The sequence below is a fragment of the Arachis hypogaea genome, chromosome 16 (assembly GCF_003086295.3).
Source record: "Arachis hypogaea cultivar Tifrunner chromosome 16, arahy.Tifrunner.gnm2.J5K5, whole genome shotgun sequence".
NCBI classification, from domain to species: domain Eukaryota; kingdom Viridiplantae; phylum Streptophyta; class Magnoliopsida; order Fabales; family Fabaceae; genus Arachis; species Arachis hypogaea.
This window is the reverse complement of record NC_092051.1, coordinates 95,866,200-95,938,288: the sequence shown is the minus strand read 5'-3', so window position 1 is coordinate 95,938,288 and position 72,089 is coordinate 95,866,200. Positions and strand designations below refer to the sequence as shown.

Below are 72,089 nucleotides of genomic sequence, written 5' to 3'. Positions count from 1 at the left end.
TTTCAGATCTTCTAAGGCAAGAATGACTTAAAGGATGGAAAGGAAACATACAAAAATGGAAGAAAAGTACAAAATGGAGTTTTTGAAGAAACTGGCAGCCACGTGATCGCATGGGCGACGCGACCGCATGCCAGCGCAAAAAGACATTGACGCGGCCGCATGACTGACGCGACCGTGCGCCTTGAGCGAAACACATATGACGCGGACGCATGACTGAAGCGACCGCGTGACAAGGAAAAACTCCCAATGGCGCGACCGCGTGATCCACGTGGACGCGTGACAGAGGCCACGCATCAGAAATTGCAGAAAATGCTCATAGTGATTTCTGAAGCCCTTTTTTGCCCAAATCCAAGTCCAGAAGGCATAGACCAGAGGTTATGAAGTGGGGGAATGCATCCATTCAAGGAGAGTCTCCAATTAGTTAGTTTTTCCATGATTTAGATTTAGTTTTGAGAGGGAGATTCTCTCCTCTCTCTTTAGGATTAGGATTTAGATTTAGGATTTTATGCGCTTTCAGGATTATCTATTTTTACCAGGTTCAATATTCCTTTTTATTATTTTCCCAATTTTATTTATGAATTCTTCTATGTTACAGATTACTCTTTGAATTAATGTTATTTGAGGTATTTCAGTTTACAATTGCTCTCTTTTATTTATGTTACTTTTATCCCCAATCTGAAGACATTTTTATTCCAGTAGATTTATTTTCCCCCTTTTGGTCTTGGTTAAGAAATCAGTAACTCAGGAGTTATCAAACTCAAACATGATTGATAATCGTTATCTTTGCTAATTGAATTGAACTTCAATAATCCCAATTTTTCCTTAGGGATTAACTAGGATTTGAGGATCTAACTAATTAGTCACTTGACTTTCCCTTTCTCTAGCAAAGGTTAACTAAGTGGAATTAAGATTCAATTTTCATTATCATTGATAAGGATAACTAGGATACGACTTCTAATCTCCCATACCTTGCCAAAAGTGTGTTTTACAGTTATTTATTTAAATTATAGTCTCTTACTTACTTTAATTGCAATTTAAATTACAAGTTCCGCATCTTCAAAACCCCAATTTACAATCTTCATAACCAATAATAAGAACATACTTCCCTGCAGTTCCTTGAGAAGACGACCCGAGGTTTGAATACTTCGGTTATCAATTTATTTAGGGGTTTGTTACTTGTGACAACCAAAACGTTTGTAAGAAAGGTTGATTGCTTGGTTTAGTAACTATACTTACAACGAGTATTTATTATAACTTCTAAACCATCAATCTTCGGTTCTTTCAAAATGGCGTCGTTGCCGGGGAAGTGCAATCGTGTGCCTTATTATTGGTTATTGTAAATATTTTTCTTTTACTTGTTTATTTGTTTTTACCTTCTTCTTTTATTTTTATTAGCTACTATGAATTCTTACCCCTCTCGCTTTGAGTTTGGTTCTAATATTGTTGGAAGGAATGAAAGTTATAACAGGAACATGTATCAAGGTCAGAACAATCAAAGATGGATGGAGCCAAGAGGATCTGATCAACCCTTTAGGCAGCAACACCCTCCAAGATATCATGGACAAAGACCATTCCACAATGCATACCAAGGCAATAGACATGGTGGACAACCTTGTAGTTACCAACAAGCCCCACCCTATGCTTATAGGCCATCCTCTCAACACAACTTTGAACCACCACACTCACAAGCTCCTTTTCACCATTCGCCACCACATGATCCTCATTCACCCCGATTCCAATCCAATTACTCCCAAACACAACCACTTCCCAATGTACCACGTCCAAATCCATCACCCCGAGAATCAGAAGTTCGCCTCAAGGGAACAGTAGATCAACTTCAAACAACCCTTCATCAACTGGAGCAAGCAATAAGTCAATTATCTTCTAGATGTTCGAACATTCAAGGGCCTCCCAAAGCCCCATGTGGACAATCTAATGAAGGGCGTAGCATGAAGGAGATATTAGAAACTCCAGTGGACAAGACAGAGCATGACTTCGTACTAAAACAAGTAGAGGAAGCTGTCATTATACAAGAAGAAGAGTTGGTTGAAGACTTAGGAGACGCTGAACTTCCATGGGAACCCAGAGTTGTGGAGAATTCTGTCAAGGACGTTACAACTGATGCTAAGGAGGATAGTGTACAACCCCCAAAGCAAGTCTCTTATGAAGAACTAGATGGAATGATCCAAGAAGCAAATTTTCTTGATGATGGTGGTCACAAGTCCAGTTCTCCTAGTACTAAACTTGCATCCGCAAGTGAATTCTCTGAGATCGAAGAATCTTCCCCAAGTGAATACGAAGATGATGCGGAGGTAGATTTCTCCTAACCTTCCGTTTATGACTTGAGTGATGAGGAAGACATAGAAGACTTTGATCAGGAAGAAGTTGCATTTGAAGAATTCTGCAAAGAAGTGGAGAAATTCACAGAAGAGCACAAGGGAGTAGAGCTCACAGAACCACTGGAAACACCTATCCCAAGGCCATTACCACCCAATACAAGCTTCAAGTGGGTACAATCCTTAACCTTTAGCTTTATTTTTCCACTTGAATATGGTTTGCTTGAAACAGATGGCCAGCTTAGAGCTCTCTGCGGCTTTAAGAGTAAACGGGAAACGGCTCGTGCTCAGAGCTGGTGCACAAAGTTCCATAAGGTTCCACGCTTCAACTCGAAGTGTGCGGATTGGCATCATGATCTATCAAATGGATCTCGAAAAATGTTTGGTTATCTTGGTGAGAATCTAATTTCTAAACCGCCCGGATGGAAAAATACAGATCAAGACGAAGACGGATTTAAAAGCCAAGTTTGGTATCCTGGAATCTATTCTGACATTCGTCACCCCGGGAGCCTGAGAATCTATTTGAAGCTGCTCAGAAGCTTTACATGCCTAGTTTGGGACCCCGGAGGCTATTGGAATTCCAAGCATTGGTGGAGATTCCTGGATGAGTTCAAGCACAAGCCACCATAACAGGAAGCTCATCCAATGTCCAACTTAAGGACTTTAACTAAAAGTGCTAGGTGGGAGATAACCCACCATGGTATGATCGTTCCTTTTTCAATTTTAATTTTATTTCATTTTGTTTATTTTTGAGTTTTATTTTATTTTATTTCATTGAACCTGGAATCATGCATAAAATTCATATTAGCATTGCAATTCTGCATTTTGCACAAAAAAAAGGGTGCGCGACGCGACCGCATCATTCATGCGATCGCGTCAAGTTGCAAAAACACTCCCCACGCGTCCGCATCATTCACGTGGCCGCGTGAGCTGGAGATCGGCGTAAACATCCAACGTCCAGAAAGTTAAGCTGGAATCGTACGGCTACTGTGCGTTTCGCACAAACGACCCACGCGGTCGCGTCCCTGCCGCGATCGCGTCACTTGCACAACATCAATCTCACGCGACAGCGTGAGCGACGCGATCGCGTCGCATGGATTGCACAACACCCCAAAAGGAGACAGAGAGTTGCGCTGAAACGACGTTGGAATCGTGTGTTTAGCACAATTTCCAGCGACGCGATCGCATGCCTCAGGCGATTGCGTCATTCACTCCTCGATCCATTCCATGCGACCGCGTGCCCCACACGATCGCGTGGATTCAAATTCCATAACCCCCAGTCACGCGAACCCTACCATTCGCGCCCCCTCCCCCCCCCCCCCCCCGCCAAACCCTTCTCCTTCCTCACTTCTTCTCCAACCACCCAGCCACCATCACCAACCGTCGTCACCCCCGCCGCCACGCCACCCCCTTCCTCCTTCCCCGTCTTTCTTCTTCTTCCTTCTTCTTCCTCCCTCCACCGCCACTGCCCCCCCCCCTCCGCGATCACCACCCCCACCGTGCCGCTGTCACCGCCGCGCCCTCATCCGCCACCCACGCCCCCCTTCCCTTCCTTCCCTTTCTCTCCCCCTTCTCTCCCCCTACCCCCATTGCCCTTCCCGAAGCCCCTGCCTCCGAACAGCACCCGCCGCCGCCGCACCACCGCCAACCACCGCGCCAGACGCCACCATCACCATCCCCCAGCCACCTCTCGACCCCACTTTTCTTTCCTACACCTTCCAGGTTTCGCTTAACGCCACCCTTCTATCATTCGTAGTTAATTCCATATTTTTCTGATTTTGTTCATCATTAGGCTAGTTAGATATGCATGTTGTAGTGGATTTTAGGTTGTTAGGTAGCCTAGGATGTAGTTAGTGGATTTAGGCCTGATTAATTGCGCTGTTCGTGTTTCTTGTTTCATAATTTTCGTAATTCTGTTGTTGCTGTATGTTAGTAATGTTCATATGCTGTTCTTCAAGTTCATGCTACTATTGCAAATGTTCTTTCTTGTTCATACTCTTTAATTACAATCTGTTTTAATTCATATGAACTATTCTGATTACTGTTTATTTTCCGGGACAATCCAATTTTAGCCGGAATGTTGCCCAATTTTCTGTAAAACTGTTCTGCTTTCATTCATGTTTTGGTTTTCGCACTTTTAAATTCTGCTTTACTCTACTTTTACCAAACCAATTCATGAATGCCAGGACAAGCTTTCTTATTCTTTTTGATTTCCTGGTTCTTAATCTGCATTTTTGATGTTTAGATTCCAATTTTTGCTATTTCTATATCTCTCTGAATCATCACCAACCTAATTTCCTTGTTTGGATATGAGTTACCTGTAGCTTCTAATTGTGAATGCTTGTTACTTGGAATATGATGATTATGCCACTTACTTTACCCACTTTTTACTAACTCACTAATTTTAACTTCCTAAACTCTTTTTCAATTCTAACCAAACCTAACCTTTCAAAACATCTCTTCTGGTTTTTCACTTTCTTTTAACATTCTAACCAAGGCATGATGATACTTTTTCTAATCAACTTGAATGGAAGTACATTTTGGATTGTTACATTTTTTCTCAGTATTCTAACTCTTATACAATCCTTAAATGCAAATTTACTTAACTCAATCTCCTCTTCTATTGCTCCTTTGTCACTTTGTGTTTCTTTTGATTATTTGCCTATTTATTTTCCTGTTTTTATTATATCCTGGTTTTCTATTTTTCAGGATGTCTGCCAGCCAAAGAAAAGGAAAGGCAAAGGCAATTACTGGAAAACGTAAAAGAGGAGAATCCTCCTTGTCCATCCTGGATATCATGCACGATGACTCCTGGCGGGAGAAACACTTTACCCCGCAGGAGAAGGCTGACCAGCTACTCCCTGCCACTGATCCCCTTAGATTTGCAAACTGATACTGTGAGCTGAAGTATCCGGTGTTTGCAAGAGAGTGATTGAGGCCATTGTTTGATTTTAGCTCACTTATCCCAAATTAGCCTACCTTTTACATCACCCTTGTCATCCCCCTTGAACCTTTAAACCCCCTCTTATTCTATAAACCACAATACTAGCCTTAAGCAGAAAAACAAAATAAAAATTCCAAGTTGAATCCTTGGTTAGCTTAAGATAGAAAGTGTGTAATTGTTTAAGTGTGGGAAACCTATTGGGAACATGGATGATAAAAACAAAAGGTAGAAAAAGTTGAAAAGAATAAAAATAAAAATTTTGGGAAGCATGCTCATGTAAAATCAATTAATTGAATTACCATGTGCATAAAAAAAAAGATATTTTTCAGTATTTGAATAAAGGGGATACAAAAGAATTCCCCAAATGAAAAATAAATGCACATGGGACAAAAGTTAAAGTATGATCATGTAACATCAAAAGTGGGAAAAAAGTGGGAAAATAGGTAAAGAAGTTTTGCTTTACAAAGTATGTATGTTAGGTGAGATCTTAGACTAATCAAGGATTCACTTAATTAGCTCACTTAACCTTATACATATACCTTTACCTTTACCTTGGCCTCATTACAACCTTAATTAAAGACCTCATGAGTTTTGTATGCCTATATTCTATAATTGTTGATTGGTTAGATGAAGAACAAAGTTATAGAAAGGAAGGATAAAAAGAAGAATAGAGTGATTAACCCAATAAACATTGAGTGACTAGAGAGTAAACACAAAATCCAGTGAGGGTTCAATAGCTCATTAATATATATCTCTGCTTGAATTATTAATTGTCTTGCAAGTTTATAAAATATTTTTCTCTCCCATCTCAATTGTAAAAGTGCTTTTTCATTATCTAAGGTTTGGCTATATATATATATATATATATGAATCCTTGAGAATGTGAATTAATTCAACTACATGTAAGCTTTATATACAAGTGAATAACAATTAAGAATTGCATGATGCATCTAGCTAGTTGCATTTAGAATAGATTGCATTGCATGAGACTCCACCACTTTAACCTTACCTTACTCTTTATCTTGGACTTAGCATGAGGACATGTTATTGTTTAAGTGTGGGGAGGTTGATAAACCCATATTTTATGATATATTTTGTGCTTAGTTTGAGTGATTTATTCAATCCTTCACCCACTTATTCATATTAATTGCATGGTTTTTACTTTTCCTCACTTATTATGTGATGTATGTGAAAAACATGTTTCCTATGCTTTAAAATTAACTATTTTAATTACCCTTTATTTCCATTCGATGCCGTGCTTTCCAAAAACGTATAATACTTTGTAGTGGACATTCATTTTAAGGCCCAAACCACTCCATTTATTCAGTGTTACAAGGTGGGTCACACTCCAGTGAGAAATTTCTATTGGGCGTGGCACTTGAAACCACACGCCAACTCTTCTTTGCTTCCTCTAACCTTCAACCAAGCCCACTCCAACTCTCATTCAAGTTACAATTGTCAACCAATCAAGGCCACAAGAAGCATCTAGAATAGTTAATTTTCATTTGATTGTAATTTGCTTTCAATTTCATTTGAGTTTGTAATTTAGGATAGCTATAAATAGGACCATCACACACACATTGTAGAGGAATCAATTGGGAGCAACGGGATACACACTCCATTGGGAGTGGGTCTTCGGACCCCTCCCTTCCACACTTCTCTTCTCCATTTTCTCTCTTACTTTGTAAATATTTTAGTTATGAATTACTAACTCTTTCCATTGGGAAAGAGAGATCTATTGCTATTTGATGGATTAAATTATTTTCATTCTTCTTCTTCTCTTCATCTCTCTTTGATTTACTAGAAAGATTTTGTTCTTGATTCAAGTATTCAATTATCTTGGGAAAGAGATTGAATGTAATTGGGTTTTATGAGAACCTTGGAAAAGAAATCATAGAATCATGCTTGAAATCTTTCTCACAATGGATTAGGTTTGGGGTAACATGTAATTCTCCCAATACTTGGATCTATGAAGGTGTGTGGTTTAATCAGTGCCCAAGCTTCATCTATCCTCATGAGCAACTAGATCAAGGAATTGGCAATTGTTCAAGAGTAGAGAGATTGAATCACCAAGGGATTAGGGTTCAATCACTCATGATTGCCAAGAGATCAATGAGTTGCATGATTAAAGATGAGATGAAAGCAATTGATCCGGAGAATTTAATATCTCTTTATCCCAATGCTTATTTTATCTTTCTTTCTTATATTTACTTTCTAGTCATTTACATTCTTGTACTTTGCTTTCTTGTACTTTACTTTCCTTGCCATTTACTTTCTTGCACTTTATTGCTTTCCTTTACTTTCATGTCATTTACATTTCCTGTTGATTATCTCTCCTTAATGTTTGTCTAACTAGAATAATCAATCAACTATTGTTTGCTTAATCCGCTAATCTCTGTGGGATTCAACCTCACTCTTTGTGAGTTTTTTCTTGATGACAATTCGGTATACTTGCCGAAGGAAGATTGTAGTGATACAAAATTCCATGATCATCTAGCAAGTTTTGGCAAAGTCTGATTCAGAGGCAAAGAAAGGACAACAGATGTTGTCAGATTCTGACCTTCGTGCACTCAAACAAGCATTTCTGGAGCTATGGAAGTCCAAATGAAGCGTTGTTAATGGCATTGGAAAGCTAACTTTCAAAGCTTTCCAGAAATATATAATGGTCTATACTTTGCTTTGGAAATGAAGGTCCAAAACGGGTGTTGAACGTCCAACTTATCCCCTTTCTGGTGTTCAACGCCCCAAGAGGATAGAGCCCAGCGTTGAACGCCCAAAACTGGCGTTCAACGCCACAAAGGGAGCAAGGAAGCATCATGTTTACCCACTAGCGGGCGTTCAATGCCCACTCACACAAGTTGGATGCGAAGCTCAATCCAAACACTCACCAAGTGGGCCCAAAAGTGGATTTTCGCACCTTTAGCTTAGTTTATTTCATTATTATAATTTTGAATTATTATTAATTCCTTTTTAGGTCTAGTCATTAGTATATATAAGGGAAGATCACCATTGTTTGAGATCTTCTCCCACCACATTCGAACTTTACATTATTATTCTCTGTACAGTATGAGCAACTAAATCTCCTAGGTTAAGGTTAGGAGCTCTGTTGATTCCTATGGATTAATGTAATTACTTTTCTACTTCAATCTATGTTTAATTCTATTCTATGATGCATTGTCGTTGATAAACCCATATTTTATGATATATTTTGTGCTTAGTTTGAGTGATTTATTCAATCCTTCACCCACTTATTCATATTAATTGCATGGTTTTACTTTTCCTCCCTTATTATGTGATGTATGTGAAAAACATGTTTCCTATGCTTTAAAATTAATTATTTTAATTACCCTTTATTTCCATTCGATGCTGTGATTCATGTGTTGAATAGTTTCAGATCTTCTAAGGCAAGAATGACTTAAAGGATGAAAAGGAAACATACAAAAATGGAAGGAAAGTACAAAATGGAGTTTTTGAAGAAACTGGCAGCCACGCGATCGCATGGGCGACGCGACCGCATGCCAGCGCGAAAAGACATTGACGCGGCCGCATGACTGACGCGACCGTGCGCCTTGAGCGAAACACATATGACGCGGACGCATGACTGAAGCGACCGCGTGACAAGGAAAAACTCCCAATGGCGCGACCGCGTGATCCACGCGGACGCGTGACAGAGGCCACGCATCAGAAATTGCAGAAAATGCTCATAGCGATTTCTGAAGCCCTTTTTTGCCCAAATCCAAGTCCAGAAGGCATAGACCAGAGGTTATGAAGTGGGGGAATGCATCCATTCAAGGAGAGTCTCCAATTAGTTAGGTTTTCCATGATTTAGATTTAGTTTTGAGAGGGAGATTCTCTCCTCTCTCTTTAGGATTAGGATTTAGATTTAGGATTTTATGCGCTTTCAGGATTATCTCTTTTTACCAGGTTCAATATTCCTTTTTATTGTTTTCCCAATTTTATTTATGAATTCTTCTATGTTACAGATTACTCTTTGAATTAATGTTATTTGAGGTATTTCAGTTTACAATTGCTCTCTTTTATTTATGTTACTTTTATCCCCAATCTGAAGACATTTTTATTCCAGTAGATTTATTTTCCCCCTTTTGGTCTTGGTTAAGAAATCAGTAACTCAGGAGTTATCAAACTCAAACATGATTGATAATCGTTATCTTTGCTAATTGAATTGAACTTCAATAATCCCAATTTTTCCTTAGGGATTAACTAGGATTTGAGGATCTAACTAATTAGTCACTTGACTTTCCCTTTCTCTAGCAAAGGTTAACTAAGTGGAATTAAGATTCAATTTTCATTATCATTGATAAGGATAACTAGGATACGACTTCTAATCTCCCATACCTTGCCAAAAGTGTGTTTTACAGTTATTTATTTAAATTATAGTCTCTTACTTACTTTAATTGCAATTTAAATTACAAGTTCCTCATCTTCAAAACCCCAATTTACAATCTTCATAACCAATAATAAGAACATACTTCCCTGCAGTTCCTTGAGAAGACGACTCGAGGTTTGAATACTTCGGTTATCAATTTATTTAGGGGTTTGTTACTTGTGACAACCAAAACGTTTGTAAGAAAGGTTGATTGCTTGGTTTAGTAACTATACTTACAACGAGTATTTATTATAACTTCTAAACCATCAATCTTCGGTTCTTTCAGTCGTTCTTCATCCTTATGAATCTCGATTCTATATGAGCTCCTTATGAGTCCTGACCCAGATAGTCTTGAGCTATAGCTTGAGAATGCATCACGGGTTCCAACAAGTTATCTGGGCTAATTGGGGGTATGTGACATAAAACCTCGTTAGTCAGGGGTAATTGAGGTTCCTGTGGCTCTAAGGGCTAGAATCAAAGAGCATCAGTCTCTAATCCAGAAGATCCGACTTTGTCTGTGGTGTTTTGAGTAGGATCATCAAGAGATTGAATTGCGCGCGCTTCATCCTCTCCCAGATTAATGACCACGACCAATGGCTTAATCACTTATAGCCTTGCCATTGAAGGAATCATTCATCATTGGAGTAGTTGGTATGACGTGTTAATCCAGAAGAAGAAGTATCTTCGAAGCCTTAACTGATTTCTCATTATTGTCTTTAACCAACTCTTTATCACTTTTGTTATTGCTTATTCATGCGCTTACAACAAACAACAACTATCCCTCTATTCGCCTGACTAAGATCTGCAGGATAACCACAGCTTGCTTAGTCTGGTAATCCTCGTGGGATTCGATCCTCACTCACCTGAGGTATTACTTGGACGACCCGATGGACTTGCCGGTTCAGTTGTGCGAGTCACAAATTCACTTTTGCAAGCTTTTTCTTCACTTCTTCAATCCATACTTGCCTTCTAAATCTAAAATCACTTAACAAACATATCAAGGCATCAAATGGATTAAAGTGAATCAAATTTAGCAAATTAAGGACCTAAAAGGCATGTTTTCTGTAACACCCGACCACACAGAGTATTACACCTAGGATGTAACACATAAGTGGTGAGGCGCTACGACCTCTAAAATAAAATGTGTACATATAATAGTAGAAGGAATTTAATAAACTACGTGCCTTGAAAAATGGGTAAAATAAAAATCGCGAAATAAAAAGCGCAACGCTCTGGAAACGGAATAACTTGCGTGTGAAGAAAACTATATCTATCAAACATAAAATAATAAAAGTAGGAATAGAGAGCCAAAAATACAAAATAACAAGCTCCTAACTCAGCCTGCGAAGTCAAAGCTGGCCGAATAATACTTACACACACACACACACACACACACACACACACACACACACACACACACACACAGAGATATATATATATCCAAAACCCAAACATACATAAACAAAATCCTGTTTCTCCATAAACCTCTAAGAGGATCAAAAGGAACAAGTTATGTGGAGAGTAAGCTAAGTACATACATATACATCACTATAGACAAAATAACATAGTAACTACTTTGCTTCAGGAGCTCAGACGCCTCTCGAGCTGCTTCTGAAAAACAACAACATAGTATGGAATGAGAACCAGAGGTTCTCAGTATGATAAAGGTGTCACACACATAATAGATAAGGTCCTGGGAATGCCAAAGGCAATCCTAGAACGCTGACACTCAGATTATAGAGCTTAAAGTATTAAACATAAGCCATAAAAGGTGGTTTTCTAAGAGTATCTAAACCTAACCTAACTTAATCTAAAATCTAAGTCTCATACTGCCATTCCTCCATACCTCCAACTCCATCATGCATTTCACAGACAAATAAATAGATAAAGGCAAGCACAAGAAGGTTACAAATACTGCAGGTAATACATATACATTTAACATGGCAAGTACATTTAGGCATACCCAATTAAAGCACAAGCAAGTAATTCAAGTAATATGCATATGATGCATGCCTGTCCTATGGCTAATGAAGCTCATCTGTCGGTTATCCAGCCAACCCGACAAGTCTGAAAACCTTAGACTGTCCCCTGACGTGCATCCCCAAGAGTCTATGCATAACGTTTTCTCAAATAATTAATATTTCTCAATGGGGGTTACATTCCCGGGAATTTATAGTGCCCGGTCACACTTACGTCGTAGGGTCAACAGAGTATCGAGCTTTCAACCCGGTACACGTGGTGGCAAGCCACGGTACTCTATCTAGGGAATCTCGTATCTCAGATCATTTAATCATTCAAGCCAAGTATCATACATGATCATTCATTTGGTTATCAAGCCAAGTATCATATATGTTCATCTGTAATATTTCATAGTCAATTCCTCTCTTTTCAGCTTTACTTCATCTCAAAGTTATCTCCAATTCCTAACTTCATCTGAATATCAAGTTTAATACTGTTATTAATGACTAAAGGAATAAAAATAGAGGTTTAGAAGTTTGAAACACCGTTTAAAACGTTAAAAATCAAGTTTGCTGAAATAGGATCCACGCGTGCGCGTGGCTCACGCGTATGCGTGGAAGTGTGAAGCTGCAGCTCGCGCGCGCGTCCCTTTGCCACGCGTACGCATGGACATGCTTATTACCCTTTACGCGTCCGCATGGCATCAGTCGTGTACGCATCGTCAAAATCTCATGCCACGCGTACGCGTGGACTTGCGTTCTAAAAAAAAAGAGTTTAACCAGAGAGCTGCACAATTATGAAAAACCTCACCTGCAACATTACATAATTCATACCAAAAGTTCCGACGGACATAACTCAGTCATTTTAAATCATTTTCCCCTGTTCTTTGAATGGCATAAACTTCATGAACCCAATTTTCATTTAAAACAAATTAAAATCAATTTGGAGTTCCGGAAGCCAAGTTATAGCCCGCCGAAGTTTAGTCCAAAACCAAAGAGCAACAAACCTCAAACCTCATTTTCAACTCAAAGGTTCCATTTTATACACTTCCAAACCTACCAAATCAATATTTTATACCTTTCTTCATTACCATAGCATCCACCACCAAAATCATAGTCCAATAGTAATAAATTCACCAAATCACCACTAATTCATCAAGTATTTTCAACTATAACATTACATTCTCAATTCCATAATCATCAAACTATTTAATTCTCACAAACACCAAACCAAATCAACCAATAACAAGTTGCTAAACAATAATTACATACACATTCGTTCCAGCCTATCCTAGGGTCATCTAGCCTAAGTTTTCACAGAACTTTACATATTAAATGCAAGAAACATAAACCATACTTTGGCCGATTCCCACATAACGATCAAGGCAATTTTAATTAAAACCAAGACAGTCCCTCAAAATTCAATAAACTCTAAGCTCAGCTTCCTCCAAGTTCCAATATTCACAATTTCAAGCTTCAATTATTTATTCACAACCTAATACATATTCAAAACACATATATACCCAATTTAATACTCAAAGCTCAAATTTAGTAAAATTAAAATAGAATTATGGTATCCTCACCTTACCCAAGCTTCACATAAGCAAGAATAAACATTTTTCTCAAGCTAATTGGATCCTAAAACATCAAAGAGTAAAGAAATTCAATATCTCCACCTAATTTTACAAAAATTGGGGAAAAAGAGGCTGAGGTGAAATATCAGGATACCTATGAAATTGTTCTGGTAGAAACGTAGAGCTCAACGCGGTGGACACGTGGTCGCAAACGGTGCGGCAATCGAAGCTCGGATCGGGAAATTACGATAATTTGAATTTACCGTAAAGGGTTTCGTCCCTTCTCTTCTCCCTTCTCATTCAGCGCTGCTTCTGCTGTTCTTAATGAAGGAGATGAGCTTTAAGCTCATTTAATGCTGAATCGGTTGGGTCCACGGGCCCCGTTTGGACCCAGTTCAACCGGTTCGGCCTGTTCAGATCCAATCTTGGACCGTTTTCTTCGAAATTAGTGTCAAAATTCTCGTTTCGATGAGCTCTATTCTAATTTGACATAATATTCGCGTTTCTAATCTTCTTTATTAAAAACTAATTTATTGACTAATTATCTACTAATTTAACGAGGTTTACATCCTACCCACCTAACAAAGAATTTTGCCTTCAAAATTCAGATGTAGTTATCTGAAAAGAGATGTGGGTAATCCTTCCGTATATCTTTTTCAAGTTCCTAAGTGTGTTCCTTAATACCAGCTCGACTCCACATTATTCTTACCAATAATATTCCTTTCCTGCGTAATCGTTTAATGCTGGTGTCATCAATCCTTACAAGAATTACTGGAAGTGTTAGATCTTCCCCCACTTGAATCGGTTCTGGTTCCAGAACATGACTTGCGTTAGGAGTATATCTCCGAAGCTGTGACACATGAAACACGTCGTGCAAATTCGAAAGATATGGTGGTAAGGCAATCCTATAAGCTACCGGCCCAATTATTTTCAGGATCTCAAACGGTCCAATATATCGGGGATTCAGTTTTTTAGTCTTAATAGCTCTTCCCACTCTAATGGTTGGTGTAACTTTCAGAAAGACATGCTCCCATTCTTCAAATTCCAAAGGCTTTCATCTTTGGTCAACATAGCTCTTCTGACGGCTCTGGGCTATAAACATTCGACTACGAATCTTCTTTATTTGCTCAGTTATTTCAGCTATCATCTCAGGCCCTAATAAACTTCATTATCCAGTTTCATACTAACTTAGTGAAGATTTATATTTCCTACCATACAGAGCCTCATATGGAGCCATTCCGGTGCTCGCATGGTAGCTATTATTATAAGCAAACTTCTCTAATGGCATATACCGATCCCAGCTCGCCGGCTGGTCCAAAACACAAGCCCTTAGCATATTCTCCAAGGTCTGGATAGTTCTCTCTGATTGACCATTTGTCTGAGGGTGATACGCAGTACTCAAACTTAACTGAGTTTCAAATGCATGCTAAAAAGTTTCCCAGAACCTTGACGTGAAACGAGGATCTCTGTCAGATATCATGGTAGAGGGCACGCCATGCAACCTAACAATCTCTTTAATATACATTCGAGCCAATTCTTCCATTATGCAACTTATTCGGATAGGAAGAAAATAAGGTGATTTTGTCAGTCGATCCACAACTACCTAAATAACATCACACCCAGATCGGGTTTCAGGCAAACCTATCACAAAATCCATAGTGATACTCTCCCATTTCCATTATGGTATCTCTAAAGGCTGAAGGGTCCTTGATGGTCTCTGGTGCTCGATCTTAACCTTCTGACATGTTAAACATTTAAATACATGCAATGCTACATCATTCTTCATTCCTGGCCACCAGAACATCGCTTTCAGATCTTGATACCTTTTAGTACTTTCTGGATGAATTGAAAACCCGCTCTTATGAGCTTCCGCCAAAATACTCTGTCGTAGGTTTCCGATATCTGGCACAACCATCCGGTTCTTAAACCTCCATAAACCATCCTTACCTTCGGACACTCTCCAATGCTTTTCCTGTTCAATTACTGGCAATATCTTACGTAACGCTTCACCATTTTGATGAGCCTTCAAAAGTTCTGATTTAAAATCACTTGAAATCTACAACTGACTCAAACACAAAATTCCAGATTCTTCTCTAACTCCTAAGTTCAAACCTTGAAATGCCTTCGGTAACTCTTCTTCTTGTAACATCATCTAAGCTGGATACAAAGACTTCCGACTCAGGGCATCCGCCACAATGTTCGCTTTTCTTGAATGATAATTCAATTCAAAATCATAATCCTTCAGAAGCTCCATCCATCTCTTCTGACGCATATTCAACTCTTTTTGCTCAAAGAGATACTTCAAATTCTTATGGTTTGAGAAAACGTGAAACTTGACAACATAGAGATAGTGCCTCCAAATCTTTAGAGCAAACACAACAGCAGCAAGTTCCAAATCATGTGTCAGATAGTTCATCACATGCGATCTTAATTGCCGTGAGGCATATGCCACAATATTACAATGCTGCTTTAGAACGCACCCTAAACCCTTTAATGATGCATTACATCACACTTCAAACGGTTCACTTGGCTCAAGCAATACCAACATGGGTGTAGTAGTCAACCTTTGCTTCAATGCTTGAAAATTCTCTTCGCACTCTGGAATTCAGACAAAAAGGCGTATCCTTCTTAGTCAACTTAGTTAAAGGTAAGGCGAGCTGTGAAAGTCCCTTAATGAGTCTTCGATATTATCCCGCCAAACTTAGGAAACTCCTAATCTCTGTCACTGAAGTTGGTCGCTCCCAGTTCATTACTGCTTTCACCTTAGCAGGATCCACAGCTATTCCCTGCTTGCTTACTACGTGACCAAGAAACTTCACCTCACTTTTCTAAAACTCGCATTTAGATAACTTAGTATACAACTTTCTGTCTCTCAGAATTTGCGGCATAGTTCGCAAGTGATCAGCATGCTCCTCTTCAGTCTTAGAGTAAACAAGAATATCATCAATGAAGACAATAACAAACTTGTCCAGGTACAGCCGGAAATCCTGTTCATATATTCCATGAATATTGCCGGAGCATTAGCTAACCCAAGAGACATGACCGTATACTCATAATGACCATAACGTGTCCTGAGAGCAATTTTCGGAATATCTTCATCTCTAACCATTATATATTTTAAACCCAACATCACTCCAAACCGGTTCACCCTTCTAAGTTAACTAAACATTACTCCGTCTTAACAACTAATAGCCTTCGACCAGTTGTTGACTTGGGATTTCCAATTATCAACGCACGTCATATATTACGAATGAATATCACATATTAATGATATGCAAGGAAATTCGAAATTCAAAATTCAACTGCTAGTTTATGGTTACCTCGGGTCTGAGAATTGGATTCAGCTGCATCCCGGCCTTTCCTGTGTGGACAATCCCGAGCTATATGCCCTGGCTTCCCACACTTGTAGCATACACCTAGCCCGGCTCTGCAGGGTCTGTTCGGATGGTACTTCTTGCATCTTGGGCATCTTAAATCTTCCGGTTGAGTACTAGTTTGCCCTTCTGAATTTAGATCCAGACGGTTGTCGTTCCTTTGGTCATTGTTCTGGCGTTGAGAGCGTGAAGTAACAGAACGACCCCTCTTGAAATTTTGGCTCCTATGTGTACTCTTTGTCTCCTTTTCCTTTTTCTCTGTAAAATATTCCCAACGTTTATTCCTTGCCAACATAGTTCGTCTTGAGCTTTCTACCGTTGCTTGACCTATGTTAGTTAACTCTAGATAACCCGTTATCTCCACTGGTACCATTGCACTTGGGGCATTATTCCTGCCTTCATGTTCACCTCCATCATCATTGCCAATTCTAGCTTGTGTCTTCATCCTATCCATCGTTCGACTGGTCATAGCAGCAACAGCACCAATGGCAGCAGCAACAATCGTCATTGCGGTCACAAAATTGGTCAAACTGTACATCGATATAGTTATCTCGTTACCTCTCCGTCCTCGACCTCGATTACGCCCACGAGGTGGCATTTGGTTCCTGTTCACACCAAACAATTGATATTAAGGTGATCAATCTCAATATCTCAAGTTTAAGGCTTTAAAGTCCCAAATTCATGCTCACGAACACATATGCTACACATACCAGTCTGATATTCTAAGTAGCACATAATCACACACAGAGTATGTTCAGAAGCATAATCAGTTCGTCTCTCAGGCTCTACATGAACGAACTGCTCTGATACCATAATGTAACACCCTACCACACAGAGCATTACACCTAGGATGTAACACAGAGGTGGTGAGACGCTACGACCTCTAAAATAAAATGTGTACATATAATAGCAGAAGGAATTTAATAAACTAGGAGCCTTGAAAAATGGGTAAAAAAAATCGCAAAATAAAAAGTGCAACGCTCTGGAAACAGAATAACTTACATGTGAAGAAAACTATATCTATCAAACATAAAATAAAAAAAGTAGGAATAGAGAGCCAAAAATACAAAATAACAAGCTCCTAACTTAGCCTGCGAAGTCAAGGCTGGCCGGAGAATACTTACACACACACACACACACACACACACACACACACACACACACACACATATATCCAAAACCCAAACGTACATAAACAAAATCCTGTTTCTCCATAAACCTCTAAGAGGATCAAAAGGAACAAGTTATGTGGAGAGTAAGCTAAGTACATACATATAAATCACTATACAAAATAACACAGTAACTGGTGCACGAATTGTGAATCACACTTTTCACAACTCGTACCACTAACCAGCAAGTGCACTGGGTCATCCAAGTAATACCTTACGTGAGTAAGGGTCGATCCCACGGAGATTGTTGGTTTGAAGTAATCTATGGTTATCTTGTAAATCTTAGTCAGGAAATCAATTATAATTATTAATTTGAATTTCGAAGAATAAAAGAGCATGAAATAAATAATGCTTGTTATGCAGTAATGAAGAATATGTTGGAGTTTTGGAGATGCGTTGTCTTCTGAATCTCTGCTTTCTCCCTGTCTTCTTCTTCACGCACGCAAGGTTTCTCCTATGGCAAGCTGTGTGTTAGTGGATCACCATTGTCAATGGCTATCATCCGTCCTCTCAGTGAAAAAGGTCCAGGTGCGCTATCACCGCACGGCTAATCATCTGTCGGTTCTCACTCATGCTGGAATAGGATCCATTGATCCTTTTGTGTCTGTCACTACGCCCAACCCTTGTGAGTTTGAAGCTCGTCACAGTCATCTAATCCCTGAATCCTACTCGGAATATCACGGACAAGGTTTAAACTTTCCGGATTCTCAGGAATGCTGCCAATGGATTCTAGCTTATACCACAAAGATTCTGATTAAGGAATCCAAGAGATATTCATTCAATCGAAGGTAGAACGGAGGTGGTTGTCAGGCACGCGTTCATAGGTTGAGAATGGTGATGAGTGTCACGGATCATCACATCCATCATATTGAAGTGCGAATGAACATCTTAGATAGAAACAAACGTGTTTGAATAGAAAACAGAAATAGTTACATTAATTCATCGAGACACAGCAGAGCTCCTCACCCCCAACAATGGAGTTTAGAGACTCATGCCGTCAAAGAATACAAAGTTCAGATCTAAAATGTCATGAGATACAAAGTAAACCTCTAAAGTTGTTTAAATACTAAACTAGTATCCTAGGTTTACAGAAAATGAATAAACTAAGATAGATGGTGCAGAAATCCACTTCTGGGGCCCACTTGGTGTGTGCTGGGGCTGAGACTTAAGCTTTACACGTTCCTAGGCTATTTCCTGAGTTAAACGCCAGGTTGTAACCTGTTTCTGGCGTTTAACTCCAATTTGTAACCTATTTCTGGCGTTTAACTTCAGACTGCAACATGGAACTGGCGTTGAACACCAGTTTACGTCATCTATCCTTGAGCAAAGTATGGACTATTATATATTTTTGGAAAGCCCTGGATGTCTACTTTCCAACGCAATTAAGAGCGCACCAATTGGACTCCTATAGCTCCAGAAAATCCATTCTGGGTGCTGAGAGGTCAGAATCTAACAGCATCAGCAGTCCTTTTTCAGCCTGAATCAGATTTTTGCTCAGCTCCCTCAATTTCAGCCAGAAAATACCTGAAATTACAAAAAAACACACAAACTCATAGTAAAGTCCAGAAATATGAATTTTGTTTAAAAACTAATAAAAATATAATAAAAAGTGACTAAAACATATTAAAAACTACCTAAAAACAATGCCAAAAAGCGTATAAATTATCCGCTCATCACAACACCAAACTTAAATTGTTGCTTGTCCCCAAGCAACTAAAAACAAAGTAGGATAAAAAGAAGAGAATATACAATGAATTCCAAAAACATCTATGAAGTTCAATCTTAGTTAGATGAGCGGGGCTATTAGCTTTTTGCTTCTGAACAGTTTTGGCATCTCACTTTATCCCTTGAAGTTCAGAATGATTGGTATCTATAGGAACTCAGAATTCAGATAGTGTTATTGATTCTCCTAGTTCAGTATGTTGATTCTTGAACACAGCTACTTTATGAGTCTTGGCCGTGACCCTAAGCACTCTGTTTTCCAGCATTACCACCGGATACATACATGCCACAGACACATAACTGGGTGAACCTTTTCAGATTGTGACTCAGCTTTGCTAAAGTCCCCAATTAGAGGTGTCCAGGGTTCTTAAGCACACTCTATTTTTTGCTTTGGACCTCGAATTTAACCGCTCAGTCTCAAGTTTTCACTTGACACCTTCACGCCACAAGCACATGGTTAGGGACAGCTTGGTTTAGCCGCTTAGGCCAGGATTTTATTCCTTTAGGCCCTCCTATCCACTGATGCTCAAAGCCTTGGATCCTTTTTATTACCCTTGCCTTTTGGTTTTAAGGGCTATTGGCTTTTTGCTCTTGCCTTTTGGTTTAAAGAGCTTTTGGCTTTTTCTGCTTGCTTTTTCTTTTTCTTGCTCTCTTTTTTTTCGCATTTTTTTTCTACAAGCTTTGTTCTTCACTGTTTTTTCTTGCTTCAAGAATCATTTTTATGATTTTTTAGATTATCAAATAACATTTCTCCTTTTTCATCATTCTTTCAAGAGCCAACAATTTTAACATTCATAAACAACAAATTCAAAAGACATATGCATTGTTCAAGCATTCATTCAGAAAACAAAAAGTATTGCCACCACATCAAAATAATTAAACTATTTTAAAATTCGAAATTCATGTACTTCTTTTTCTTTTTCAGAAAACAATTTTCATTTAAGAAAGGTGATGGATTCATAGGACATTCATATCTTTAAGACATAGACACTTAGATACTAGTGATCATATAGTAAGGACACAAACGTAATTAAACATGAAGCATAGTAAACGAAAAATAGGAAAATAAGAACAAGGAGATTAAGGAATGGGTCCAACTTAATGAGGGTGGCGTCTTCCTCTTCTTGAAGAACCAATGGTGCTCTTGAGCTCCTCTATGTCTCTTCCTTGCCTTTGTTGCTCCTCCCTCATAGCTCTTTGATCTGTAGTCAATTGCTCTACCACTGAATTATGGAAAAACAAAAAGCAATGCTTTTACCACACCAAACTTAAAAGGTTTGCTCGTCCTCGAGCAAAAGAAGAAAGAAGTGGAGAAGATGGAGGAGATGGAGGTGTGTGAATAGGTGGGTTTCGAAAATTATTTGAAAAAGATATGATAGAAAAAGTGATTTGGAAAAGATAAGTATAATAGTAAAAGATGTGATTTAAAATTGAAAAGATATGAAAGATATTTGAAAAAGATAAATCTGAATTTCAAAAAAGATGATGTGAAGATTTGAAAAAGATATTGATGAGTTGAAAAGATTTGAGAAGGAAAAGAGATAGATTTATTCTGAAAAGGATTTGAAAATAATTTGAAGGGGATTAAGAAAAAGGGTTTATGAATTAAGATACATTTGATATCTTTTGAAAAAGGATTTGAAAAATTAGGATTTGTAACATGTTTGTGAAAGAAATCATGAATTGAAACATAAAAAATGAAAAAAATTTAAATTGAAAACGAAACTACCTACTCCCACTATCCTGGCGTTAAACGCCCAACTGCTGCATGTTTTGGGCGTTTAACACCCAGTTGCTGCTTGGTTTGGGCGTTTAACGCTCAGCTGTTGCTTCTAGCTGGCGTTAAACGCTAGAAACCCCTTTGTCACTGGGCATTTTTCTGAACGCCCAGGATGCTGTAAATCTGGCGTTAAACGCCCAGAAGTTACTTCTTTCTGGCATTTAACGCCCAGATGGCTATCTTTACTGCAGTTAAACGCCCAGTAGATGCTCCTTTTGGGCGTTTAACGCCCAGTTGTGTTTTTTACTGGCGTTTTCTTGCCAGTAAGCTCCTTTTTCCTGTTTTGTGCTCTGAATTCTTTACCTTGTTAATATTAAGCTCATATAAATAAAATGAAGAATAAAAATGAAATAAAATAACAGAAAAAGTTTTGCTAATGGCTGGGTTGCCTCCCAGCAAGCGCTTCTTTATTGTCTTTAGCTGGACCTTGCTAACCTTTTAATCTAGCCTCAGCCTTGAGCACTCTTGCTCAACATTGCCTTCAAGATAGTGCTTGATTCTCTGTCCATTAACAATGAACTTCTTATCAGAATCAATATCTTGAAGCTCCACATAACCATATGGTGATACACTTGTAATCATATATGGTCCCCTCCACCAGGATTTCAGTTTCCCGGGGAATAGCCTGAGCCTAGAGTTAAACAACAGAACCTTTTGTCCTGGTTCAAAGACTCTAGATGACAGCTTTCTGTCATGCCACATTTTTTATTTCTCTTTATAAAGCTTGGCATTTTTGAAAGCAGTGAGTCTGAATTCCTCTAGCTCATTCAGCTGGAGCAATCTTTTTTCTCCAGCTAATTTGGCATCAAAGTTTAGGAATCTGGTTGCCCAGTAGGCCTTATGTTCCAGTTCCACGGGCAGATGACAGGCCTTACCATACACAAGTTGGTATGGAGAGGTCCCTATAGGAGTCTTGAATGCTGTTCTGTAAGCCCACAGAGCATCATCCAAGCTTCTTGCCCAATCCTTTCTACGGGTACTTACAGTCCATTCCAAGATTCTTTTTAGTTCTCTGTTAGAAACTTCAGCTTGTCCATTTGTCTATGGATGATATGGAGTCGCCACCTTATGGCGAATCCCATACCGGACCATGGCAGAGTAAAGCTGTTTGTTGCAGAAGTGAGTGCCCCCATCACTGATTAGTACTCTAGGGACACCAAACCTGCTGAAGATATATTTTTGGAGGAACTTCAGCACTATTTTAGTATTATTGGTGGGTGTGGCAACGGCCTCTACCCATTTTGATGCATAGTCGACTGCCACCAGAATATAAGTGTTTGAGTATGATGGTGGAAAAGGTCCCACGAAGTCAATTCCCCATACATCAAACAACTCAATCTCCAAGATTTCCTGTTGAGGCATGGCGTAACCATGAGGCAGATTACCAGCTCTTTGGCAACTGTCACAGTTACGTACAAACTCTCGGGAATCCCTATAGAGTGTAGGCCAGTAGAAGCTACATTGGAGGACCTTGGTGGCTGTTCGCTCACCTCCGAAATGGCATCCGTATTGTGATCCATGGCAATGCCATAAGATCCTCTGTGCTTCTTCTCTAGGTACACACCTACGGATTATTCCGTCTGCACATCTCTTAAAGAGATAGGGTTCATCCCACAAGTAGTACTTTGCATCAGTAATTAATTTTTTCTTTTGTTGCCTGCTGTACTCCTTGGGTATGAACCTTGCAGCTTTATAGTTTGCAATATCTGCAAACCATGGTGTTTCCTGAATGGCAAACAAATGCTCATCCGAAAAGGTCTCAGAGATCTCAATAGAGGGGGGAAACTCCCCTTCTACTGGTTCTATCCGGGACAGATGATCAGCCACTTAGTTATATGTCCCTTTTCTGTCTCTTATTTCTATATCAAACTCTTGCAGAAGCAACACCCATCTTATAAGCCTGGGTTTTGAATCCTGCTTTTTGAGTAGATATTTAAAAGCACCATGGTCAGTGTACACTATCACCTTTGATCCTACCAAGTATGATCTAAACTTGTCAATGGCATAAACCACTGCAAGCAATTCTTTTTCTGTGGTTGTGTAATTTTTCTGGGCATCATTTAAAACACAGCTAGCATAATAAATGACATGCAGAAGCTTGTCATGCCTCTGCCCCAGTACTGCACCAATGGCGTGATCACTGGCATCACACATTAGTTCAAATGGTAATGTCTAGTCTAGTGTAGAAATAACTGGTGTTGTGACCAGCTTAGCTTTCAGAGTCTCAAATGCTTGCAGACACTCTGTGTCAAACACAAATGGCATGTCAGCAGCTAGCAGATTGCTCAGGGGTTTTGCAATTTTTGAAAAATTTTTTATAAACCTCCTGTAGAATCCTGCATGCCCAAGAAAGCTTCTGATTGCCTTAACATTAGCAGGTGGTGGTAATTTTTCAATTACTTTCACTTTAGCTTGATCCAACTCTATCCCCTTGTTTGAAATTTTATACCCAAGGACAATTTCTTCAGTCACCATAAAGTGACATTTTTCCCAGTTTAAAACTAGGTTGGTCTCTTGGCATCTTTTCAGAACAAGTGCTAAATGGTCAAGGCAGGAGCTGAATGAGTCTCCAAATACTGAAAAGTCATCCATGAAGACTTTCAGAAATTTCTCTACCATATCAAAGAAGATAGAGAGCATGCACCTCTGAAAGGTTGCAGGTGCATTACACAGACCAAAAGGCATTCTTCTGTAAGCAAATACTCCAGAAGGACATGTGAATGCTGTTTTCTCTTGGTCCTGAGGATCTACTGCAATTCGGTTGTAACCTGAATAGCCATCCAAAAAGTAGTAATATTCATGACCTGCTAGTCTCTCTAGCATCTGGTCTATGAATGGTAAAGGAAAATGATCCTTTCTGGTGGCTGTATTGAGCCTTCTGTAGTCAATACACATGCGCCACCCTGTAACTGTTCTTGTAGGAACCAGTTCATTTTTTTCATTATGAACCACTGTCATGCCTCCCTTCTTGGGAACAACTTGAACAGGGTTCACCCAGGGGCTATCAGAAACAGGATAAATAATCCCAGCCTCCAGTAATTTGGTGACCTCTTTCTGCACCACTTCCTTCATGGCTGGATTTAGCCGCCTCTGTGGTTGAACCACTGGCTTAGCATCATCCTCCAATAGGATTTTGTGCATGCATCTAGCTGGGCTTATGCCCTTAAGGTCACTTATGGACCACCCAAGAGCTGTCTTGTGTGTCCTTAGCACTTGAATTAGTGCTTCCTCTTCCAGTGGATTTAAAGTAGAGCTTATGATCACTGGAAAAGTGTCACCTTCTCCCAGAAAATGCATATTTCAGGGATGGTGGTAATGGCTTGAGCTCGGGTTTAGGAGGTTTCTTCTCTTCCTGAGGAAGTCTCAGAGGCTCTTTCAATTCCTCTGAACCCTCCAAATCAGGCTAAACATCTTTAAAGATGTCTTCCAGCTCTGATTCGAGACTCTCAGCCATGTTGACTTCCTCTACCAAAGAGTCAATGAGATCAACTTTCATGCAGTCTTTTGGTGTGTCTGGATGCTGCATGGCTTTGACAGCATTCAACTTAAACTCATCCTCATTGACTCTCAGGGTTACTTCCCCCTTTTGGACATCAATGAGAGTTCGTCCAGTTGCTAGGAAAGGTCTTCCTAGAATGAGAGTAGCACTTTTGTGCTCCTCCATTTCCAGCACTACAAAGTCAGTGGGAAAGCCGAATGGCCCAACCCTGACAATCATGTCCTCAATCACGCCTGATGGGTATTTAATGGAGCCATCAGCAAGTTGGAGACATATCCGGGTTGGTTTAACTTCTTCAGTTAAACCAAGCTTTCTGATAGTGGATGCAGGTATTAGGTTGATGCTTGCCCCAAGATCACATAAAGTTGTCTTGGTGAAATTACCCTCTAATATGCATGGTATTAGAAAGCTTCCGGGATCTTTAAGCTTTTCTGGAAAGCTTTTCAGAATGACTGCACTGCATTCTTCAGTGAGGAGAACTCTTTCAGTTTCTCTCCAATCCTTCTTATGAATCAAGATCTCCTTCATGAACTTGGCATAAGAAGGTATTTACTCAAGTGCCTCTGTAAACGAAATCTTTATTTCAAGAGTCCTGAGATAATCTGCAAAGCGAGCAAATTGCTTATCCTGCTCCTCTTGGCGGAGTTTTTGAGGATAAGGTATCTTGACTTTATATTCCTCAACCTTAGTTGCTGCAGGTTTATTTTCTACAGAGGTGGTTGGAGAAGCCTTTTTAGAGGGGTTGTTATCAGCACTTGTGTGTGTCTGATCCCTCACTGGCATTTGAATGCCAGGGTTAGAAGCTGGAGTGGCGTTGGACGCCAACTCCTTACTTGTTCCTGGCGTTTGAACGCCAGAACTGAGCTTCCATTTGGCATTTGACGCCAAATCCTTGCCTGTCTCTGGCATTTGAACGCCAGAGTTATTCCTCTCTGGGCTCTTACTGTCCTCAGAGGGATTTTGAATAGCAGTTTGTTCATTTCTTGGCTTCCTGCTGCCCTGAAGTGAGGTATTTAATATTTTTCCACTTCTTAATTGAACTGCTTGGCACTCTTCTGTTATTTGTTTTGATAACTGCTATTCTGTTTGCTTCAACTGTACTTCCATATTTATATTAGCCATTCTTGTATCTTGTAATATCTCCTTGAATTCAGCCAGCTATTTTGTTAGAAAATTTAATTGCTGATTGAATTCAGTAATTTGTTCTGCAGGACTGAGTTCAGCAGTTACTGTTTTAGCCTCTTCTTTCATGGAAGATTCACTGCTTAGGTACAGATGCTGATTTCTGGCAACTGTATCAATGAGCTCTTGAGCTTCTTCAATTGTCTTTCTCATGTGTATAGATCCACCAGCTGAGTGGTCTAGAGAAATCTGAGCTTTCTCTGTAAGCCCATAATAGAAGATGTCTAACTGCACCCATTCTGAAAATATTTCAGAGGGGCATTTTCTTAGCATCTATCTGTATCTCTCCCAGGTATCATAAAGAGATTCATTATCTCCTTGTTTAAAGCCTTGGATGTCCAGCCTTAGCTGTGTCATCCGTTTTGGAGGGAAGTATTGATTCAGGAATTTTTCTGACAGCTGTTTCCATGTCCTTATGCTAGCTTTAGGTTGGTTATTTAACCACCTCTTAGCTTGATCTTTTACAGCAAATGGAAACAGTAATAATCTGTAGACATCCTGATCTACTTCTTTATCATGTACTATGTCAGCAATTTGTAAAAACTGTGCCAGAAACTCTGTAGGTTCTTCCTGTGGAAGACCGGAATACTGGCAACTTTGCTGCACTGATAATGAGCTGAGGATTCAACTCAAAGCTACTGACTCCAATGGAGGGTATACAGATACTGCTCCCATATGAAGCAGTAGTGGGGTTAGCATATGACCCCAGAGTCCTTCTGAACTGTTCACTTCCACTTAGGTCCATGATGGAGAAAAGGGAATTGATGTGAATTGCAAATAGAATATATTTTTAAAAAAAAAATTTTTGAAAAAGATTTTAAATTTTGAAATAAAAATCTGAATTTTAAAAGTAAATTTCGAAAGTTTGCTTTAAAATAGAGAGAAAATATATTTTTGAATTTAATGAGGAAAGAGAAAAACAATAAAATAGCACAAGATTTAAAATTTTTAGATCTAATGCTCCTTGTTTTCAAAAATTTTGGAGGGAAAACACCAAGGAACACCAAACTTAAAAATTTTAAGATCAAGACACAAGGAAAACTCAAGAACACCTTGAAGACTCACAAGAACAACAAGAACATGAAGAAAGAACACCAAACTTAAAATTTTTAGAAAACTTACATAAAATTTTCGAAAACAAAAGAAAAGCTAACAAGAAAACACCAAACTTAAAGTTTGGCACAAGATTTAATCAAAGAAAAATTATTTAGAAAAAAAAATTTAAAAAGAAGATAGTCAATTACCAAGAACATAAGCACAACGCTCTAGCCAATTGAGCTATAAATTTAACGTATTTTAATATTGTATAAAAAGAAATAAAATTTTCCTTGGAAACTGATATTTTGAAAAAGCACAAGAAAAATAAGAAAATATACAGAACAAGAGAAACTAAAGATCAAACAAGGAAAATAAACAAGAACAACTTGAAGATCAAGAAAAAACAATGAACACTAATTCGAAAATTTTAAAGGAAAATAAAGACATTCAATCGACACCAAACTTAAAATATAAAACTAAACTCAAACAGAGAAATTCAATTATTTGTAAAAAAAAATAAAATTTCGAAAAATTATTTTTGAAAAAGAAAATAAGGATTCTAAAATTTTAACAAGAACAATAATAAAAGACTCAAAGACAAATCACAGATTAATAAAGAAAAATAAAAATCTTTTGAAAGAATTTTGAAAAGAAAGTAAAAGACTCTGACCCAAAAGACAAAATCTTCCTAATCTAAGCAACAGGATGAACCGTCAGTTGTTCAAACTCGAACAATCCCCGGCAACGGCGCCAAAAACTTGGTGCACGAATTGTGAATCACACTTTTCACAACTCGTACCACTAACCAGCAAGTGCACTGGGTCATCCAAGTAATACCTTACGTGAGTAAGGGTCGATCCCACGGAGATTGTTGGTTTGAAGCAATCTATGGTTATCTTGTAAATCTTAGTCAGAAAATCAATTATAATTATCAATTTGAATTTCGAAGAATAAAAGAGCATGAAATAAATAATACTTGTTATGCAGTAATGAAGAATATGTTGGAGTTTTGGAGATGCGTTGTCTTCTGAATCTCTGCTTTCTCCCTGTCTTCTTCTTCACGCACGCAAGGTTTCTCCTATGGCAAGCTGTGTGTTGGTGGATCACCGTTGTCAATGGCTACCATCCGTCCTCTCAGTGAAAAAGGTCCAGGTGCGATATCACCGCACGGCTAATCATTTGTCGGTTCTCACTCATGCTGGAATAGGATCCATTGATCCTTTTGCGTCTGTCACTACGTCCAACCCTTGTGAGTTTGAAGCTCGTCACAGTCATCCAATCCTTGAATCCTACTCAGAATACCACGGACAAGGTTTAGACTTTCCAGATTCTCAGGAATGCTGCTAATGGATTCTAGCTTATACCACGAAGATTCTGATTAAGGAATCCAAGAGATATTCATTCAATCGAAGGTAGAATGGAGGTGGTTGTCAGGCATGCGTTCATAGGTTGAGAATGGTGATGAGTGTCACGGATCATCACATCCATCATATTGAAGTGCGAATGAACATCTTAGATAGAAACAAACGTGTTTGAATAGAAAACAGAAATAGTTGCATTAATTCATCGAGACACAGCAGAGCTCCTCACCCCCAACAATGGAGTTTAGAGACTCATGCCGTCAAAGAGTACAAAGTTCAGATCTAAAATGTCATGAGATACAAAGTAAACATCTAAAAGTTGTTTAAATACTAAACTAGTAACCTAGGTTTACAGAAAATGAATAAACTAAGATAGATGGTGCAGAAATCCACTTCTAGGGCCCACTTGGTGTGTGCTGGAGCTGAGACTTAAGCTTTACACATGCCTAGGCTGTTTTTGGAGTTAAACGCCAGGTTGTAACCTGTTTCTGGCGTTTAACTCTAATTTGTAACCTGTTTCTGGCGTTTAACGCCAGACTGCAACATGGAACTGGCGTTGAACGCCAGTTTACGTCATCTATCCTTGAGCAAAGTATAGACTATTATATATTGCTGGAAAGCCCTGGATGTCTACTTTCCAACGCAATTGAGAGCGCGCCAATTGGACTCCTGTAGCTCCAGAAAATCCATTCCGAGTGCAGAGAGGTTAGAATCCAACAGCATCAGCAGTCCTTTTTCAGCCTGAATCAGATTTTTGCTCAATGCCCTCAATTTCAGCCAGAAAATACCTAAAATTACAAAAAAACACACAAACTCATAGTAAAGTCTAGAAATATGAATTTTGTTTAAAAACTAATAAAAATATAATAAAAAGTGACTAAAACATATTAAAAACTACCTAAAAACAATGCCAAAAAGCGTATAAATTATTCGCTCATCAGTAACCACTTCGCTTCAGGAGCTCAGACGCCTAACGAGACGCCTCTCGACCTGAATCTGAAAAACAACAACATAGCATGGAATGAGAACTAGAGGTTCTCAGTATGGTAAAGGTGCCACACACATAATAGATAAGGTCTTGGGAATGCCAGAGGTAATTCTAGAACGTCGACACTTAGATTATAGAGCTTAAAGTATTAAACAGAAGCCATAAAAGGTGGTTTTCTAAGAGTATCTAAACCTAACTTAACTTAATCTTAAATCTAAGTCTCATACCGCCATTCTTCCGTACCTCCAACTCCATCATGCATTTCACAGACAAATAAACAGATAAAGGCAAGCACAAGAAGGTTACAAATACTGTAGGTAACACATATACATTTAACATGGCAAGTACATTTAGACATACCCAATTAAAGCATAAGCAAGTAATTCAAGTAATATGCATATGATGCATGCCTGTCCTATGGCTGATGAGGCTCATCTATCGGTTATCCAGCCAACCCGACAAGTCTGAAAACCTTAGACTGTCCCCCGACGTGCATCTCCAAGATTCTATGCATAGCTTTTTCTCAAATAATCAATATTTCTCAATGGGGGTTACATTCCCGGGAATTTATAGTGCCCGGTCACACTTACGTCGTAGGGTCAACAGAGTATCGAGCTTTCAACCTGGTACACGTGGTGGCAAGCCACGGTACTCTATCCAGGAAATCTCGTATCTCAGATCATTTAATCATTCAAGCCAAGTATCATACATGATCATTCATTTGGTTATCAAGCCAAGTATCATATATGTTCATCTGTAATATTTCATAGTCAATTCCTCTCTTTTCAGCTTTACTTCATCTCCAAGTTATCCCCAATTCCTAACTTCATCTGAATATCAAATTTAATACTGTTATTAATGACTAAAGGAATGAAAATAGAGGTTTAGAAGTTTAAAACACCATTTAAAACGTTAAAAATCCAGTTTGCTGAAATAGGATCCACGCGTGCGCGTGGCTCACGCGTACGCCTGGAAGTGTGAAGCTGCTGCTCGCGCGCGCGTCCCTTTGTCATGCGTACGTGTGGGTGAAAATTCCATGTCACGCGTACGCGTGGGTCACTGATGAGTCCAATTCACACCCCCATTCAAAAATGGTGAATCAGTTCTTTTGGCAAGCGCACCAAAATTATCGTCAAGTAATAACCCACAGTGGAGTGGGATCGTATCCACAGAGATTGGTAAATTTAAGCAGTTTTAATCGATTGGTGAATTAGTCAAGCGAAACAAGTAGATTGTGATTTGCAGAATTATAACTGACAGAAATGTAAGTGGCTAGAATATAAAGGAAAGCAATAAAGTGCAGAAATGGAAATGGCAGAATGTAAAGTGCAGAATCATAAATGACTTGAATGTAAATGGGAATGGGGAATTGCTGAATGTAAAATTAAGCTATAAAGAATGGGATAGATAAGAATGGGGAAATTCATTGACATCAGGAGATGTTGTCTCTTTGGATCAATAGCCAATTCCTTGGTCTAATTGTTCATGAAGAGAGATATGCTTGGTCCCTGATTATACCACACATTATCATAGGTCCAAGTAGAGGGAGGATTATATGTCACCATATCCAAACACCAAAACCCAGATCCTACTCAATTGTGAGAAGGGATTTCAAGCATGGTTTCATGTTTTCTTTCCCAAGGTTCCCATGAAACCCATTTTGCATTCAATCTCTTTCCCAAGATAATTGAACACTAAGCATTAAGAACGAAATTCCTTCTAGCAAATCAAAGAGAAGATGAAGAGAAGAAGAATTTTACTATCATCAATCCATCAAGTACAACAGAGCTCTCTCTCTCAATGAGAGGGAATTTAGCTACTCATAGCTCAAAGAAAAGTACTCAAAAGTGAAGTGTAAAAGTGGATCTAAAACTAATCTCTCTAACTGCTTAACCCCTCTTCAGTACTCCTTGGTGGTATTTATACTACTCCTAGCAAAAATAAAAGAATTACAAAAGTGAAAAAGGAAAATTACATTTTGGAGGGAAAAGAAACTCAATAAGTGTGACTTCCCAGCTGGCGTGTGGTTGGCGCTCCAGGGGCGTGTCACGTGCACCCTCAATTTTGGCTTGGCGTGCCATGCCTTCGAGCTCAAGTGGCACGCCCTAGCCTTTTTCTACTTCTCTTGCCTCTGGAAACTTGAACTAGCATGGCACGCCTAGGGTCTGGCGTGCCACGCCCTTGCTGCAAGCTTGGCCGAGCTTCTCTGGAAAGTTGAACTAGTGTGGCACGCCCAGGGTCTGGCGTGCCACGCCCTTTTGTGAACAAGTGATTCCTCTGTTTGGCGTGCCATGCCACGAACTCAAGTGGCATGCCCCAATGGTTCTTTGCTCTCTGAATGACACTGGCGTGCCACGCCTGGGGTTCAAGTGGCACGCCCAAGTGAGGAATAGTGGATGGCGTGCCACGCCTTCGACACCAAGTGGCACGCCCCATGTATTTGTCCTCCTTCACCCTCTCTGGAAATTTATACCAGCGTGCCACGCCTAGAGGCTGGCGTGCCACACCCATGATCTTGCCTTGGTTCCAGTAGCTGGCGTGCCACGCCTCATCCTTCAAGTGGCACGCCATAGTGAGATTCTTGGGTTGGCATGCCACGCCTTCGACATCAAGTGGCACACTCAGCCCTTGCTTTGGTCTCTTTGTGCATTGGCGTGCCACGCCTGGTCGCTCAAGTGGCACGCCTAAGTGAGATTGATAGGTTGGCGTGCCACGCCTTCGACCTCAAGTGGCACACCCAGTCTTCAATTGCCTTCAGTCCTTTCTCTGGATTATTGTACCAGTGTGCCACGTCATGCTGCTCAAGTGGCACGCCCATACATTTGCGGACTCTTTGGGCTTGGCGTGCCACGCCTGGATCCTCAAGTGGCATGCCCAAGTGACTTTTTGGAGCTGGCGTGCCACGCCTTCGATACCAAGTGGCACACCATAGTGAAGGTTCCTCTTCGAGTGGTGAATTGGCGTGCCACGCCCCTTGGCTCAAGTGGCACGCCCATAGTAGCTGATGGGTTACGCGTGCCACGCCCATCCTGGCGTGCCACGCCCCTTTTGTGTCCTCCATTGTTGCTCTCTGGATCTTTGTACTGGTGTGCCACGCCCATATGCAGGCTTGAACTTCTCCTCTGGAATTTAGTACTGGCGTGCCACGCCTAGCTCCTGGCGTGCCACGCCAGTGCATTTTTGTGGCGTTTGCTCCCAAGTGGCACGCCAGTTTCATACGCCCAGCTTCTTGTTGCTTTCTTCCCATTTTTGATGCCTTTTTCACCTGAAATTCAACACAACTCATCTCAAAGTAGTGTACCATAATATTCATCAATTAATGCATGAATTGTACTGATCAAATGAGATTTATGCTCTTTTATGGTCCTCTTTATGCAAGAAAGAAGGGTAGATGATGCAAGTCATCAGTCACGCGTACGCGTGGACACGCTTATTACCCTTTACGCGTCCGCATGGCATCAGTCGCGTACGCATCGTCAAAATCCCATGCCACGCGTACACGTGGACGTGCGTTCTTAAAAAAAAAAGAGTTTAACCAGAGAGCTGCACAATTATGAAAAACCTCACCTGCAACATTACATAATTCATACCAAAAGTTCCGACGAACATAACTCAGTCATTTTAAATCATTTTTCCCCTGTTCTTTGAACGGCATAAACTTCATGAACCCAATTTTCATTTAAAATAAATTAAAATCAATTTGGGGTTCCGGAAGCCAAGTTATAGCCCGCCGAAGTTTAGTCCAAAACCAAAGTGAAACAAACCTCAAACCTCATTTTCAACTCAAAGGTTCCATTTTATACACTTCCAAACCTACCAAATCAATATTTTATACCTTTCTTCATTACCATAGCATCTACCACCAAAATCATAGTCCAATAGCAATAAATTCACCAAATCACCACTAATTCATCAAGTTTTTCAACTATAAAATTACATTCTCAATTCCATAATCATCAAACTATTTAATTCTCACAAACACCAAACCAAATCAACCAATAACAAGTTGCTAAACAATAATTACATACACATTCGTTCCAACCTATCCTATGGTCATCTAGCCTAAGTTTTCATAGAACCTTACATATTAAATGCAAGAAACCTAAACCATACCTTGGCTGATTCCCACGTAACGATCAAGACAATTTTAATTAAAACCAAGACAGCCCCTCAAAAGTCAATAAACTCTAAGCTCAGCTTCCTCCAAGTTCCAATATTCACAATTTCAAGCTCCAATTATTTATTCACAACCTAATACATATTCAAAACACATATATACCCAATTTAATACTCAAAGTTCAAATTCAGTAAAATTAAAATAGAATTATGGTATTCTCACCTTACCCAAGTTTCACATAAGAAAGAATAAACATTTTTCTCAAGCTAATTGGATCCTAAAACATCAAAGAGTAAAGAAATTCAATATCTCCACCTAATTTTCCAAAAATTGGGGAAAAAGAGGCTGAGGTGAAATATTAGGTTACCTATGAAATTGTTTTGGTAGAAACGTAGAGCTCGACGCGGTGGACACATGGTCGCAAACGGTGCGGCAATCAGAGCTCGGATCGGGAAATTACGGTAATTTGAATTTACCGTAAAAGGTTTCGTCCCTTCTCTTCTCTCTTCTCATTCAGCGCTGCTTCTGCTGTTCTTAATGAAGGAGATGAGCTTTAAGCTCATTTAATGCTGAACCGGCTGGGCCCACGGGTCCGATTTGGATCCGGTTCAACCGGTTCGGCCCGTTCGGTCCAATCTTGGACCGTTTTCTTCGAAATTGGTGTCAAAATTCTTGTTTCGATGAGCTCTATCCTAATTTGATATAATATTCACATTTCTAATCTTTTTTATTAAAAACTAATTTATTGACTAATTATCTACTAATTTAACGGGGTTTACATTTTCACTCTTAAGTACAATTTAGGAAGAATTCACAAAATCGTGCTATTTTAGTAAATAAATATAAAAAAAGTTGATAAAATCTACCAAATTCAATACAAGATAAACCATAAAATTGTGGTTTATTACTACTCTATTCACACATTTCAACTCTAGTTCATCAAATTCACACCTCAAATGCTCAATCCCGCTATTCTAACAAATGATTACCAAATTTCACATACTCAATTCCAACTTTACCAATTCAATCTCATGCATCAACATAAAATTAAATCATCAATTTACCAATCTTACCTTTTCCAGCTTCCGACCCAACATCCATCGATTAATACATAACTTATAAATACATAATCACCATTCAACATCAATTTCAACAACACATCAACTATACATATTAACTCCATCCAAACACACAATTCAAACTTATTCTTAGGGCCATCTAGCCTAGAATTTCACATTACATTACATAATATTTAAATAAAAGTTAAATTGTACCTCTTGGAAGCCAAAATTAAGCCTTGCACTTGTGAATTTCCACCAAGTCTTAGTTTCAAGCCTCACCAATGGTCAATCTAATGCCTCTAACTCCACTCTACATTATTTTCACATAATATACACAATAATCAATACACTAAAATTTCATAAAGCATTATAAATACAAGGGAAGTGTTTCTTACCTTTTGCCCACTAAAATATATGATGAATCCTAGCTAGAGCTCGTTCTAGAGTACCCCTAAACCATCAAAATCACAAGATTTCTCAATTTCCAAAGCTCAAATTTGAATTTGACATGTACTACAAAAATTGGATAAGAGAATTCGAAATTCTTACCAATCTATTTAGATATAATTGTAGAGGATGAGATGGGTGATGTGTAGCTGCAAACAGTGCAGCAATTGAAGCTCCAGAAAGAAAGTTATGGTGGTTTAGAGAATCAAAGGGCTAGGGTTTCACTCTTCTTCCTTCTCTTCCCATTTCAACTGCACACACACACACTCTCTCTCAATGGGTTGCAAATGCTGAAGTGGACTTAGCTAAAGGCTTATATATGCTGAGCTTGGCTCAACTTGTGCCCATTTCACTTATATGGCCCGTTTGGCCCAAACCTTTAAGATTAGAGTTTTAATCTACGTTTTAAATATTTTTACCTTCTCAATTATGGATTTCAACTTTTTAACTTTTTTTTCTCAAAATTAATTTTCTCAAGCACAGTACGGGGCAGATCTAAGCTAGTATTGCCGGTCAAATTTTCAGAGCACGTTGTTATGCAGAAAACTATATTTTTTGACTCAGAAAAATCCTCTAAGTCCAAATATCATCATTAAATTTTCAAATTATGATTGCTACATTTTCAACCCTTTTTTCCCATATTTAATTAATTACTTATTTAATTATGGTTTGACTGGGTTTTACAATTGCGACGGTGTGGCCCTATCCTCTTCCTCTCCCTTCCTCGTAGTGATTCTCTCTCTCTGTCGCCCTCCATGGCTCCACACATCACCTCTGTCTGCATCATCGAAGAACTTCTCTCTCTTCTTCGCCATCGACGAACTCGTCTCTCTTTTCTGCCGTCAATGAACTCCTCTCTCTTCTCAGCCTCTCATATGACGGTGCAACCCTTTTCTCTCACTCTCCCTTTTCCATAGCTCTTCTCTCTCTGTCCTCCTCCACATTACTACGTAGGGGTGCACATGGCTCAGTCTAGCTTAGTCTGGCCCAGGTCTAATACAATTTTGAATGTCTTAACCCGGATCGAAAATAACACCCATATGGCCCAAAAAAATCAAATCATTTGAAGGGAAACCGAGATCGAGTCTGGGCCATGGCTCGGGTCACCTGACCCGGTAAGTGGCTAATGCTTTAAAATTTGATATATACTTAGGGGTTAGAGCATGGCAAAAGAAGAAACTGCTTTTTCCTCTCTCTTGATTAGGGCACAACGGCCCCTCTCTGTGTCTCATCCTCACCATGTCGCAGTCGCAGACACAATCGTTTACAACAGCTACAGAGTCACACCGACAGTGCTGCCCTGCTTCTCGGCACTTTTCTGCTTCTCTGCTTGACTACTTCTCAGTGCCCTCTGCTTCACGCTGACGGTGCTGCCCTGCTTCAGCGATGACAACGACCCTCAATGACGATTGCTTCTCGGTGCTTCTGTGCTCCTTTTTTCTGGCGTTGCTACCCTTGTTCTTCTTCTTTTCTGCTCAACTAAGCCTTTCCCTGTTCTTCTTCTCAGGTAAACTGGTATTTTCTTTTTTAAAAAAGAAATAATTAACATTGATCTTCTGAATTGGTGTTCTGCTTCTCAGTGAACTGGAAAATTTTTTTCGGGAAAAAATAATTAAGGTTGAGCTTTTGATTCTGAAATTCTTATTACTGTTATGATTCTGAATTTTTTATTACTGTTATGATTACTAATTCTTGTAGCAAACTAATTATTGTTCTGATTTTTTCTCTGATTTATTCTTATGTTAATTGATGCGGCTATTATTGATTTTTTATTTTTGTTATTGTAAGGTTTCTGATTGTTCTGTTTATTATGCTAATTATTAATTTGAACTTCTAATTTGTTACTAGTTATTGTTGAACATATATTTATCCTTGATTTCTATTTCTATGATTCTAATTCTTGATGTTCTGTTTGTAAGTTTGTTGTTATGATTTTGATTTTTTAATTTCTGTTTTTATTATTCTATTTCCTTGTATGTGTTTGTGTTTATGTTACTGCCTTGTATATGTTTATGTTTGTTTGTTCCATTTTCTTATGTCTTTGATTTTGCAGGGCTCTCATCAAAAGCCACTTTAGAGTAGAAGAACTATTGCTACCCAATATTCACCATGTATGCACATCTTTCCCCTAACTAAATCAATGTTATGCGTTAGTTCACTTAGCAATTGTATTTAGTACCTCGTAGCATTGCTATTCAATTTCAATTTATCCTTTCAAATTATTTTTTTTATCCATTCTACTTTAATTATATTGTTAGAATGGTACTGCATGTGAAAATAGAGTGAAAAAAATTATAAATGAACATGAATTTTATGCTACTTTTTGAGTAATTTATGTGTGCTAAATATAATTTTAATATATAAATATAATTTTTCATGAATTGCTAACAGCTCCATTGAGTTTGACATGTCATTCTCAATTGCTTATTATTTCAATATAAAAACTGGTTTTTTTGTTTTTGTTTCTTTTGTCTCCTAATATGTAAATGTTCTATTAGGTGTATGTTATCACTTATGCTGAGATGAAAATTTTCAGTCAAGAATGTCAAATTGTCAACAATAAAAAAATAAAACATAGAAGTTAGTTATCTTGATGGAGTTTGGTTGGTTGAGTCATAGGAGAGTGTGGTTCTACTGAAAATTTGGTGGTTATTTATTGGAATAGCAATTAACTCCTTCTTTTCTACAAGCAAAAATAATATTTTGAACGAAAGAAGCATCAACAACAAATTTGCACATACTTAGGTCAAATAACTATTCTAATAGCATAGGCATAACTGAAAAAAACCGCAAAAAAAATAAATCATTTTCTAGATTAAACTTGTATGATACTTTTGGTGAGTAAATCATTACACATTAAGTTCAAAAAATTCATTATGATATACTTCATGTTGAGAATGAAACATATTTATTAGCATTATTCCTTGAAAAATGATTCACTTAATACTTAGGCTTATCGTCTTTTCATTTTCTTGCTCATGCCTACAGATTTACTAAAATAGATTATTCTCTTTATATTTTGTACATAATAATATAAGGGATGGATGATGGAGAAAATAATATTTCTACCTTGCCTAGCTAGCAGTATCTTAGCAAATCAACCAACTATGTTTGCGAACATAGATACTAATGTAGATACCTACAGTTTTGAAGAAGTAAGTATGCGGTTTAATACATTTACCTCACTATATCAACTCTCAAGTCTTAAGTGTTGTTTATTTGTATCTTTTATTTTTTTTAAATTTTCAATGTGCAACGAGAAACTTAGATGTATAATGTATAATGAATTTTATAGAAGTAGAATCACATTTGCAATAGTATTGCAACTAATTAACTACATATTATTTTCTAGCAAATTTGCGACTAATTTGTAATTTTGCTTTCTCATTTAGAATAGTTTTGTTTTAGCGACAAAATTCCTAGAAATTTGATTAAGGATTTTTAAAGATTAGCTATAGATTTGCTACAAAATGTGATAGATTTGCAATCATATTAGCGGATAATTTGCGACGAGTTAGGTTCGGAAAAATTTCTCTCTAATTAGCGTCAACTAAATATTCCATTTTGTCTACGAAGTTAGTTTGGATTTAGCGATAAGTCTACTGTCGTAGAGTTTGTCGCTAATTAGCGACTACTATTTAGTCTATTTCTTCTATGGAATTAGCTTTTATATTTTAGTGATGAATTTGCGACTATCTAGTCGGTTGCTAAAAAACTTTTCGATGAATTAGCGACTGTTGTGTTTACCTCACTGATTTGCGACTTACAATTAGTGAAGAAAGCATTAGTTGCTATACAGTAGCTAATCCGTCATAAATTATATTTTGTATCAGATTAGCGATAATTTTACAACTATTTTTGTAGTAACTAATCGGCCTAATTCTTGTAGCGTAAAATTTAAACAAATAATTTTCTCATGGTTATACAATATAATTTTAAAGATTTTGCTTTGGTTGTAGGAACAAAAACCGTAGGGACCTATCCTATTTATATTAGTTACCCAAATACCCAAGTATTAGTTATACACTCCTATCACTATGTTAAGTTGACTATCAAATACTAGGAAACAATTAACATTTATGAAAAATATAGTTAATCAGTGAAAAAAATAACATGTAGAGAAATAAAAATAAGAACTCCTATTGGGGGGAGTTCAATTTGAAATAGAGAATTGCAAAAATGGTGAATTAGAACATTAAGATCCGTATTCCGATTGGTTGGAAAAGCTTTATTTAATAAAGTCGCTTGTTCAAAAATCTAAATCTAAATCTAAATCTCTAATTAAAATAAAATGGTCCCTCAAGACACTTAGTGGTTTATGGTGTCGAACTTACTAATTCTCAAACACTTTAGTTTACGCATATTTTTATTTTGTCATTGTTTAATATTATTTGATTTTGGGCAAGTAATGCACAACAATATTTTGATAGAAGATAAAATAATTTACATATAAAATCGTTTAATAATACCTTATTTTTATTTGTTTGTGTTTAATATAACAATAGTGCAACAAGTGACAAGAGCATGGATTTTATGTAATTTAGGCTGCGTTTGTTTGTAGAAATGAAATATTGAAATAGGAATATGAAAATACAAAATTGTATTTGATAGATGAGATATAGATAGAAATATTGTGTCTAGAAATACTAAATTAGTATATTTTGTGTCCATCTTAATAGGAAGAATATAGAGATACTAATAAAGAACATAACTTATTTTTTATTTTTTTATTATTTTTAATAATTTTTTATAATTATATTTTTTATTATTATATTTTTCTTCTCAAATTTTTTGAATGAAAAAATGAGAATAAATTGAATTTTTATAATTTGTTCTAATTTATCACCAAACTAGCGGCTCAACAGGCACTAACGTGCCTGTTCAGCCGCTTTTCTATTGTTTTTAAGAAATTAATTTTATTTTTCTGTTAATATATTATTTACTTTTCAAATTTATTAGATAAATATTTTTTATTTTAATATTGATGTGATCTTATTTATATCATATTTTGTTAAAATTAAAATTACTATAAAACACTTTAAAATGTTAAATTATAAAACCATACAATAAAGAGGTAATATAAAATCGTCATAGTTTAAAGTTTTAGGTAATATATGAGGTGAAATATTCGATAGAGTAAATTTTTATTCTCAACTATTTTAAAATATACAAAAAGTATTTTCAGACTGATAATGCTTCTATTGTATTTCTTTAAAAGTTTTGAATGTCGTCTATTAATTTATAATATTTTTAATTTAATTTTTTAAATTTATTATGACAAAATAACGATATGATGAAGATTTTGTCCGCTAAAATTGCGAAAATATTTTTAAAAATTAGTTTATTCATTGTACTTTATTTTTTTTTTTGAGTGTTTATGTTTTATTCCATACATTATTAAATTTTAATTTGATAATCTTTTTATCATCAAGGACTTATTATTTAGTTACTGTAATTTAATTAAGATTTATTTTTCATCACTAAATGATGTTATGTGTATTACGGTTATTGCTATTAAATAATATTTGTAGTAGCATTTTTTTAGTTTGTACTTAAATTAGTTATTCAATAAAAATTTGTCCGGTAACTCATAAAAATATATACAATGTTATCTATATTTTTAATTTGAGGATTTTTAGTTTGGTTACCTATTGACTTATAATATTTAATATAGTATTTTGATATTTTTTAAAAAATTAGAACACATTTTGCCATGACCAAATTTTACTATCTATTAAATTTTTAATTGGGTAAAGATTCTATAATAAAAATGATCCATATAATTTATACAATACATTAATAAATACATGAGATAAAATAAGACATATTTTTGTACTATTTTTCAATAGTTGTTATTTTGTGTTTAAGGTAGATCTTTTCTAATTTTACTATTTAATTTTAAAATATATATGTTGTTACCAAAATTTTATTACAAAGTTATTGTTATTATTAGTCTTATGAATGTATTGCCTATGTAAAATTTATGTATTTGTTAATTATTTGTTTTATTTTTTTATTATAGAATTCATAATTTTGTTTAACATTAGACATTTTATATAGTAGTGCAATATCAAACCTCTTAGTTTATTCAATACAAAAAATATTTTAAATGAATATTATGCGATGAAGATAAAATATTAAAAATATAAGTAGAGTAAGTGAGTACTAACTTCATATTTGCATGACTTTTAGCATTGTTTGTAACTGGTTCATTATAAGAGATTGATTGAGGCATTGAATTAGTAGCAGTGGTGTATATCTCGATCTACACTAATACAAAAAAAATACAAACTTAATATGTTGTAGATTATCTTAAAAGAATTAAAAATTAGTTCTCAGAAATCAAATCAAATCGAGTAAATTAAGTTAATTAATTTTGTTAATCTTCTATACTAAGATTTAATGTATAGGCAAAATGACTTAAAACGACGTTATTAGATGTTTTAAATATATAGGGTTAGGACATGACCACATCTTTTACTTGAACAACTTCATTATGATGTAATTCCAGACCTATATTTTTAAAGAGCAATACAGATAATAAGCATAATTTGAATTCATAAGATTAAAATTAGTTATCATGATTAAAGTTAACTTTTATGTCGCATATAAAGGTGATTTTAATTATTTTAAATTTGTTTAATTTTATTCTGAAACAGAGAATATTTTAAAAATAATATTCTTCTATTATATTTTTTTCATTAATTTTTTTCAAAGTTTGAATATCGTCCATTAATTTGTGACATTTTTAAATTTATTTTTTTAATTTATTATGATAAATTAACAATATGATGAGTATTTTGTCCGTTAAGATTGCAGGAATATTTTTTAAAAAATAGTTTATTTGTTATACTCTAATTTATCTTTATTTTTTGTGTTTATATTTTAACATTTCACATTAGAAATTTATTACATATTTAATATTATTAAATTAATATATTTTTTTACAATAAATAATGTTACGTGTCTCATGATTATTATTATTATTAGCTGATATAGTAGCATTTTTTTATAATTGATATTTAAGATAGTTATTCAATAAAAATTGATTCAGTAACTCATATAAATATCTAAAGCGTTATCTATGTTTTTAATTTTAGAATTTAAAAATTATTTATTCAATCACTCTTTGTAATATTTAATATAGTATTTAGATTTTTTATAAAATTATGATCTATTTTACCGTGATCAAATTTTAGCATTTGTTAAATTTTTAAATGGAAAATAATTTTATAATAAGAAGGATTAATTTCTCCTGGTTTTATTTTAAAATTATAAAAAATATATATATTATTACCAAAATTTTAAAATATGAAAATATATAAATTAAAATAAAAACTAAAAAAAATTAAATTAAAGTATATTGAAAATCATTATGTTACATTAATTTAACACAATATATAAATATTATTTTAATAATAAAATTATTATGTTCGACAACTTTTTATAATTATCTTATAACGTAGTATTTTTGTGTTTAAAATGACTTCATTTATTTTTTTAATATGAGAATGCAAATGCATATTTTTTTATTTTTAATATTTTATCCTAAGCATCTACATTAATTTGAAACATAAATATAAATTTTTTTGTAATAAATTTATAATAAACGTTTTAGTTAAAGAGTACTCAATACTTCTTTTAATAATTTAGAACAATAAATTTATTTTCATTTTATAGTTATTACTTTGTAAAATATATTTAATCACTCAAATTTAAAAATACACATGGCAAAAAATAAGCGATATGTTAATATTTTTTCTTTTTATTCTATTTGTTACTATTAGTTTTATGAATACATTGTTTATTTTAATTTTTTAATTATTTATATACTATATGATAAAGATGAAATATTAAAAAAATTATTATTTTGTCTACTAAATTTATTTTATGAAATAAATTATGTAAGGATATACGAAGTCTAAAAAATATTGGAAGTGAATGGTATTTAACTCTCTTGAGTAAAGTACGATTGAAGGCGCAGAAGTTTTTGTTATTAAAAGTGAATCGGTATTTAAATTGAGTACGTATTAATAGTTTTTTTTATTGAAAGTGAATCAACTTTAAATTCTGTCGTGGGTTGAAATTGAATCAGTTTTAAATTTGTCGTGGGTTATAGCCAGTTTTTGAAAAAATAAAATAAAATAAAAAGAATTGAGTACGTACGTAGTAGCAGTTTTTTTTTTATTGAAATCTGTTTTTAAGTTCTGTAATAGGATAAAGCCAATTTTTAATAAAAAGAAAATAGGGGTAAAATAAGAAAAAAAAAATTGGATACCACAATTACATATCCCCATTATATATTGATATTGATATAGATAATATTTTTTTTAGTAATTATTCATTAATAAATGTTGCATTAACGATTCTGTTTATTGTATTTCAATGTGTTTATTTCAATTAGACTCAAATAATTACCAAAATTCAAACTTATTATCTTGAACTTCTTCCTTGATCATATGGTTAGAATCGTTTAATAAAAGATCTTCAGACCATACAATTTTTAAAGTAAAAGAAAAATACAATAAAACATATTAGAAAACTTAAAAAAATAAAATAATTTTTAAAATAGAATATATATATATATATAAGAAAAATAATAAATTAAAACTTATTTGGCTTATTACATAGAAAAATAAAGAGAACAAAATAAACATGAAAGTTGAAATAACGAAAAATATATAACACAGTTTTTATCTTAACATATTTAAATGTTATATGTCAATCTAATAATTAATAAAAAATAATATTATCCAATGTAAAATAGATTAAAAATAAGAAAGAGATTAACAAAATCAATTAACAAAGTTCTTATCTTAAGTTGTCAGATTATTTAAAAAATTAATTAACAAAGTTCGTATCTTACTATATTTATTATATTTATTGTGTTATATGTCAATCTAATAATTAATAAAAAATAATATTTTTTAATATAGAGCATATTAAAAATAAAGAAAAAAATTAACAAAATATACATAGAGATTTTTCATTTTACCATTAGTAAATATAAATTTTTTTACATCTTTTATATGCCAATCGTATGCCAGATGAATAATATTAAATTAATTAATCTTTTTACAATAATTTAAAAAATTAGTAAATGTCAATTTTAGTACTTTTTATAAATAAATGTCAAATTCAATATTCTACATAGTTAATAGTTTAGATAGTTTAGAAAATTATAAACATAGACTTTAATAATATGTATCAATTAATAAACATAGACTTTGATAATACGTATCAAACAATACAAAAAAAATATTGATAAATTTTAATAAATATAGAATATATTTATAGATAAATTTTAGTATTATAGAATATATTTTAGTAGTAGTACTCGATCTATAATTATACAAAAAAAAAAATATAAATTTTAGATGTAAAAATGGAATAAGATAAAGAGTACTTGTCCTTTAAATTTTTTTTTAAAAATTAAAAATTAGTACTCAAAAATAAAATAAACCGTAAATATAAAATACCAATCACTTGTATTATCATAACGTCTATTATTATTTTTCAAAAGGTACCTGTATTTGGCATTGGAATTGGCATAGAAATTGTATCAACTTCCTTGTCAAATCCTCTCACGATGATTTGCAGGTGTCCCTTTCTTAGTAAATGCATGTCAGAATCAAAAGATAGCAAGATGCAGAAAAAAGGATCGAATTTGGCATTGGAATTGGCATAGAAATTGTATCAACTTCCTTGTCAAATCCTCTCACGATGATTTGCAGGTCCCTTTCTTAGTAAATGCACGTCAGAATTAAAAGATAGCAAGATGCAGAAAAAAGGATCGACAACAGTGAGGAATATTTGTAAGTGGAGCAGTTATTTAATTTCCTCACGATTGCAGCAGTTATTTAATGGGTTAATGACTTTTTTTTTAATTATAAACAAAAATGTATTATTACTATTTTGTTCATAAATTTGATTTGTAAAATGAATTATTTGAGGGCAAATAGTGTCTATAAAAATTGGACACCAAACTCTGGTATTGACTTTATATATTGGTAGTAAATGCATGTCAGAATCAAAAGATAGCAAGATGCAGAAAAAAGGATCGAATTTGGCATTGGAATTGGCATAGAAATTGTATCAACTTCCTTGTCAAATCCTCTCACGATGATTTGCAGGTCCCTTTCTTAGTAAATGCACGTCAGAATTAAAAGATAGCAAGATGCAGAAAAAAGGATCGACAACAGTGAGGAATATTTGTAAGTGGAGCAGTTATTTAATTTCCTCACGATTGCAGCAGTTATTTAATGGGTTAATGACTTTTTTTTTAATTATAAACAAAAATGTATTATTACTATTTTGTTCATAAATTTGATTTGTAAAATGAATTATTTGAGGGCAAATAGTGTCTATAAAAATTGGACACCAAACTCTGGTATTGACTTTATATATTGGTATAGATATAATACAATAACATAAAATTTTGTGTCTCTATTTTTTATGTCTTATTTTCAGTATATTATCTTAGAAACAAACTGTTTTCATCTTTTAATCAACAAAAGAGACGGAAAGAGAGTGTGGGTCTGTGTTACTGTGTGTTTACATTATTATTACACAACCCCCTTTTCCGTTCCGATATTCTAACGAACTCAAGAATGGTAGCTGAGCACGCATAAACTCCAACTTAACACCACTTCACACGCCTTTAATTTTCCGCTACCTTTCTTAAATAATGAGAAGAAAAACAGCAACAAAAGCACAGCATGGTTGGTTATGCATATGACTTTAATTCTTAATATATATAGGACAAGAATAAGGTACCATGATTGAAGAGCGTTAAATAAAGTTTCATTTCAACTACTAGCAGTAAGCTAATATTAATGGATTGGTCTAGCTCTGGCATCACTACATGGTTTAGAAGGCATCATCACCACACAAAATTGAGAGTGGTTGGCATTCTTATTTTGAGTCAACTTGTTTCTCTAACTCTTGCTCTCCTAAGCCTCACTTCCTCTCTCATCTCCCAAAAATTCGGTATCGTTATTATTTCCCCAACTCTTTCTTCTTATTCTATTTATTTGTTTGTTTTTGTTAAAGAAAATTTCTGCAGTTTAACATACATGTTGGACATATTATACAGGCGTTTATGCGCCTCTCACTCAGAGTCTCTTTGTCTACGCATCTTTGGCTTTGGTTTATGGAACCATCTTGCTCTTTAGGAATCAAAAACCTCTGGTTTGTATCTATATATATCAAGTGAATTTGAATTTGAATTTAATTTAGGTTTTATGAGTTGCTTATGTTGATCTGTGCAGGGTTTTTGGTATTGGTATTTACTGTTAGGTATTGTTGATGTTCAGGGCAATTATTTGGGTAAGTCTCTGCCTCTCTTTCTCTCTATTGTTCTTATCTATTTTTAGAAATGCTGACGCTAATCTTTTTCTGTTAAATTTAGAAGATACACTAGAACTAGAACTAGAATAAGAAAACTTTGGCAGGTGAGATTCAGATATTAGCTAAAATCATTTGAGCTGGTGAGAAAGCAATTGTAGAATATTTTTATGGGTTCCCCTTTGTGTTTTGGTCAAGCAAGCATTTATTTATTGCCAGATCACCCAAAATGGAGAAATTATTGTATGCTGGAGGATATATTTTATTCCTTGAGAATTATTGTTATCGGGTGAATATTTTTTATTAATATTAACCAATATTTTAAGTTAATATTTTTATTTTTAAATTATTAAAATTTATTGTTTAAAATTTAATGTTAGTGAAATATTAACAAAAAATAATAAAATATATTAGTCATATAACATTGATGTTATTCATTTATGGTAGGGATAAGTACTTTTTTTCGTTTCTAAAGTTTGAGGTCAAAATCAAAATCGTCTCCGACCTTTTTTCGTTATTAAAATCATCCTCAACGTTACAAAACATTATAAAATCGTCATTTTCTACTTTAATTTTATTTTTTTATCAAATTACCCTTATTAAATAATAAAAATAATTAAAAAATTAAAACATCCACCCCCTCCCATTCCCGTAACCCCCCACCCCTCACCCCACTCCCTCACCCCCTCATCGTGACCCCCACTCCTCTTCCCTTTCCTCTTCTCATTCTTTCCCAATCTCCTTCCATCACTTCTTCCCCTTCGCACCTCCTTACTCTCCCTTTTCTCACCACCATCACCACTGCCACCATAGCCAAATCATCATCATGCAATTACTATAATCAGAAGCAGTAATACCAATAATAAATTAACAACAACAATTGTGAAGGGTGAATCAACAATGGTAAAGCAACAACAAAAGCAAAAATAGAAGCAGAAGTAGAAGCAGAAGGCAGAAAGCGAAAGCAGAAAAGTAGAAGCAACAATAGGGCTAGATGGCGACGGGACCTCACTCCAGCGGCGGCAACGGGACCTCACTCCAGCGGCGGCGACGGGACAGGGTTCGGTTTCTTCCTTGGGAGGCGCCGAACCCGCGAACAACCGCCACTGATGACGATGTGAGGAGCAAAGCCGCCGTCGGTGATTTTGCGACGCGAAAGGGAGAAGTGGGTGACTAATCCACCACCACTCCTGGTGGCGGTCTTCCCTTGGAATCGAGACGGAGGACAAAGCAGCGAGGGCTTGCAGAGGCTAGTGGCGACTTCGGGAAGAGGCAGGGAGAACTCGAACAGCGAACAGCGGAGGGTCGGGAGCTGGACGACAGTGGCGGTGCCTCCATGCAAGCTTGCGACGGCCAGTGGCTGCGGGTTGGACGCAGAGGCGGCGGCGGGTGCACCTCCCCCCTTCTTTTTCCCTGCCCCCACCCTCTGCGTGATTCCCCCTTTCCCTTCCCCTTTGTTTTCTTTCTTTTTTTTCTTTTTTATTTTAGTTTATAATTTTTTATAATTTTTTAATTATTTTTATTATTTAATAAGGGTAATTTGGTAAAAAAAATAAAATTGAAGTAGAAAAGAACGATTTTATAACGTTTTGTAACGTTGAGGATGATTTTAATAACAAAAAAAAGTCAGGAACGATTTTGATTTTGACCTCAAACATTAGGGACGAAAAAAGTACTTATCCCTTTATAGTAATATTAGTATTCATTGTAAAAAGACTTTCTTTTTAATATTTATTACTATAAGGTTTCACATTTTTTTAATTGTCATTTTATGAATCGATAAAATACAACTCACCTGAATACTTTGTCAACATGTAATAATTTCTCCCAAAATCGGTATATAGGTTGGGTAATTGGGTTAAAAAGTATGGTCTATGCATATATTTTGAATTTCTTTGTTTCTCGTTTTATGGATGGAAAAAATGATCAGTTTTATATACTAAAATATATTAATACGATTGCCATATATAAGAATACTTTTTTCTTGGAAATTCTTGTGTGCTCTTGCAACACATTTAAGGTTTGCACGAGTTTTCACGGGTAAATTTCGTAAATAGAGTTGGATATTATATATGAATATGCTAGATATAATTTAGTTATAATTTTTTCCTGATTTCTTTTATATTAATTATCTAGGAGTGTTCATGGATCGGATCTGATCTGCATATCCGCAGTGTTTATTCGAATCCGATCCAAAAATTATGAATATAGATCCGATCCGCAAGGCTTTCGAATCGGATCGAATCCGCACACTAATCGGATCGGAGTGTAGATTTTGTGTTGGTATCCGCATATTCGCGTATCCGCAAAAATAAAGAAATAAATAAGTAAATATTCTTTTTATATTTTATTTCAACTAATAATTATCATATATGTTGTATTATTTTAATTTTTTTATTTAAAAAAATATATTTAATATTATTTTAAGATTAAACATATTTAAAAGAATAGAAAAATAAATTTTATTGATATTTTTTTAATAAAAATAAACTTTTAAAAATATTTTTTGTATTTTGCAGATATATCCGATATCCGATTCGATTCGATCCGTAGATGTGCGATCGAATCGGATCAGATCCAACCTTAAAAACTGCGGATATTGATTCTGATCCGATCCGATCCATGTGCACCTCTAAAATTATCGGAGGATAACACGATTTACAATTTTAATGTAAATTACTGCATGTTGCAACGATTTAGTTAGTAGTGTATTATTCAGAATAACTACAGCGTTACAATTTACCAAGATATACGTGGAGTAATTTTCCCATCTAAATATTGTAATTCTATAGTGATTTATAGTTGGACAGGTATAAATTGTGCCAACTTGTTACGGATTTAGCTTCGCACAGAGGAATATAAAATAATGATTAAATTTTTAAACTTACAGTAGTCGTAAAAATTGTTATAATGATTTTTAGTGTAAATCGTTCCATCTTGCAAGAGTACAACTAGTTTTTATTATAAATTTTTTATAAAATTCTTTTTTATTATACTGATTATTTTATACTCCTCTAGGAAGCTAAGTCGTGCTAGGCTAATACGATTTATACTCAGTTTAACTAATTACTTTAGGCTGAAACCAAGTGAGATGGTGAGTTATATCCCTAATAAATCATGGGATGTTGCGGTGATTTACGTGACACTACTAACTAATTTGTTGTAGGTACATCGATTAATGTTAAAAACTTAAAATTGTAAATCGTATTACCTACAATGATTAAATCATGTCCTGTAATAATTTACATAAAAAAAAAACACATAAATATAACCAAATTGTATTTAAGATATTCATGTAATTTATTCCGTTTTTACAATGCTCCTTTTTTATTCATAATTTTTTAGAATAATATTAAAAGTTAAGTAAAAAATGAATGATTGTAAATTCTCCTTAAACATACATTAAATATATTTTATATTAATTTTTGAAAAATAATGCTAGAAAAATAATAATATAAAATTATCTTATTTAACTTAATTAATATCTAATAATTATATATATATAATATCTATAATTACATATTTATTTATATCTAAAATTATTTGTTTATTTTAATAATAATTAAGGAATACAAAATAAAAAGTAGATACATTTAAAAAAAAAAAGCAAATTATGGCTCCCAAGTCCCAAACTTTTATTCTGTGTGAATTTTAGATATTGAAGCAATTTCCACAGCGCCACCATTTTACTTTTTTGGCCTTGTATGCAGTTAATAGTTAATTTAGAATTCAGAATTGAAGCAATTTTTCCTGTTATTTTTTTTGCTTCTATGACCTTGTATGCAGTTAACAAAGCATATCAGTATTCATCAATTACTAGTGTGACCCTACTCGATTGTTGGACAATACCTTGGGCCATTGTATTCACATGGATTTTCCTTGGCACACGATATTCTTTATGGCAATTAAGTGGTGCAGCTATATGTGTACTTGGCCTCTGTTTAGTCATGTTTTCTGATAGTGAAGTTGGTGGTGGAGGTAATATTTCTTGATTAATTCTATTGGAACTAAGTCTTCTGAATGTTTTGTAATAATGATAAGATATTCTTATAGAAAATAATAATCCAAGTCTAAATTTTTTATTTTTTATTTTTTCTAAAGGCGGTTCAAAGCCTCTCTTAGGTGATGTACTTGTGATTGGCGGAACACTTTTCTATGCAATTAGTAATGTTGGTGAGGTATGTGAATCAAAGACTATTTATCTTAAACTTTATGATTATAGACGAAGAGAAGAAGATAGCATCTAGAATAAATGACTGAAGAAAGCAAAAGTGGATTTTACTTAGAGAAAGGTTAATTACAAGTTTTATATCTCACAATAATATCCGATATCTAAAAAATTTATAAATATGAGATACTAATTATTTTAGAATCATTTTTAAAATTGAGTTAGGTGCGCACTTAATTTTAAAAAAAAATTCTACGATACTAAAGCTTATTTTCTTCTTCACGTACTGAACTAAGATGGATCACCTTCATTTACAACACGTGTCTACGAAAACCACCAACTTCAGGTGGCACATGTTGCTCAATACATCAACTACTACAATTACATTTTTTAAGAGATAAATTATATTATTTTCAGCCTTAAATTTTTATTAAAATTTTGATATTATTTTTTAAAACAAATATGTATAATATAAAATGATATATTTTTTAAATAGAAAAAAATATTGTGAGTTGAAAAAATGCGAACCAGAAAGAGAATAGATTTTGAGTAAAAAAAATTTCCTTAAATCTTAACACAATAAGACATATGTGTCACGGTTTTGGACACACTCAAATGTAATCGTATTGGCACTTGAACTTATTCAACTTCTTGAGTTAAGACTATATATTAGCCTAATTCTTAATATTTAACAAGAAAGTTAAGAACACAAGAGAAAGGAAGTTTTGGTGGAAAGAACACTATTTTATTACTCAAATATTTGTTATAAATGACTTACCTATCCAAATTATAACTTTCACCCTATTTATAGCCATCCACCTTCTAAATGGATGGTTAGGATTAAATCTAATCAACGGTTCAAATTGATCATCTAAAACTTTCACTACAAATATATATTCTATTATATTTCTCTAAATACTTTTAGATTATTTCATACTACTCTTCATACTTCTATATACACCCACACTCTTTTAGAATACTCTAGGACCTTCTAGAGTCTTCTAGAATCTTCTAGGGTATTCCAGGACCTTCTAGGACATTCTAGAACATTCTGAAACCATCTAGAGCATTCTCAAACACTCTAGAAAATTATACAAACACTGTTAAATTTAACCTTCTAAAATTTACTATGACATTCTTCCCCACCTGTTGCACAGACGTCCTCGTCGCGTTCTATTTATGATAGCGCTCTAGGTGTTCTTGGAAGTGTCATAGATCTTCACTAGCTTCCCAACTATCTTTGATTATCGAGACTCCTTTCCACTTAATCAAGTTTGTATTGGATATTTGGTAGTACTCCTCCTCTACGTCTCATAATACGATTAGCTAAGATCTCTTCGATTTCCTTATCAAAGGATCTAATCATCATGGGAGGAGCACAATTCGAGTCACCTCTACTCAGTTTCTCTCGGTCTCCATGATATGATTTAAGCATACTCACATAGAAGACAGGATGGATCTTCATAGAGGGAGGGAGTTGTACTTTGTAAGCAACCTCCCAAACATGCCCAATTATCTCAAATGGCCCTTTTATATTTGTGAATCAATCTCTTATGAAACTTGCGAAAGGCTTTAAATTATTGTGGAAGAAGTTTAATCATTACCTTGACTCTCACTTGATAGCTTGCATGCCTCTTCTTTTTATCTGTTCATTTCTTTATCTTCGTTGTAGCTTTGTTGAGGTAAGAACGAGTGACATCTTCTTGTTCTTCCCAAGACTTAATCATATGATAAGTTCCAGGGCTCTTTCCTGAGTAAGAGAAAGAAAGAGAGTGTGGTATAAGCAGCAATTGTCTTGTCACAATCTCGAACGGACTATTCCCTGTAGACTCACTCCTTGGCAAATTGTATGAGAACTAGATAATGTCTAGGAGTTTTGTCCAGTCTTTCTGATTAGCGTTTACGAAGTGCTTCAAGTAATACTCGAGTAAGACATTCACTCTCCATCTTCCCATCAGTTTGAGGATAGAATCTTGTCAAGAAGTGAAGTTTCGATCCAAAAAGTTTAAACAGCTTTGTCCATAGTCGTCCTGTGAAGCATGGATCTTGATCACTGATGATGCTCTTAGGTAATCCCCAATACTTTACCACATTCTTGAAGAATAATCGTGCTGCTTCCTCTGCAGAGTAGGAGTAGGTATAAAAGTAGCATACTTCAAAAATTGATCCACTATTACGAGGATAGATCCAAACTCCTCAGACTTCGGTAAGGCAGAGATGAAATCTAGAGAGATACTTTCCCACAGTCGCTCTAATGGAGGCAAAGGTTCCAACAACTCACTTAGTGCCTTATTTTCAATCTTATCTTATTGGCACACAAGATAAGTCTTCACATAGCTCTTCATTTCATCTCTCATTTGAGGCCAATAATAGAAAGATTCAATGAGCGTCAAGGTCCTTCACTGACGTTGGTGACCAGCCCACTTGGTGTCGTGGCATTCTCTCACCAACTTTCTTCTTAGATTTTTCTACTTAAGGACATATAGTCTTCTCCCTTTGGTGTATAAAATGTCGTCTTCTAGTAAAAATCTTTTGTTCTTACCTTCTCTAGCCAACTCTACCAACTTCTTGGCTAATTGATCATCATGTTCTTCCTTGATGATGCATATAATGTCTCCTTTGACCACAGAAATGGCTGCTATCCTGTATGGTGCTGAGACAGGCGGCTTCGCTTCTAACTCCAATTCAATCTTATGATCCACCTTCCTCCTAGATGGTAGTTGCTTTGGCAACTCGGGAGGTATCACATCCTTATTTTTTCAAAGACTTCCTTGATTTTAGGGGGAACATCTTCTCCTTCAAACGTTGTCTCCTCTTATAGTAGAGTCAAATACACCATCTCCCCCTTCTTGAACCCTTTCTTGAGTTGCATAGCAGAGAGCATCGGTGGTCCTCCAACTTTAGAGACTGTAGGGACTATACATGGAGACCCTCTCTCCATGACGCATACTATGTCGTAGTATGACATCGGTATTATATTTGCCTTCCTTTGTATGTCGAGCCCGATGACTATCTTGAACTCATCCATGGGTGCTACTGAGAAATCCACAAAACCTTTTCAAGAACCAAAAATCATCTCAACCCCTTTTTCTACTCTCTTAAGAGGTTTACCCTTAGTATTCATGAGTTTAAATCAACCATTATTTTCAGTGATCTTTAACCCAAGCCTCTTTGCTTCATCAGGCGTGATGAAGTTGTGTGTAGCGCCAGTGTCGATCATAGCCATAATGAATTTTCTATTGATAAAGGATTTGACATGAATCAAGCCTTTCTTTTCTACAGGACTTGCCTCTTTTCCCTTCACAGCATTCATGATTGGACAGACTTCCAACACATTTAGTGACTTGTGATTGTGCCTCTCGTTCTTCGGCAATAGATGCCAAAGTCCCTAGCTTGGGACAGTTAATGCACAAAAATCTGTCTCTCAACAAATTTCTCTCGGCAAGTATACCGAATTGTCGTCAAGTAAAAACTCACAATAGAGTGAAGTCGAATCCCACAGGGATTGATTGGTTGATCAACCTTAATTAGAGGAGTGTTCTAGTTGAACTGAACCAAATTTGAATTGAAATTTGCAGAAAATTAAATGGCGAGAAACTTAAATGGCAAGAAATGTAAATAACAGAATGTAAAAGGCAGAAATTAAATTGCAGAAAGTAGATTGCAGGAAATTAAATTGTAGCAACTTAAAAGGGATTGGGAATGATTCAGCATAAATGTAAATAGCAGAAAATTAAAGAAAGGAAAAGATCAGAATGGGAAATTCATTGGGCTTAGGAGATATTGCATTCTCTGGATCAAATCATTTTCATCTCTTCCTTATTCAATGCATTCATTGATCTTTCTTGGCAATCTTAGGTGATTGGATCCCAATGTCTTGGCTCACCAATCTCTCTAAGCTTGAACAATTGCCCAATGTCTTGATTTAATTGCTCATGGGAAGAGATGAAGTTTTGTCACTGATTATACCACACACTTTCATAGATCAAAGTATTGGTAAGATTACATGTCACTATGTCCATCCAACCCCCAACCTAATCCGATGTGAGAAAGCATTTCTAGCATGATTTCCTCATTTCTCTCTCAAGGTTCAGAGGAAATCCAAATATGAACAACTTCTCTGTCAAGATAATTGTTCAATTGAATGAAGATTAAAAGCTTTATAGCAAAATCAAGAGAAAAGACAGAGGAAGAAGAATGAAAACTATTATTGATCTATTGAATTACAACAGAGCTCCCTTAACCCAATGAAGAGGGGTTTAGTTGTTCATAGCTCAATTCAAATCAAAAAGAAAGAAAGAGCAAGAAAAGTAAAGAGAGTACAAAAATAAAATGATTCCAGAGTTCCTAATTTGGGTCCCTGGCTTCTAGCCTTTCTGAACTCCCAGAGCCCCCGCTCAGAGCCTCTCGAGAGCTTCCTTCAATCTTCAAAGACTCTTCTATTTATACTCTTCTTCCCATCTTTAATTGAGCCTTCATTCTATTTGGATGTGGGTCTTGGCCTTGATTGAAGCAAGCTAAAGTGGCTCTCAATGATGTTGAGGAGGGACGTTTGGAAAACTAACGTTTTGCATTCTGCATGGTGCTCAATTGTATTATTTCTGGCATCAATGTTGGTGATCAACGTTAGCAGGAAAACATTGAGCCAAACATTACTTGAAAGAGAGTTAAGAATGGCCACTAATGTTTGCCTCAACGTTGGTTTACCAACGTTATATCCAATGTTGCCTACTTGTGCGTACGCACGCTGCCTTGTGCGTGCGCACATTTTCAATTTTTCTACTTGTGCGTATGCACACTAGGTCATGCGTACGCACACAAGGCATTTTTGGCAGCTCAAATTTGCAATTCTATCGCAGACGTTGGACCCAACATTTGATTGCCAATGTTGCTTCCAACGTTGCCCACTTGTGCGTACGCACGCTGCCTTGTGCGTGCGCACACCTTGCATTTTTCTTCTTGTGCGTACGCACACAAGACAGTTTTCACAATTCCAACTTTTAGTCTCATCGAAGACGTTGGAGGTAACGTTAGTGAGCCAACGTTCCCTCCAACGTTGGCACCAACAATTGTAGAACGTTGCAGCCCTTTCCTCCAACGTTTGAGGCAACGTTGGTGTGCCAACTTTGGCTAACAACATTGCTTCCTCTGCTCCTTTCCTTGGCCTTTTGTTGCTTGCTTGCTTGCCTTTCTTCACCTATCATCAATCAACATATATATCAAAACTTTGCTAGATTCACAAGAATTTGCATCATTCATAATTAACAAGTAGATATAGCATAAATCTTATGAAAATGCATCAAAATAACAATGTTTGATTGAATCAAGGCATGCATAAAATTCTCATCCAAATACTTACTTATTACCTAATAAATGCATGAAACTACCCTAAAACAAACTAAAAATGGCTTGTGAAACTAGCTAAGATGCCCTGTCATCAACAGTCCTTCATTTGATGTGGTCCCTTGCACACAAAGCATCCTCCTTTGGGAATGAAAGCTTTATTCTTTTCTTTGTAATCTTTTTTTGAAGAGTACTTCTCTTCCTTCTTGGTTGAGAAACTCTTATCCTTGTCTCCCCCGCCTTTAGTAGAACTAGACTTGGGTTTAGAGTCTCCCCGATAATACTTAGTGAGTGATTCGGCAACCACGATGGCCTCATCGACATCCTTAACGTTTCTTCTTTGTAATTCTTGCTTTGCCCAAGGTTAGAGTCCATTAATGAAGAAGAACAACGTATCCTCTGATGCTAAGTTGGGGATTTGAAGCGTGAGAGTAGTGAACTCCTTTACATAGTTGCTAATCATACTCTTGTGCTACAACTCCCTCAACTTCTTCCTTGCTTCATAGATCACATTCTCAGGGAAGAATTGTCATTTCAACTCCCTTTTGAAATCTTTCCATGTGGCTATGTTGAAAGTACCCTTCTCTATATCTATACATTTTCTCCTCCACTACAAAGTAGCATTATCAGAAAGGTAGAGAGCTACAGTGCGTACCTTTATTGCTTCTTCGACCACCCCTTGGCTTTCGAAGTACCTCTCCATTTGCCATAGGAAGTTCTCTACCTCTCGAGCGTCCCTCACGCCCTTGAACTCCTTTGGCTTTGGGAGATCAATCTTTGTCCTCTTCTTTATAATGGTTGGTCAAGATTTTGCCTCCTCAAACCAAACTCGAACTTCCTCAAATAGCTTCAAGGAATTCTCAAGCTTCTCTTCAATTTGGAGCTTGCTTTCTTTGAAAGCATCTAGTTCTTCCAATACGTGAGTCTCGAGGGTCTCCTTGTCGTATTCTATCCTTTGGAAGCGCTCATCCATAGATGATAGAACATTCTCCAACATCGAAATTCTCTCTTCTAAGAAGTTAGAGTTCTTACCTCTAGACTCACTTGAAGAGCGAACCTTTTTGCTTTTCCATTGAGAAGGAATAATATCACTTCCCCCTTGAGACTTAACATGCTCCATGGTTACACTAGAAGTCATACACACAAACCACTTGTGCTCCCTCTCGAATCTTGCTCTGATGCCAAATTATCACGACCTTGGACATACTCCAATGCTACTGTGCCGACACTTGGACTTACTGAACCTCTTGAGCTAAGACCAAGTCAGCCTAACCCTCAGTATTTAGCAAGAAAGATAATAACACAAGAGAAAAGAAGTTTTGGTGGAAAGAATATTTTATTACTCAAGTGTTTATTACAAATGACTCACCAACCCAAACTCTAACTCTCACCCCCTATTTATAGCCATTCACCTCCTCAATTGATGGTTAGGATTAAATATAATGGGTTAAGTACGATTTTGGTCCCTAAGGTATAGGTCAAAAAAATTTTTTGTCCCCAACCTTTTTTTGCACACAAAATCTTCCCTAAAGTTTAACTTAGTTTTAAAACCGTCATTCGGACCAAAATACCCTTCTCCTTCTTCACAAAAATACCCAGTTTCTATTATTCTTTTTGTTCTTTTCCATCACAGCAGCATCTCTTCTTCTTTTTCCTTCTTCTTCATCACAACACCAATAGCAACAATAATAAAATCAGAAGCAAAATCAATGTAATAAACATAAAAAATAGAATCAGAAATAGAAGCTTAAACAGAATCAAAATTAGAAGCATAAGAAACAGAAGCAAAAGAACAATCATAAGCAGAACAAATCAGAAGCCCAACAACAATGAAATCAAAGAAACAGAATCAGAATCAGAATCAGAAGCACAAAAATAATAAAATCAGAACCAGAATCAGAAGCAGAAGAAACAAAAGCAGAAGAACAATCAGAAGCAGAAGCAGAACAAATCAGAATCAGAAGCAAAATAAATTAAAAATAAAATCGGAACCCTAGGGAGAACCAGCGGCAAGAACGCGAAGCGGCGGCAAGGTCAGTAGCACCAGCGGCCGTGGCAGCAGCGGCGGCAATGGCAAAGCACGACGGCAATGAGGCACCCCTCTTTCTCTCCCTGGCCATGCATTTTTTCTCTCTCTTCGCGAGCTCTTCGATGGCGGCGGCAATGCGTGGTGGCAAGGCTCGCGTCTCCTCTCTCCCTCATGAGCTCTCTCTCCCTCTGATTCTAATTTTCAACGGAGACGGCGACTCCAAGCCTCACCGACGTTGTCCCCGCCCCCTCCCCTTTTTCCTCTTCCTTTCTTTCCCCTCTTCTTCCTTCCCCCCTCTCGCGTGATTCCCTTCTCCCCCTCATCCATTCTGTTTCTCTTTTTTTCTCCTTTTTTATTTTATAATTTTTTGGGTTAGGGGTAATTTGGTAATAAAATTTAAAATTTAAGTAAAAAGGACAATTTTAAAACTGAATTAAACTTTAGGGACGATTTTGTATGCAAAAAAAGGTTAGGAACAAAAAATATTTTGGCCTATACCTTAGGGACAAAAATCATACTTAACCCAAATCTAATCAACGGTCCATATTGATCATCTAGAACCTTTACTACAAATATCTATCCTACCACATTTCTCTAAATTATTCTATATTATTTCATACTACTCTTCATACTATATATACACCCACACTCTTCTAGAATATTCTATGACCTTCCAGAGTCTTCTGGAATCTTCTAGGGTATTTCGAGACTTTCTAGGGTATTCTAAAACATTCCAAAATCATCTAGATCATTCTCAAACATTTTAGAAAACTATACAAATACTATTAAATTTAACTTTAAAAAATTTACCGTGATATTCCAGAGTCTTTTAGAATTTTCTAGGTTATTTTGGGACCTTCTAGAACATTCTAGAACGTTTCAAAACCATTTAAAGCATTCTCAAACATTCCAAAAAACTATACAAATACTATTAAATTTAACATTCTAAAATTTATCGTGACACCTGTGACTAATATATAAAGATTATAAAATAAGTTGTCTTTTATGGTTAATTTTTTAACTATTTTATACAAAAATAAAAAATGAGATTCATCATTATCTTTCTCACTTCTGCGACTCTGTGCATTTCATAAAGTATTCTACCGGGTTTAACGACAGCTACCCAATATTCGGGAGATCTCTTTCCCAAACACATACGCGTTTCGGTTGGTCTTACTTTAACTGGTTTGTCTGAAAATATCCGTACCCATATTTGTTTACCTCGGCGGAAATTTTGTGACATTGCCCACCGACCTGCTTCTATTTGTCTAGATATGATCCAAGCGGATTCAAGTACCTAAAGAGCATATCTTCCGAAGCAAATATGATTACCCCAATAGGATATTTTTTTCATTTTTTCTCTATGTTGCTTACAAAATCTGGTTCTTTTGGGGTTATAGTTGATAGTTGTTTAAAAATCTCATCACTATTTCAGAATCGTACATGAGATTTTCACCTCATACAGCTCCTCGCAAATAAAACAATTATAAAATAAATTTATCCAATACCAATAAAAATTAAACACCAATATCTTAAGTACTATAGAGCTTCCCATAAAGTAAAGTAAACGTGAAAAATAAATAACTTAAACATTAAATTCACAAGATCTATTTGCTGCAATTTCATATTGACAAATTCTCTCAACTTTATTGTAATATTTGTTATCACCTCCTTTTTAACATAAGTATATAAAAGACCAAAAATATTTGGTAACAAAAAAAATTTATTCAAAATTAATTAAAATTTATTAATTAGTATAATAATTAATTAATATTAAATAAGATAAATTTTAATTTTTTTTCCTAATATTACCGAGGAGAATCTAACAGACAAAAGTTACAATAAATAATCATAAAAAAAAAAAAAAACACAATTACAAAATACACTCAAAAGAGGGATTCTTTTAATGCTATTACTACCTACAACAACGCGCTCACCATTGCAACCACCTTTGGTTGCCTTCTCCAACAACAGACCGACTTCAACCAGGGTACGCAATTGACGTTTCACAATTAATCAGAATTTTAAAATTAATCAAATTTTAAATATAGTTATTAATAATAGATATATTTAATTTAATAATAATCCAGAAACATAACAATATTTTAAAATGAAAAATGTTTTTAATTTTTCATCTATAAAATTTTATCCTTAATACTATAATTAGTATTTGTTCAGTAGGTCGGTTACCGGACGATTCGGGTTTGGACTTCCGGGGAGTGGTAGGGGTTCGTCAGGTCGTGGATTGCCGGGCTGGTGTGTGCGAGGTCCCGGGTACTTCGTGTAGGAAGGGGGGTGTCACCTGCAAAGACACTCCGACGCTTTTGTCAGTAAAAGTATAGGCGAAAAGGGGTGATGTGATATGTGACGTACCTCGAGAGAAGGGCGAATCCTTCCCCTTATATACTGTGTCAGGAGTGGGCCCTACAAGGACAGGCCCACTTTCTCTGGGACGTTTTTTCACAGCCGTGAATGAGTTGTCCGGGACACGTGTCCGGGTTGGTTGCGGGGCGCATCACCCGTGACCGTCCAGGTCGGGTGGCGCTCGGGTCGGGTCGACCCGTGGAGGGTTTGGGCTAGGCCGTAACAAAATCACATGAGAAAGACAAAGTTTTCCTCCAAAAAAAGCGAATAATATACATTCCTTTAGGAAATAAATATCTATACACACATTTTATTTTTACGAAACAAAAAATGAGAATGAAAAGGAGGAAGCACTATGATGCGTGAGGCATAAGTTTGTTGATGGAGACACTAGGTAACTCGTCTTTGATGAGATAGCATTATTATCATTATCACTGAATGGAATAGGTCTTGAAACAACTGGCTTCCATTTCCATATAAGATTAGCATACTCAGGATGATCTACAAAGGGATTCCGGTTATGCTGATACATTTTGCATATTCTTTCATTTCTCAACTTCTCTTCCCTCGAAGGGGGATCCACTTCGTTCCACTTCAATAATGTGGAAAGCAACCCCATCTCCCTGTTCTTAATACTTGGTCTCTTTGATTTTCTTTGGGCATCGGATTATGGCGGGGAGTCGGGTTGCCGTGTGGGGTGTTTCCATGTTGCCGTTTATTGGCGGCGACGACCTGGCTGACCTCCTCGTCGTTTATGTAGTCTCTGGCAACGTTTTGGATCTCGTGCATGGTCTATACTGGCTTGGTGATGAGGTATTTGCGGAAGTCTTCGTTCATGAGTCCGTTGGTTAAACAGAGGCTTGCGACGGAATCCGTGAGTCCATCAATCGTTAGGCATTCATTGTTGAAGCGGTCCAGGTATTTTTGTGTGGATTCGTCTTGTTTCTGTGTGACCCCTAATAAGCTGATGGGGTGTTTAACTTTGGTGATTCTGGTGGTGAATTGGGCCATGAACTTCCGTGAGATATCGTGGAAGCCAGTTATGGATCCGTTGGGGAGGGCGTTGAACCATTTGATCGCAGGGCCAGCTAAGGTTATCGAGAAGGCCTTACACCGGATCATGTTGGCGGCTCCTTCCAGGTTCATCCTAGCCTCGAAGGCCGTTAGGTGTTCCCAGGGATCGTTGGTCCCGTCCTATTTCATGTCAGTGGGCTTGTTGAAGTCCTTCAGGACTTTGGCTCTCAAGGATTTTTCTGTGAATGGGATGGCTTCCATTATCACGTGCATGTTTTCTGCTCGTTTGGCCTCCCGATGGTGCCGTCGTTCGTCTTCTCCGCATCGGTGTTTCGGGTCTAGGGAAACGCTGCAATCGTGCTGTTTGCAGTGTTGTTGCTCAGGGGGCCAGGTGTTCCTGGTATCGCGATGAGATTAGGTCCTGGAGGTCGCTTGGCTTGTATGCTCCGGGTGGTACCGTTCTTTGGGTGTGACTCGGCCTTTGGGGTTTTGCACCCTGAGGCACAACTCTTGGATTATCTGGACCGCCTTCTCTCCCAGGTCATCGGGTGGCCGGGCTTCAGTGGAAGGACGATTGTCCTCTCTTGGTTGTTGCTGGGTTGGGGTTGGTTGGCGATGTGCCGCGTTTATTATCCTCCCATGGGTGGGAGGAGCATTATCTTGGAGTTCGGGAGTTGGGCTTTGTGGGTTTGAGTTGGGGTGTCGGGTGGAGGATTGCTCCTCGAGGTTCTCCGTCATGCCGCCACGATTTGGCTGTCCCCCGTATCTGTGCAAGAACCTTGAGAACTTTCTTGATCTATTGGCTCCTGAGAGGTCTGAGCTTGGCCACGGTGGTAGCATTTAAGGAGGTCGTTCATGATGTCATGGCGACAGAGTTGTCATAGGTGAGGCGGCGGATGACAGAGGTTTGGAACCTAGTGTTGAAAGAGGTGACCTCGTGGGTTTGGAGGAAGAGTTTGAAGAGTTCAAAAGAAGAAGCAACCTCGGTGGGCATGGAGCCGATGTAGAGGGAGAAGATGGGGCCATGGCGCTTGGAGAGACGGATGAGGGAGTGGTGAATGAGAGGGTCCAAGAGGTGGAGGTGTCCCACTAAAGGGAGGTGAGACTTTGGGCTCAGAGGATTTGGAATTTCACCGTTGGAGTAGGGCGAGGGTGCATAAAGAGTGTTATCACTAAGAAGGTAATTGCAAGTAACATTGTTCCTTTGGGATTTCGCCGTTGGAATAGGGCGAAGGTGTGTTATCGCTGCAAAGGTGATGTAAGTTAAGGAAACATTATTCCTTTGGGATTTTGCCGTTGGAGTAGGGCGAAAGGGTGCGTAAACATGCAAAGGTGATGCAAGTTAAGGAAACATTATTCCTTTGGGATTTCGCCGTTGGAGTAGGGCGAAAGGGTGCATAAACCTGCAAAGGTGATGCAAGTTAAGGAAACATTATTCCTTTGGGATTTCACCGTTGGAGTAGGGCGAAAGGATGCATAAACATGCAAAGGTGATGCAAGTTAAGGAAACATTATTCCTTTTTGCTCTCAGTTACACGCAAGAAATCTGAGTTTGATGATTGCTCTTCTGGGTTATCCGCCATGCCGCCACAATGTTGCAAAGTCCCCACAGACAGCGCCAATGTACAAGATGTCTCTGGTACGGGTTGAGAGATGGATCGAGAACTTGCGGGTTGAGGCAGATGCCGGATCACTTGCCTAGAGCAATGGGGGGTGGTACCTGCAAAGACACTCCGACACTCAAGTCAGAATGGATCTAAGAGGTAAAAGGTATGAGGAATGAATGAATACCTGGAGGGACCTGGGTCTTCTATTTATAGGTGATGGTGAATATCTTATCTTATCTTATTTGGCTAAGATAAGGGAGATTTTGAATTATCTTATCTTATCTTATCTTATTTGGCTAAAATAAGAGAGACGTTTGAATTCGAAAGTTGGTTAGGAGCTCTAATGGGCTAGTTCCGAGCCTTCTGAAAGGATGAAGGGGGTCGGACCCTGATAACCGAATTCGAGAACCGTTCTGGGTGTAAGATCCGTGGGCCGGATCCGTAACAGTATTTATAATTAGTGTCAATCATATTTATTAAAATTCTGGTAAAAGACTGCATATATATATATATGATTCCTTTAGAGATTGTGTACTAAATCCTGCGAAAGCTGGTACTTTATGTGGACACGTGTTGTAATTAAAAGTCAGCCACGATAGTTATAGTGAGGCAGAAAATATCAAAATAGATTTTAACATGATAGAACTTCATTTAATTATTAGATGGTATCAGAGCTTACTCAATTCAATAATATTGTTAAGCTACCCACTATATTCCAGATGATCATTTTTTAGAGAGACGATACAATTCTCATATATTTTAGAGATACCACCTTTAAATTGTGAGTAGGATTGGAAATAGATTAACTGATTAAGTGGCCTTCCCGGAGCCTACAAAGTACAAACCTATCTTATAATAGCCTAAATATATTAATATATCAAGTTACTCACAAATTATTTTTATAGGTCTATCAAATCTTAGGCCTACTGCTAAAATATAAATAAATATATAAATAACTTTTTATATTTAAAAAATTATTAAAAATTTTAATTTTTTATATTTTATCACAAATACTTTTGTATATTTTAAATATTTTAAAAATTCAAATATTCTTATAAACATTAAATTTGTTATATTATATATAAGTAATTTTTGTTAAAAATTCATTTTTTTAAATAATATTTTTTATTTTTATAAAAAAATTATTAGACCAATCTTTTGACAGACTTTAAATTAGGCTAATCTCAATAATAGATCATTCTTAGTTTTTGAAAACAATTCTATAACAAATTATAGGCCAAATTCGGACTAATTAACTATCTTATAAACTTTGGTCTATTTTTATTCTCTAATTATGAAGCATCCTTATTTTTTGAGTTAATTTTTGAAATTAAATTAGACTAATTCAATTTTATTAGTCATATAACTCATTGCAAACCTTATATAGATATCAGAATATGTATAACCAAATAATATCTAACATTTATCAACTCTAACCATATATATAAATAAATAACAAGATGACAATTGCTTGCTTAAATTGTTATTTGGAGTCTAATATCACAAAAATTGAATTCAACTCAAACTTTATTTCAAATAATATATTTTAATTTTCTAACTTGATAGGACTCGGTTGCCTTTCTATGTGTCGCAGGAATTCTGTGTTAAACATAAAGATCGTGTTGAAGTAGTTTTCATGCTTGGTCTTTTTGGATTCTTAATCAGTATTCTTGAAGTGTATCCTTTTTTATATTCTAGTTTAAAATTTTAGAAGAAATATAATGCAAGGTAACTTGTGTTTCTAAATTTAAAATCCTCAACATTTCTGTTATTTCTAATCATACAGATTTGTTATAGAATTGAAGATGCTGGAATCAGTAAAATGGTCTCCAGATATAGTAAGTTATAATCTTCTAATTTTTAACTATTATTTTACATTAAGTATTTTTCCTCTTTTAGAGTACTACAACATTTTTAGTGTATGGTTATATTTTAAGACCATGATCATAATTAATAAAAACCATAATCATAAATTTTTTGTCATCCTTTTTTTATCTTAGGTCACGATTTTCAGACCGTGATCTATTCTGATATAATTATAATTCTATAATCATTGTTTTTTGTTTTAGGTCACAGTTTTCTACTTGTGACTTATTCTAATGTGACTATAACCCTATAATCATAATTTTTTTTAATATAAGGTTACAGTTTTTTTTGTCACAGTTATCACTTTTTCTATCAATTACTCTTTCTAAATGCTTAAACAATGCATCTTCCACCAGCATTATTTATTATATCTACACTTTTGCTTTTTTCAACTTTTTTTAATGATCGTCTGTCTCAGAAACACCTTCTAGTGAGGTGCTCAATTGAGCTTTTCAATTAAGATTCTGCTAAGATGTTGTGTATTTACTTATTATTTTTTAGAGTTACTTAGTTGCTCTCAGCCTCTCAATGTTCTTTCTACTGTGTTGGTCTACCTCATAATAAAAACACCTAATAGTTTCAAAATGGCTCTTTTAATAATAATACTAATAATAATAATGATAATAAATCATTTTTACCTTTCAAAACATGCTATTAGTCTTTTAATTTGTAATTGCTTTTAATTAATAAATTAATTTGTTTGATTTTGTTGTTGTATTAAATATGAAAATAAAAATTAAGATTTATATATTTATTTATAATTTATGTTTATTTTGTTAATTTAACACGTTATATATATATTGTTAAACTTTTATATTTATTAACCAACTACTATCATTTTTTAGATATTTTTTATTTTTCCATATTATCATTAGCTCACTTTTGTTTCTCTTTAAATTTTTTCTATTTTTTATTAGTATTTTTTTAATTTTTATAGGTAGTTGATAAAAATTTAAATAAATAAGGTTTCTTTAATAAATTATTACATTTAATAGTTTAATTTTATTTAAATCAGTTAGACTATTAAATTTTTAAACTAATTGCTCAACCAGTTCAATAACGGATCTGGTTCTTAGAATTTTGGTTACAGATTATAATAGTTAATTTTTTTAAGTCATAGTTTTAAACTGTGACAATAGATCCTTTTAGGTTACAATTTTATAAAACCATAAGTATAGAGTCTTTTAGGCATGTTTTGAACCTTGAATAAAGACACCTTTTAGGTAACAGTTTTATAAAACTATGGCCATAAATACTTTTTGGTCATGATAAAAAATTGCGACTATAAAACCACAACTATAGATGTTTTTAAATCACGTTTTTATAAAGTTGTGATCATATACTCTTTTAGGTCATTCATTTAAATTGTATGTGACTATAGAATTTTTAGGTTAGGTTTTAAAACCATGAACACAGACTATTTTAAATAATGCTTTAAAACCTTGACTATAAATTCTTTTAAGTTATAGTTTAAAATTGTGACTATAAATTTTTTTAAATTACGAATCTTTTAAAATTTATGAACAAAAAGTTTTTTAGGTTATGATAAAAAACAGTGATCATAGAGAGTTTTAAGTCATAGCTTTTAAATTTGATTAAAAAACTAAGAAAACTATGGCATAAAACCTAAAATGTTGTAGTGAGTTCTAGTAAAAATGTTAGTTTATTCTTGTGTGAGCTAGTAAGTCCAACTTGAAAATATATTATAAAAATTCACTGGATAAATTATGGAAGAACTTGATTTCTTCGTGTGTGTCTCTATCTATAATGTGTTGAATCAAGAAATTGTATTCATGGAGCACTTAGTTATATTGTGTTCCATCAATCGAAAGAGTGAAATAGGACAAATACCAACAATTTTAATTTTATAATAATAAAACTCGGTACTTTTATTTAAAGTGTCATTCCATCACAAATAACCTTGCTCTAGTTTCTTCTTTTTCAGCAATACCGTATATCTGTGTGTCTAAACTTTATAGTAAACGTTTAATTTGTATTCTATCTTATATTAGGTACTTGCTTTTGCCGGCTTTGCTGCATGTGGCCTCATCTTTTACACACTTGCTCCTTTTGTTTTAAAGGTTTGTTTCGTTGAATGGGCTAATCTTACCATACTACTCCTTTCTCCAAATGAACAAGACATATTTGCATTTTGAGGGATTATTCAATACTTATTGCAAAACTGTCTATCATCTTATTGATTTTGGACTAGCATTTAAGTTTTGCTTCATTGTATTATAGAATAGATAGTTTTGCTTCTAACATTGTCCCACCATAATTTGAGATGAACAATTATTGAAAAGAGTGAGATGGACCTGAAAGTCACACTTAACATTACAGTTAAGCAAAATAGGTAACAATGAAAGAAAAATGGAAATAGGGAAATAAAAATCATCCCCTCCAATCTCTTTTTCATTTCCATCACCTCCATTGACATTCACCCAGCATTTTAGAAGCATTATGGGTTCTCAATTTTTTCAATCTACCCATTTTTCTATAGAATTTAAATCTTTTAAAGTGAAATAATCTGCAAAATGATAAAGTAAAAACATTAATTATTATTAAATTTGTAATTCTTATCAATGTAAATTTTACTATTTTAATTTAAGAATAATTAATTTTTTATTTTATGCTTTTACCCTTTTTTTACTTTAAAAAAATTTAATCATGTTAATTGTTTATCTTAAATTTAGTGATGGAACAATATTGATATTATTTAAAATTCTTTTGAATTAAAATGAAATATTTGAAATATTAGAGAATAAATTAAAACTTAACTTGGGAACACAATATTACTTTATCCTTATATTATATATTCAGATGAACATCTTTTTGAGTGGAATTTTTCTCCGTGCAGTTGAGTGGGGCAACAATGTTCAATCTTTCTGTTCTAACTTCTGATATGTGGGCAGTGGTTTTCAGAGTTTTCTTATACCACCAAGAGGTACTAATTTCTTGAAGTATGACTTCCACGTTCTCTGATTCGATGAGTAGTACTAAAAAGTATGAGCCAATTAGGCCACCAATCCATTTGTCGGTTGCAAGTGACATGCTAAATCAGCTGGTTTTATATTTTTGATGCTACGGTTTGTTTGTTTCTCAAACACAAAAATACAATGTGACACAATGTTGACGTTTAATTGCAGGTGGATTGGCTGTACTTTGTTTCTTTTGCGATTACAGTTATGGGTCTCATCATTTACTCTCTAACGTATGCAGTGAAATCAATCTTCTTCCAACTTTTTTTCTCTTTGTCAATCATAATAATACAGTGTTGCTGATTATTGTTACTGTTTTTATTTTTAATCAGAGAGAAGGATCCTGTTCCAGCATCACCGGTTATTGAGGATGGGAATCTGAACACCGAATACCAAATGCTCTGTGATCAAAGCACATCATCTGTAAATAATTCTATTGCTTCGTGAAGAGATCTAGCTTTGTAAACTTGTTACAGTAGTAGTCGTTATTTGGTTAGAAGCTCAAAATTGTACTTTACTTATAGGTTTGGTTTAGTTTTAATAAAATAAGCTAATTAACTTTTACACGACGGATGAAGTTGTGTAATACACCAATAAGCCCAATTTGGTGTATTAAAGTTCAACTGCTTTTGCTTATGACAATATAATAAAATAAGACATTGAGAATAAGATAAAAAAAATAATAAAAACACAAAATTTTTTGTTTTTATATTCTATTTGATATTAAACTAGAATAAATTATAAAAATTTAATTTATTTTTATTTTTTATTCAAAAAATTTAAAAAAAAATATAATAATAAAAAATATAATTATAAAATTAACAAGAATAATAAAAGAAAAAATAAAAAATAAATTGTGTTTTTTGTTAATATCTCTATATCAGAACGGATATTATGGTGTGGATGGAAAAAAAAATCCACACCTGTGGATATTATGTGGCAAGCTTCTTAGATGAGCACGTTTTGGTTGGCCATAATTACAAATTCAGCTGATGAGATACTAGGTCAGAGAGAAGCAGCGGTTTTACAGTTGTACTGCACATTGAAGAAAAGTTAATTAGTGTAATTAGATGCTAATTATTTTTGGGCTGTTGGGGTTAGGGGTGCACAGACACGGTCCGGTCCCGAACATTTTAGGGGCTAATTTGGTGTGATTTCATCGGGTTTAGTGTCGGGTAAGGGTCTCAAAAATAGACCCGGTCATTATTTTGGGTCGGGTCCGGGCCATAGCTCGGGTCACCCGAAGTCGGTCCGGTGGCCCGATCATCATACACAATTAATATTTTGTGTTATTAGTGATGGATCATGACTATTCTTATGTGGAATTTAAGTATTGTAAACCTTAATATTTTGTGTTATTAGTCATTATAAGACTATAAGTTAAGGTTTTATATTTAGAATGCATAAGACTTTATACTAATGCATAATATTGTGTTATTTGTATTGATTTAAATATTTGGTATTATTAGACAATATTAGTATTGATTGTGATTTTGCTTTAGTATTGATTGTGGTTATGATTAATTTTAAAGAAGGGTTGGTTCTTGTTATATTTTTCTAAGTGAATTTTACCATGTTAAATAATGGTTGGAGTCTTGAAAATTTGGATATTTTTACATGCTAGCTTACAAGAAAATATCAACGTAATGTAATGTTAACGGCCCGGTTTTCACCCGGTTTTTACCCGGTATAATTGTGGCCCGAAAGTGTATTGGTTTCATCGGATTTAGGGTCGGATTTGGGTCTAATAAATAGACCCGGTGTATATTTCGGGTCGGGTCTGGGTCACATCAAACCCGGCTTCACCCGGCCGATGTGCACCCCTAGTTGGGGTTATTGGGTAAGTTTTATTTTTTTTCTGTGTATGTGGCCATGAGTGGATTTTGGGCTTGGGTCACAATTTTTTATGAAAATGTGCAGAAAAAAGTTTTCTTGTAGATAAAAATTAGCCAAAGATAGCATTAAAAAGGAAATGGGCTAAAAAATTTTTTGGACTTGTTTGGGTTAACCGATTTTTTTATTTTCAAGGAATGTGGCTAAGCTTCTGTAACTGTTGTTTTGTTATGATGTTCTCATAAGATGGAAGGATTGTATATTGTTAAATGGAAAAAGAAAACAAAAGGATGTAGTGCATTGTTTTGATATTTAACCTAAAAAATTAAATAAATAAATAAAGAAATATGTGACGTATGTTACTAATAAGAGAATAAAATCATATTTAAGACAGAAAAATAATATTTTTATAATTTTTTGAATGTTATCCTTTATTAGTCTGTTGTTAGTAATTATTTATATAGCATAAATTTGCATAGTTTTAGTGAACTATAAAAATAGAGAATTTCTTTTAAACATTATGTATCTCATATTAATAATGTAAATAAAATCGTTATGAGTATGTAATTTATAATAATATTTATGAAAGGCATTAAAAAAATAAATACAGATATTTAACACTTTTTTTTGTTTATATTTTTATTCATCCGAATAAAGATATGAGTTTGTAAATTTTTTTTCTTATTGTTCTTATTTTTATTAATGTTTTTAATATTAACAGTTACTATATTATTGTGAACAACAGTAGACACTCACATGAGATGTGGGTGCAAGTCGTGTGAGGATGTATCTTATAGGATGGTATATAAAATGGGTTTATAATGAGTTAGGGTCAGATTTGAGAGAAGCTTAGCCACATTCCTTGGAAATTAAAAAATCGATTAATCCAGACAAATCCAAAAATTTTTTTAGCCCATTTCCTTTTTAATACTAACTTTGACTAATTTTTATCCACAAAATTTTTTTTTTCTGCACACTTGCATAAAAAATTGTGACCCAAACCCAAAACCCACTCATGGCCACATACACAGAAAAAATAAGATTTGCCCAATAGCCTCAATAGCCCAAAAATAATTAGCATCTAATTACACTTATTAACTTTTCTATAATGTGCAACTACAAAACTGCTCCTTCTCCCTGACCTAGTATCCCATTAGTTGAATTTGTGACTATAGCCAACTAAAACGTGTTCATCTAAGAAACTTGCCACATAATATCCACAGATGTGAATTTTTTTTTCCATCCACACCATAAAAATTCAATATTTCTAGACATGATATTTTTATTCATATCTCATCTAATAAATATAATTTTGTATTTCTATCTTAATGTTCCGTCTCTATAAATAAACGCCACTCAAATGTGATAACAATAAATCTGGTACAAGAAAATCGTGTGTACCAATTTAATAAAAAAAAAAAAGACTAATTTAGACTCTCTTTTCACTCCTATACTAAAGCTTTGTCCAATCCTTCAACTTTTATTTTTCTTATTTCACTTTCTTTTATATACTTTTACACTAATTTTAATATTTAAAAATTAGAAAACTTTAAAATTCTGAAATCGTTCCAAGGAATTTCTCTTTTTGAAAAATTATAAAATTTAAAACTAACTTAAGAAATAACTCCTTGTGTTTTGAATGGGAAAAATCTAAAGTTAAAAAAGTAAAATTGCACCAAATGATCTCTTTATTTGTGATATTAAAATCAAAATTTTGTGGGTCCAAGTTTCGGTTGTATAAAAAAAAAATTTGCAAAACGTTTTCAAAATCTTTTTCTTTTTAGAAAATGACTTCCATTATTAGGAAAATTCACAAACACTAGTCTCTGCACATTTTTTTCAATAACCAACATGTACATCATTTATCACTAAATTCCACACTCATCATAACCAACATCAATTTTTAATTTCGCAAATTTATCAACATTTTCAAGTTCTCATAGTCATTACTCATAACACTCCACCCATATACTCACAACTTCAGAAACTTAAATCTTCGTCTTTTAAATTCATACAAAAATGTACCAATTTATTTCACTAGCCCATCTCTATTAGTCTTAGGACCTAATTACTAGGTATTAATCTTAAACAGCAGTTTAAAAAAGTTTAGAAAGCTAGAGAACCCTTGAAAACGAAGAAAAATAAATTTTCAGCAAAATAAGGGCTGTGCGTACGCACACCTTTGCCGTGCGTACGCTGTAACACCCTAATATTCAAATCCTTATACTCGAGTCATAAGTCAATGATATTACGGTGGTACGACTCTCAGGTGGATTTTTAATAAATAAATATAGGTAATTTCGAAAGGAGTATTAATCGAGAAGCCTGAAAAGAGTAGAAATAAAATCGCGAAGACGTATCTCTCACGTTTCGACAACAAAAGATAAACCGTGAAGCCGAAAATGATATACGGACAAGGCGTAGAGGAGATTAAGAGATAGATAACAGATAGATATATATAACATAAGTAAATAGCCACTAGTCGCGACCCGCGAAGTTTAGGTCGGCTAGGGTACATTATGAAATTAGTTGACAACAGTATATCCTAATCTCTCCCGAAGGAAACATGAGAGCCTCTATAGGCAAATTCAAAGAGTTCAATAC

General features: G+C 35.4%; 1 protein-coding gene across 1 annotated transcript; it reads left to right on the top strand.

The window, feature by feature from the left end:
* Nucleotides 1-45,478: 45,478 nt before the first annotated feature.
* LOC112754495 (uncharacterized) lies at nt 45,479-68,348 on the top strand. The gene is made up of 11 exons (XM_025802151.3): nt 45,479-45,926; nt 46,033-46,127; nt 46,208-46,265; nt 50,070-50,261; nt 50,385-50,461; nt 64,403-64,485; nt 64,595-64,646; nt 66,687-66,755; nt 67,532-67,618; nt 67,821-67,885; nt 67,985-68,348. The coding sequence occupies exons 1-11, from the start codon at nt 45,773-45,775 to the stop codon at nt 68,097-68,099; spliced, it is 1,047 nt and encodes a 348-aa protein (XP_025657936.1). The 5' UTR covers nt 45,479-45,772; the 3' UTR covers nt 68,100-68,348.
* The last annotated feature ends 3,741 nt before the right edge of the window (nt 68,349-72,089 follow it).

Bases quoted from the DNA above. Each gene is read 5' to 3' on its own strand.
- LOC112754495 (XM_025802151.3), top strand. From the start codon at position 45,773: ATGGATTGGTCTAGCTCTGGCATCACTACATGGTTTAGAAGGCATCAT. The intron at 66,756-67,531 runs GTTTGTTTCGTT...TTCTCCGTGCAG, and splicing joins TTGCTCCTTTTGTTTTAAAG to TTGAGTGGGGCAACAATGTT. The intron at 67,886-67,984 runs GTATGCAGTGAA...ATTTTTAATCAG, and splicing joins CTCATCATTTACTCTCTAAC to AGAGAAGGATCCTGTTCCAG.